Source organism: Dendropsophus ebraccatus, chromosome 9 (genome assembly GCF_027789765.1).
Source record: "Dendropsophus ebraccatus isolate aDenEbr1 chromosome 9, aDenEbr1.pat, whole genome shotgun sequence".
NCBI classification, from domain to species: Eukaryota; Metazoa; Chordata; class Amphibia; order Anura; family Hylidae; genus Dendropsophus; species Dendropsophus ebraccatus.
This window is the reverse complement of record NC_091462.1, coordinates 115,440,820-115,512,908: the sequence shown is the minus strand read 5'-3', so window position 1 is coordinate 115,512,908 and position 72,089 is coordinate 115,440,820. Positions and strand designations below refer to the sequence as shown.

The 72,089-nt window shown below is 45.1% G+C and overlaps 1 protein-coding gene across 1 annotated transcript; it reads right to left on the bottom strand.

Annotated features, from left to right (window-relative positions):
* Positions 1-27,791: 27,791 nt before the first annotated feature.
* Positions 27,792-48,495, bottom strand: LOC138801621 (up-regulator of cell proliferation-like). The gene is made up of 2 exons (XM_069984635.1): positions 48,450-48,495; positions 27,792-32,669 (listed from the first exon to the last, which is right to left on the bottom strand). Exons 1-2 carry the CDS (start codon positions 48,478-48,480, stop codon positions 27,952-27,954), a joined length of 4,749 nt encoding a protein of 1,582 aa, XP_069840736.1. The 5' UTR covers positions 48,481-48,495; the 3' UTR covers positions 27,792-27,951.
* Between the last annotated feature and the right edge of the window lie 23,594 nt (positions 48,496-72,089).

The following is a 72,089-nucleotide window of genomic DNA, read 5'->3' as shown; positions in this document are numbered from 1 at the left end:
CCGCGGCCGTGACAGAGATCCCGTGAATGAAATGTGTGTGACCCTCCCTTGAATCCCTTGTGGACGGGAGTGAGGAGTGTGGGGAATAACGGGATCGCTTAGAACGTAAAACTATTGGGAAATAAGGCACGGTAAAAGTGCTCTAGTGATAACTAGAGGGTCTAGATTGCACAAACAGCAGGCACATAACTTTTGGAGTGAACGGGTTCCTGATAAGTGATATCTGTCTCGAGCAGCGGGAACAATACTTGTATTGATCCCATTATTTGTGCTTGTACTGTGGTAGAGAGCAGGTCAGAAGACCTGTGACGTACCCCCTTGCCCCCTAGGAGGAATTAGCAACGAGGGACAGTAGGTTGCTGTAGTGCGTCGCCATAGTGTGTCACTGTGACGGCTGGGCCTATAGCGGCTGTGCTTGTTAAAACCTAAGGTTTAGGTTTCGTTCCCCAATACGCTACCTAGGGATTAGCTGAGCAAGGATGGGACAGTTATTCACTAAAAGAAGGGATCCCCAGTCTCCACATGAAGTTTATGTGAAGCTGAGGAAGATAGTCAGTGACAGACATGGAGCAGATGCTGTACAGGATCTGAAACAGATCTTGAAAAAGTTCAATGTCAAAGGACAAGCCTGCCTTGACCCCAAAGTATGGGAGAAAGTGAAGTCAGAAAAAGGAGGAATGTTAAGAGATAGGTGCTGGGAACATCCAGTCAATTGTCTACACAAAACAGCAGAAAAATGTGTAGAAAAAGGGTGGCGTTATGACTCAAAGAGTGATACATGGTGTACAGAGTCTACACTACCTCCCTATCCAGTTTCCACTGAGTCTAAGGGGAAGATACCCTCGAGTGACAGTAGTCCTTGTTCTCCCCAGGCTCAATTCAACACCACCTACAATAACTCACCACCTGTAAAACCAGCTTTGTACCCAGATTTACAGATCCTAAAAGGAGTGGAGGTTTGTAACGCTCCATATCATGGATGGGAATGTGTATGCAAATATCCTAACCCGGACAGTGTGTCTCAATGTTTACACTGTTCTACATCCAGACAAAATGCTCCAGTCGTGGGAAAGATGCAAGTCATGGGACCCAAAGGGTGGACCTGTGTTTGTGGACAACAAAACCCAGACTGGAGGGATGTTTGTCTAGCATGTGGTCGTCCACGACCACAAATGATTGCCCCTATATTCACCCGGCAGCGACAAGTTAGGGTTCCATCACAAAATCAAGGAGACCCTGACCGCATGGTTAATGTTAGGTATGATGACTGGAAGCCTTGGTCTCCGAGTGAACAAATGGCACTCATGCAAAATTGCCCAGATCCAGTCACTCGACCATTACCCTTTGCAAGGTATCTTAATCAGATATCCCAAACTCACAGGGCTACATGGCAAGATCTAGACGATCTTTGCCGATGCAAAATGATACCAGGGCTGTATCAAAGTTTAACTACAGCCTTAAGACCCCATGTACCACAAGGAGCAGATGGCACTCGCAGTGCTGGCTCCAGAGATATATTTATGGAACACCTCACAGCTTGGTGCCAAGGAAGGCAGAATGAGAGAGGAGGAACTATGGTGACTCACCAAAGTCCCTCTCAGACTGTTCAGGAATTTTATCAACACTTGGAAGAAGGGTTCCAAGATGAAAACCTGGACATCACTCAAGATGGCCCTCGAAGACTAATGGTGAGGGCATTTGTTGATGGCCTTAAACCTCCCATTCAGGAAAGGTTAAAGCGTAACTGTCATGTTTTTTTTTATTGCAGAAATCCGTAGTATAAGCAATTTTAAGAAACTCTGTAATAGGTTTCATCAGCCAAAAAAGCCTCCTTCTGTACTCAAGAAGCAATCTCCCTGCCTCCCCCCCTGACTTCTTATCTGTGCATTATCAGGCAAATCCGTCTTCATTACAGAGAAGCCAGTGAAGACGGGCTCTGCTCTCTCCATTGTAAGCCTATGGAGGGGGGAGGGGCTGAGGGAGATGAGGGAGCAGGAAGAGGTGACATGAAGGTCAGCTGTTTGTAGACTCTCTGGGCACCTAAAACGCAGGATTCAGGTTTCAGAAAGGTCAGTGCTTATCTATGAACTTACTGAGAAAAGATTAGAGAGTGTTGTGCTTTGCAGAAATCCTCCGTGCTCACTCACTCCTAACAGCCCCTCCCCTCTCCATAGACACATAATGGACAGAGAAATCCTGCTTCTTTTGCAGTGAGGGTGGGGGCTGGGGGATTGCTTTTTCAGTCCAGAAGTTAACTCTTTCAGTACATAAAACCTATTACAGAGTTTCTTAAAATCGCTTGTACTGTTGATATTTAATGTTTTCAAAAAAATGACCCTGAAATGACGGTTACGCTTTAAAGATGGCCTGCCCTGAATGGAGAACTGCAGCCAACCCTGATGACTTGCTGCGTAAGGCAAAGGGCATAGAGGCCGATATGAAGGAAACAAAAGGTAAAAGGTCCGTGGCAGCTGCTGTACAGCCCCAGGACCACCCACGGGGCAGAGGGTCGAGGATCATCTGCCACCACTGTAAAAAAGCGGGACATATAAAAAAAAAACTGTAAATCCCTGAAGAGACAATCTGCCCAAAACATGCAGGCACCCAGTGCCCCATCTGATAATCAGGTAGCCAACCAATGACTAGCTAAAGCTTCTGTAGCCCTAGTACGAGTACCTACTGCACATGGCCCTTCTCTAACGGTACCTATAGTGTTGCCTGGCAGAAAAACTGCCAATTTCCTGGTGGACACAGGGGCTTCTCGTTCTGTTATATCCTCACATTTCCTTGACCCAACCTTGATATCAAATGAGGAAGTGGCAGTGTGCGGGTTCGATGGAATAGCACAGCCACTGCCATTGACGCATCCTATGAAGATCAAAATGGGACGCAATGTGTATATTGTTAGGATGCTAGTGTCAACAGATGCGCCCATGAACCTGTTGGGGGCAGACATCATGGGTAGATTGGGATCACGAATCCAATATCACCCAGATGGTACTGTCACTATGGCAATAGATGACCTGTCTCTGGAAGAGCAGGAGCTTGTCTGTTGTGTTCAAGCCTTGGAGGCTATGACTCCATCCAGTAAAACAGACATCCCAGACCTCCTGACTTGTGTTCCGAACACACTTTGGGCCACAGGAAAAACTGATATTGGCCTGTTACCAGTAAGTGCAGTAGCGCTGCAGGTAAAGCCTGGAGCACACCTGCCAAGATTGAAACAGTACCCCTTAAGTGCAGCTCAAGAACATGCTATTGGGTTGCAAGTGCAGGATTATCTAAACTCAGGGGCACTGGTAGAGATACAGTCACCTGTAAATACTCCACTCTTTCCAGTAAAGAAAAAGCCCTCTGACAAAACTGCACAAGTGAATTACAGAATGGTTCACGATCTCAGAGCAGTGAATTCGATTCTTGAACCTCTTACCCCAGTTGTACCAAACCCCCATACCTTACTGGCACAAATACCTGCTACTGCTCAGGTGTTCACAGTTGTGGATCTTACAAACGCGTACTACTCTGTGCCTTTGGCACCAGAGAGCGTTTATTTATTCTCGTTCACCTTCAAAACGAAGCAGTATGCCTGGACCAGACTACCTCAAGGTATGGTCCACTCGCCCACCTTGTATACTGCTGCCTTACAATCCGTTCTTGAAACATGGAAACCACCATGTCCTACGGTTGTATTGCTCCAATATGTTGATGATTTGCTTCTCTGTTGCCCCTCTGAACAAGTGTGTATAGAAGCAAGTCTTTCACTCCTTACTTTCCTTGCAGACAACGGCTGTAAAGCTAGCAAGGATAAGCTTCAGTTCTGTCAAAAGAAGGTTGTTTTTCTAGGGCACTGTATCACAGCGGGTGCTCGACATCTCACAGAGGACAGAAAAACTACCGTACAAACCATTCAAGTCCCTAAAACCATTAAACAACTTCGAACCTTCTTAGGGCTTGTCTCATACTGCAGACAATGGTTAAAACATGCCAGCATCCAAATGCAGCCTCTGTTTGACTGCTTAAAGACAGAACCATTTTCTCTTACACCAGAGGCTGTTGACTGTTTCACAGCATTGAAACAACAGATAGTGAGTGCACCCAGGGCCGCCATCAGGAATTTCGGGGCCCCATACAACCAAAGTGTCTGGGCCCCCCACATTAATAAAAAAAAAAAAAAAATTGTGTGTTGGACCCACGCCTTGCTGGGAGGTATAATTTGGTTCAGATCAATTCTAGAGAACTGGCTCATATATCCCATTTTCCCCAGTGGCTTAAAATGTAACCTCTGTTATATAGTTATAAAATTATAGAAATTAAATGTGAACAAGGTGCAATTCAAATAGACACTTACTTGTATAGCTGCCTCTTGTGCTCTGTATGCAGTGCGTTATACTCACCCCTGCAACGTACAATTTATAGCGTGTCTACAAGCCCAGCGGGGCTCATTATGATGGAGACTAAAACTTATACAAGAGTGGGGTAGGGGTTCCCCTGTATTCGGAATGCTGTTGAGTACCAGGCAATGCCCCGTTTGGGGTTATTGAATTTCGAGGGTCTGGGGGGGCTGTTTGATTTGTATATGTTCACCAATATCCCCCCCCCCCCCCCGGTATGCTCACACACATAGAATATGTTGATAAGGCTAATATAATGAGGCTGTTCCATGTTAGTGAGCATGTACAAATCATCCCCCCCCCCCCAGGCAGACTAGTTTAGCTCACCCAAGACAGTGATAGCGAATACATGGCGGTGAGAACGCTTTCTAGGAGATCCTGTTTGTGCAGCAGAGGTGTCTTTAGGCCCCGTTCCCACTGAGCAAAGCTAGCGGAATTCCGCGACGGAATTGTCCGCCGCGGAATGCCGTTAGCCTCCCGCTCATAATGGGACTCTATGGGAGGCGCGCGCTCCTGCCCTGTCCGCGCTGAAGAATGAACATGTTCATTCTTCAGCGCGTATAGAGCAGCAGCGCGCGCCTCCCATAGAGTCCCATTATGAGCGGGAGGCTAACGGCATTCCGCGGCGGACAATTCCGTCGCGGAATTCCGCTAGCTTTGCTCAGTGGGAACGGGGCCTTATCCTGCTCTGCATAGACCCTCGAAATTCAATAATCCCAGATGGGGCATTGCCGAGCACTCAACAGCATTCTGAATACAGGGGAACCCCTACCCCACTCTTGTATAAGTTTTAGTCTCCATCATAATGAGCCCCGCTGGGCTTGTAGACACGCTATAAATTGTACGTTGCAGGGGTGAGTATAATGCACTGCATACAGAGCACAAGAGGCAGCTATACAAGTAAGTGTCTATTTGAATTGCACCTTGTTCACATTTAGGTTCTACAATTCTATAACTGTATAACAGAGGTTACATTTTAAGCCACTGGGGAAAATGGGATATATGAGCCAGTTCTCTAGAATTGATCTCACACACAGACACCAGCACACATGTATACAGACACCAGCACACATGTATACAGACATACAGACACCAGCACACATGTATACAGACACCAGCACACATGTATACAGACATACAGACACCAGCACACCAGGGCACGATGAAGTTTGAACTTCTGCAACCTGGAGAAATCACCTGATATCACCTGCAGTCCTATGTAACACCACATAACACAGTGGTATCTCTGAGTACAGATAATGTAGTAGATTTCACCTCCAGTCCTATGTAACAGCACAGATAACACAGTGATATCTCTGAGTATAGATCATGTAGTAGATGTCACCTGCAGTCCTATGTAACAGCACAGATAACACAGTGATATCCCTCTGAGTACAGATAATGTAGTAGTCACCTGCAGTCCTATGTAACACCACAGATAACACAGTGATATCTCTGAGTACAGATAATGTAGTAGCTGTCACCTGCAGTCCTATGTAACAGCACAGATAACACAGTGATATCCCTCTGAGTACAGAAAATGTAGTAGTCACCTGCAGTCCTATGTAACACAACAGATAACACAGTGATATCCCTCTGAGTACAGATAATGTAGATGTCCCCTGCAGTCCTATGTAACACCACAGATAACACAGTGATATCTCTGAGTACAGATAATGTAGTAGCTGTCACCTGCAGTCCTATGTAACACCACAGATAACACAGTGATATCTCTGAGTACAGATAATGTAGTAGATGTCACCTGCAGTCCTATGTAACACCACAGATAACACAGTGATATCTCTGAGTACAGATAATGTAGTAGCTGTCACCTCGGGGCGCCCCTACTAAATGATGTTCTACAAAATAAGAAAAGTGTCATACAGGGACTCACAGGTGACGTCTTCTTTGATCTGAGGCGTTACTTTCCCTTTTCCTCTCCATCCGGCCCAGACCTCCAGGATGATTCCTTCCAGATATGTTTCATCCCCTTAGAACCTGCGAGACAAACAATTTAGGCTCCGCACATTTCTAGCAACTTCCTTTCCTTTCTCCCCCCTGTAGGCTCCCATAGTAACTGCGCTGTGTGGGATGCCCCCTGTATGTAGGATTCCCAGCTGTGCCCCCATGAGCTAATAATGCCCCTAGAGGTGCCCCCATGAACTAATAATGCCCCCAGAGGTACCCCCATGCACTAATAATGCCCCCAGAGATGCCCCCATGAGTTAGTAATGCCCCCAGAGGTGCCCCCATGAACTAATAATGCCCCCAGAGGTGCCCCCATATACTAATAATGCCCCCAGAGGTGCCCCCATGAGCTAATAATGCCCCCAGAGGTGCCCCCATGAGCTAATAATGCCCCCAGAGGTGCCCCCATATACTAATAATGCCCCCAGAGGTGCCCCCATATACTAATAATGCCCCCAGAGGTGCCCCTATACACTAATAATGCCCCCAGAGGTGCCCCCATGAACTAATAATGCCCCCAGAGGTGCCCCCATATACTAATAATGCCCCCAGAGGTGCCCCCATACACTAATAATGCCCCCAGAGGTGCCCCCATGAACTAATAATGCCCCCAGAGGTGCCCCCATATACTAATAATGCCCCCAGAGGTGCCCCCATGAACTAATAATGTCCCCAGAGGTGCCCCCCATATACTAATAATGCCCCAGAGGTGCGCCCATACACTAATAATGCCCCCAGAGGTGCCCCCATATACTAATAATGCCCCCAGAGGTGCCCCCATACACTAATAATGCCCCCAGAGGTGCCCCCATATACTAATAATGCCCCCATATACTAATAATGCCCCCAGAGGTGCCCCCATACACTAATAACGCCCCCAGAGGTGCCCCTAAAAAAAACAAACATCCTACTCACCTAATCCGCGCTGTGCAGGCAGCAGCTCTTCCTCCTCCTCTTCGGGCTCCATCTTGCGAGCCGCAGGGACGGGACTTCCGGCAGACGTGATGACGTCACATCATCACGCCTGCCAGAGGGGCACATGATCATGGCCCGGCCTCCCATAGGCTGCTGGTATGAAGTGCCGGCAGCCTATGGGAGAGAATACAGGAGGAGGACGCTGACAGGTCCTTCTCCTGTATTCTGAACCCTTTAATGTTCCGCCCGCTGTGCGGGCGGAACATTAAAGCGATCAGTGCATCCCGAGAAGCTGCGTGGCCGCAGCTTTTCGGGATGCTCAGGAACAGGTGGCAAGGGGGGCCGTGCGGACCCCCCTAGCGTAGCGGTCGGGGGCGGCGGCCGGCAGGCCCGCCGGGCCCCCCCCCCCGTGTCTCTTAGGGTCCGGGCCCCATACGGCAGTACCACTTGTACTGCCCTATCGGCGGCCCTGAGTGCACCGGCACTAGGACTCCCACAGTATGACAAACCATTTGCTTTGTATGTGGCAGAACTACAAGGCCATGCCACTGGAGTCCTCACCCAGCTCCATGGACGCAAACCACGTCCAGTTGCTTACTACTCTGCAAAACTTGATCCAGTGGCACTAGGAGCTCCCTCCTGTGTGAGAGCAGTTACTGCTGTGTCGCTACTGGTGGACAAAAGCTCAGAAATAGTGCTGGACAATCCACTTATAGTGTACACTCCTCATGACATATATGCCATCTTGTCACAAGTACGCCCTAAGCACATCTCAATGGCGCGTCAACTTCGACTACAATGTGCCCTTCTGTTACCAGATTCCATCACGTTTGCCCGTTGTACTACTCTGAACCCTGCCACTCTTCTTCCCCTCGAGTTACAGGACTCAGAGAGGGGAGATGAGGAGGTGCATGATGAGGGCATTCTGAGATTTGATCCCTCTATGGCCATGGACCATGATTGCTTCCAGTTGATGGAGCAGGAAACAATGGGGATACCTTCAGTCCAAGATACCCCCATATCAAACCCCGATTTTGAATACTTTGTGGATGGCTCACGCAGTATAGGGGAGGATGGACGGTTCTATACCGGATATGCTGTGGTCACACACCATGAGATCATGAAGGCAGAACCACTCCCCTCTCAAATGTCAGCTCAGGAAGCTGAGTTGAAGGCACTCATTGAAGCTCTTAAACTAGGCCAGGACATGAGCGGTAATATCTACACAGATTCCGCTTATGCCTATGGGGTGGCACATGATTTTGGCCCAATATGGAAAGCAAGAGGCTTCCTTACGGCTGCTGGGACCCCAATAAAGAATGCAAATTTGATTAAGCAGCTGTTTCAGGCCTTACAGCTACCTCTACAAGTAGGGGTCATAAAGGTGGCAGCTCATACCAAAGCTACCACACCAGAGGCAAAGGGAAATGAAGCAGCAGACACAGCTGCAAAAGCTGCAGCTAGGAAATCTAGGGAAGCGGGGTTACCAGTCCTCGCAGCAGTGGCTCCAACACCCACCCTAGACACTCTAACAACCTTTCAGCAGCAGGCCTCCAAGGAGGAAAAGGAAATGTGGGAGGGAAGAGGAGCCACTGAGAGGAATGGCGTATGGGGGACGGATGACAAAGTCTGTCTTCCAAGAGCCCTCTTCCCCATGATGATGACACTAAGCCATTTGCCAACCCACCTCAGTAAGAACTCTATGGTGCAGTTGGTTGACAAGCAATGGATAGCACCTGGCTTCTCAGTAGCAGCTGCCAGGTACTGTGCTTCCTGTACCACATGCTTAGAGCACAATCCTGGACAAGTAGTGAAAACTCCTCCTAAGCATGCACCTCGGCCTCTCTATCCATTCCAGAGAGTGCAGATAGATTACATACAACTACCTAGCTCAGGTAGATACGAGTATGTACTCGTATGTGTGGACCTCTTTTCTGGCTGGGTTGAAGCTTACCCACTAGCCGCCGCCACAAGCAGGGCCACAGCTAAACGACTGGTCTTTGAACTAATACCTCGTTTTGGCATCCCAGAAGTCATTGAATCAGACAGGGGTACACATTTCACAGGTGAAATAATGCAAAATGTCATGCAGATGTTGGGAGTATCACAAGCTTTTTTATACTCCCTACCACCCCCAGTCATCTGGAAAGCTGGAAAGAACAAATGGGACCATAAAGTTAAAAATCCAAAAAGCAATGCAGGAGACAGGGAAACCATGGCCTGAATGTCTACCTTTGGCTTTGTTTTCAATAAGGTACACCCCTAGGGGAAAAGAGAAGCTCTCACCTTTTGAGATTCTCTTTGGATCTGTCCCAAGGCTAGGGTTGTACTTCCCTCAGACTCTCCAATTACAATGTGACAATCTCACCTCTTATGTCCAAAATCTGAGAAAGAGAATTGATGTTGTACATAAACTTGTCTTCAATTCTATTCCAGACCCTGATGCAGATGACAGTACGCACTCCTTGCAACCTGGAGATTATGTGTATGTAAAGAAACACTCACGAAAAGCATTAGAACCCCGTTTTGAGGGTCCATTCCAGGTTCTGTTGACAACATCGACATCTGTTAAGTTGGAAGGAAAACTCAACTGGGTTCATGCATCACATTGTAAGAAAGGTTAAAATCTGAGTATAACATCATGATGTTGCTACTTTTATTCATGAGTTCCATACCTTTTCACAAAGCCTGGACAGGCTTACAAGAAAGTTTCCCGGTAGAGAATAGGTTTGTGACCCATCATATTACTATGGTACACAGAATGAGTGCTGATAACCATGACATCAAACACTGTTGGATTTGCACACACTCACCAGTAACCTCTACCAGTTTACCTTTTCTAGCAGTACCAGTGACATTTGAGGAGATATTTGGATGGTCTAAGTGTGCTGATACCCTAGCAGACAATAAAACACGTAACAGTAAACTATGGAACACTACAGTAGGTATTCTTATAGCAGGATGGACAGACTTCCCATGGTGGCAAGGGAACCTAAGTGGTAATGTGGAACATCTCCAATATCTTTTCTTCAAAGGTAATGCATGGGTTCCCAGAAACAAAACAGGTTTGACAGATCTAGGAGAAATCCCTCATGAGGGTATACAGATCAGCTTTAACACTACTTCATTTAGTTTAGATGTTTTTAAACCTGTAATGTTGGAAAGACACATACACCATGCTTCCTGGAAGTATAGTAACTTCTTTGTATCCGGTAATAGTAATACATGTCAACGAGTACCAGGTAATTTACAATGTAATAACTTGTCGGCATACTTACCTGGAACTGCCACATGTGGAAATCCTGATGCAGGGTATTGTAGCCCATTAGGACAGCTACCTCACTGGTGTATGTTAAGTAATGTGTCAGTATTCATTGATCTAGCACACCGTCTAGTGTTACAACACTCAGCCCTCTGGGATTTACCTGGAAGCATGTATTGGGCATGCGGAAACAAAGCATACAAATGGTTACCAGTAGGGGTACGAGGCACATGTACCTTAGTGAGACTAACACCAGCCACTTTCTTATTGCCACATAAACAGCTTGACACACGGAGCATACCTAAACATATGATGTATAAGAGAGCTGCAGACAACCCTGTCAGAGCATCAGGTAGGCCTCACGTAGTCCAAATGGGGGTGCTGAATAAGATTTTCAGTTCTATTTTTCTTTATCCCATGGTTATGCAAATGTGGGATAAATTAGTAGAATCCACAGATTATCTAGATGACCAGATATGGGAAATCCTAGAGATATTGAATACTACAGTACCTGTGCAGAATCAGCTCTTAGTGGTGACTAACCAACATTCTGTTGTATTGGACTATCTAACAGCAGCTCAAGGGGGAATGTGTCAGATTATTGGACCTACTTGCTGTCATTATATTGATCCGGAAGGTGTTATACAGGTAACGGCAAAATTAAAAGATGTTCAACTCCTGAGAAATAAGTATGAAAGAGACAATGATGTCAATAAAGATAAGTGGTGGGGAGATACCTTTTCATTCTTAAATCCCGCCAATTGGTTCAAGGGAATAGGTGGTTGGCTAATGGGAATCATCCAAGGTCTCTTCCAGGTGCTCTTATGCATACTTCTGATTTATTTGTTAATAAAAATGTTTCTGTGCATTTTCTTTCGCATAAAACCTCGAAAGAGGAGAAGATCAATTCTTAGATAAGAGTAACTAACTGTGTTTTCCCTTCCTTTTCCGGTTCTCTTGAGATCTGTGTCGCCTGGACATTTCTGGAGGTTGGATGCTAGACTAGTACTTGGAGGATGGGTCCACCCCTGGAGAAGATGTGGCCCCTCGAGCAACACTCGCCGGCTTGGGAGAGCATCTGAGGAACCATCTGGCTATTCACCAACTCCAGTGATCCCAGTCCAAGCTTCACGGATGTCAAATGGGGGACTGACAAGGTCAGGGATATGATCTTACCTGCTTGCAGCGTACCTGTATGACTACATATATATATATAGGCCTCTCGCTTAGAAGTTCCAGCACATTACAGACTCCCTGATAGGGTTAACATATAGTTGGAACTTTTCTTACCTTGGAAAGAAATTCTGATGGACACTAGAAAGAATGTTTTGTCTCAAGAACTATTTCACTCCGAGACATCTTTATCAGCGTTCAAGGACATTTTCGGAGGAAAGTTGCCTGTCTGTTACAGTGGGAATAATGTGAAGGTACCATTGCAAAGAATGTATTGTTCTAACCTTTCTAACCTTTTTGATTAATAATAATGAATGACTAAATCACTAGCACCGCCTCATCTATGCCTTATTACCATTTGTTACCACATTATATTTTATCTGTCTATAAAACATGATTACCATAATAAAGTTTGGCCATTTATACCCTGGCTTATAATCCTGATACATTGTCTTATCTGTGTCTGTGATCTATAAGTAACGAGCTGGTAATACTGCAGGTTACTAGCTCTAATCATCAATTTGGAACCATCCATCCTGGGAGGATCTGGCTCCATAGAATCAGATCAACATCAAAGTGTAACCTTATCAGCAAGAGGCCATTTTTCTTCACTTCCTGGATTTCTATCAGCTACCAGTGTGGCAGAACCGCACAGATACAGTAATACATTGTATACACACATCTATATAACTTTTAATGTACTTTTAATAGAAAACAAGTTTTCCTTATCCGGAGTTCCTCTTTAAGGTGTCGCCCCCACGTCTTACTGTGTAAGGGTCCATTTACACAAAAAGATTATCTGACAAAGATTTGAAGCCAAAGCCAGGAATGGATTTGAAAAGAGGAGAAATCTCAGGCTTGCCTTTATGACCTGACCTGAAGTTTTTTTCTGGCTTTGGCTTCAAATCTTTGGCAGATGATCTTTCTGTGTAAATGGACCCTACTCGGGCAGGCAAGATTTTCATTATCCATAGTCATGTCATCTGTTATAGGATTCTTCTTTGTGAATACAGTAGAGAAGAATGTATTTAGTAGATTGGCCTATTCCTCATCCCCCTCCACCATTATTTATGTAGCAGCACAGATAACACAGTGATATCTCTGAGTACTGATAATGTAGTAGTCACCTGCAGTCCTATGTAACACCACAGATAACACAGTGATATCTCTGAGTACTGATAATGTAGTAGATGTCACCTGCAGTCCTATGTAACAGCACAGATAACACAGTGATATCTCTGAGTACTGATAATGTAGTAGTCACCTGCAGTCCTATGTAACACCACAGATAACATAGTGATATCTCTGAGTACAGATAATGTAGTAGATGTCACCTGCAGTCCTATGTAACAGCACAGATAACACAGTGATATCTCTGAGTACAGATAATGTAGTAGTCACCTGCAGTCCTATGTAACAGCACAGATAACACAGTGATATCTCTGAGTACAGATAATGTAGTAGCTGTCACCTGCAGTCCTATGTAACAGCACAGATAACACAGTAATATCTCTGAGTACAGATAATGTAGTAGTCACCTGCAGTCCTATGTAACACCACAGATAACACAGTGATATCTCTCTGAGTACAGATAATGTAGTAGCTGTCACCTGCAGTCCTATGTAACAGCACAGATAACACAGTAATATCTCTGAGTACTGATAATGTAGTAGTCACCTGCAGTCCTATGTAACACCACAGATAACACAGTGATATCTCTGAGTACTGATAATGTAGTAGATGTCACCTGCAGTCCTATGTAACACCACAGATAACACAGTGATATCTCTGAGTACAGATAATGTAGTAGTCACCTGCAGTCCTATGTAACACCACAGATAACATAGTGATATCTCTGAGTACAGATAATGTAGTAGTCATCTGCAGTCCTATGTAACACCACAGATAACACAGTGATATCTCTGAGTGCAGATAATGTAGTAGTCCCCTGCAGTCCTATGTAACACCACAGATAACACAGTGATATCTCTGAGTACAGATAATGTAGTAGCTGTCCCCTGCAGTCCTATGTAACACCACAGATAACACAGTGATATCTCTGAGTACAGATAATGTAGTAGTCACCTGCAGTCCTATGAGTTGTGGTTGGTCAAACTATGATCAATATTGTGCTGATAATTGTCCACAGTATTGTTACATTAAGTGAATATTGTAGCAAAGAAACACTGTGTGACTACACTCTATAAGTGCAAATAAATTTATTACAAAGAGCTAAATAATGTGACAGACACAAGTACAAACATACATAGATATATACAGATTGATCTATAGTGTCCCTGCCTGTGCTAATCAAGGTGCCCCCTGGTATGGGCGTCCCCAAAATCCAGGTGCAGAGAGGCTATCCCTGCACTTGAGCAGTGAAACATATATACACGTATGACATATGTCTGATATATGCCAGACAATAAATTGGATAACAGTGATCACTGGCATTTAGTCATAACAACATGAAAAATGTTCTAGCATTGGCAGGCATAGATAACTGATGTAATGCACTGAATAGCATACATGGCTCTTATGGTTTGGCCAATATCAGATTACGTCAAACCTAACTGTCATAGGCCGTCGTGAGCAATAGACGTCACACTTTTTCCAACGCGTTTCCCCCTGCTGTTACAAGTTAGGCGGGTTCATCAGGGAAATGTGTGGGTCACGTATACAGGTATCAGTATTACTTAGTTCGATCGTCAGAGTGGATATCCTGACAGTAGAGGTATCGTATATTTCAGATGGTATCTAGTCCGTCGAGCCTAGGAGCCCACGAGGATAGAGGGTATTCCAGACACTTGTATAATAAGGTGCGTTCAGGATGATATATATCAGCGTCCGGGGTTTCTGGATTGCCGTAAAGTAGTTACATGTCGGCGTCCGGGGTTTCTGGATTGCCGTAATGTAGTTATAGTGATAAGTCAGAGTTATTCCATTGGGATTGCCATAGGGTATTCATGACATACAGGGATAAATGTCCGAATGTCTATATGCTGTAGGTAAGGCATACAGTAATAAATAACTGACCTTTTAAGGTGGGGAGGCTAGTCCTATAGAGAGGGACAACTTACAGGACGGCGTCTGTGGATAGCCCAAAGGTGCTTTGCGGTGTAGCTATACAAACAGAATTTTATGATATCGGCGTCCGTGGTGTCTGGCTTGTCATCTAGTGCATATCCAAGATGCGGTAGCACGTGTCTGGCTCCAGACACGTGCTACCGCATCTTGGATATGCACTAGATGACAAGCCAGACACCACGGACGCCGATATCATAAAATTCTGTTTGTATAGCTACACCGCAAAGCACCTTTGGGCTATCCACAGACGCCGTCCTGTAAGTTGTCCCTCTCTATAGGACTAGCCTCCCCACCTTAAAAGGTCAGTTATTTATTACTGTATGCCTTACCTACAGCATATAGACATTCGGACATTTATCCCTGTATGTCATGAATACCCTATGGCAATCCCAATGGAATAACTCTGACTTATCACTATAACTACATTACGGCAATCCAGAAACCCCGGACGCCGACATGTAACTACTTTACGGCAATCCAGAAACCCCGGACGCTGATATATATCATCCTGAACGCACCTCATTATACAAGTGTCTGGAATACCCTCTATCCTCGTGGGCTCCTAGGCTCGACGGACTAGATACCATCTGAAATATACGATACCTCTACTGTCAGGATATCCACTCTGACGATCGAACTAAGTAATACTGATACCTGTATACGTGACCCACACATTTCCCTGATGAACCCGCCTAACTTGTAACAGCAGGGGGAAACGCGTTGGAAAAAGTGTGACGTCTATTGCTCACGACGGCCTATGACAGTTAGGTTTGACGTAATCTGATATTGGCCAAACCATAAGAGCCATGTATGCTATTCAGTGCATTACATCAGTTATCTATGCCTGCCAATGCTAGAACATTTTTCATGTTGTTATGACTAAATGCCAGTGATCACTGTTATCCAATTTATTGTCTGGCATATATCAGACATATGTCATACGTGTATATATGTTTCACTGCTCAAGTGCAGGGATAGCCTCTCTGCACCTGGATTTTGGGGACGCCCATACCAGGGGGCACCTTGATTAGCACAGGCAGGGACACTATAGATCAATCTGTATATATCTATGTATGTTTGTACTTGTGTCTGTCACATTATTTAGCTCTTTGTAATAAATTTATTTGCACTTATAGAGTGTAGTCACACAGTGTTTCTTTGCTACAATATTCACCTGCAGTCCTATGTAACAACACAGATAATGTAGTAGTCACCTGCAGTCCTATGTAACAGCACAGATAACAGTGATATCTCTGAGTACAGATAATGTAGTAGATGTCACCTGCAGTCCTATGTAACAGCACAGATAACAGTGATATCTCTGAGTACAGATAATGTAGTAGTCACCTGCAGTCCTATGTAACACCACAGATAACATAGTGATATCTCTGAGTACAGATAATGTAGTAGCTGTCACCTGCAGTCCTATGCAACACCACAGATAATGTAGTAGTCACCTGCAGTCCTATGTAACAGCACAGATAACAGTGATATCTCTGAGTACAGATAATGTAGTAGATGTCACCTGCAGTCCTATGTAACACCACAGATAATGTAGTAGTCACCTGCAGTCCTATGTAACAGCACAGATAACAGTGATATCTCTGAGTACAGATAATGTAGTAGATGTCACCTGCAGTCCTATGTAACACCACAGATAATGTAGTAGTCACCTGCAGTAATCAGGGCTGTTTCCATAGCAACCGACCAGACCTCAGCTTCTTTTTCCTCACACTGCTGGTTTAAAATGAAAGTTGCGCTGTGATTGGCTGCTCTGGGTAACATGACTGGATCATTGTTGGGCAGGTCTCATTGATCCCATATAGTGGGGGTGATGAGTCTTTATTGATAACATTTCTATATACGTCAGGACGAAAAAACTATTTGTTTTTCACAATTTTCTTCATTTGGTGACTCAGTAACATACAATGTACAATGCTGCTTACCTGCCTTCCTTATACAGGTGCAGAACCCCCCTATCTCTGCACAGTACAATGGTATAGCCCATAGTCCTCTATAGCTCATCCTAGTCTAAGATCATCAGTACCTGGGAGCTTTCATGTACATCATGTGACTGGGGCCAAGTGTAGCTGTTACTCAGGACACTGTCCAGGTAGGTGGTGACCATGGAGGGAGAGCTGCTTCATTCTTCTTTGTCTCTAGAGAATGTTATATATATCACCTAGAGACAGGCGGCCATGTTATCTACATCACCTAGAGACAGGCGGCCATGTTACCTCACCCAAAGACAGGCGGCCATGTTATATACATCACCTAGAGACAGGCAGCCATGTTATATACATCACCTAGAGACAGGCGGCCATGTTATATACATCACCTAGAGACAGGCGGCCATGTTATATACCTCACCTAGAGACAGGCGGCCATGTTATATACCTCACCTAGAGACAGGCGGCCATGTTACCTCACCTAAAGACAGGCGGCCATGTTATATACCTCACCTAGAGACAGGCGGCCATGTTATATACCTCACCTAGAGACAGGCGGCCATGTTATATACCTCACCTAGAGACAGGCGGCCATGTTATATACCTCACCTAGAGACAGGCGGCCATGTTATATACATCACCTAGAAACAGGCGGTCATGTTATATACACACATCACCTAGAGACAGGCGACCATGTTATATACATCACCTAGAGACAGGCGACCATGTTATATACATCACCTAGAGACAGGCGGCCATGTTATATACCTCACCTAGAGACAGGCGGTCATGTTATATACCTCACCTAGAGACAGACGGTCATGTTATATACATCGCCTTGAAACAGGCGGCCATGTTATATACATCGCCTAGAGACAGGCGGCCATGTTATATACATCACCTAGAGACAGGCGGCCATGTTATATACCTCACCTAGAGACAGGCGGCCATGTTATATACATCACCTAGAGACAGGCGGCCATGTTACCTCACCTAGAGACAGGCGGCCATGTTATATACATCACCTAGAGACAGACGGTCATGTTATATACATCGCCTAGAGACAGGCGGCCATGTTATATACATCACCTAGAGACAGGCGGCCATGTTATATACATCACTTGGAGACAGGCGGCCATGTTATATACATTACCTAGAGACAGGCGGCCATGTTATATACATTACCTAGAGACAGGCGGCCATGCTATATACATCACCTAGAGACAGGCGGCCATTTTATATACATCACCTAGAGACAGGCGGCCATGTTATATACCTCACCTAGAGACAGGCGGCCATGTTATATACATCACCTAGAGACAGGTGGGCTGATTCTGTTTATTATAGGAACAACCCTTAGTTTATATCTTTAACAAGAAAGTTTCAAAATGTAGGAGGAGGGGGAGGAAAAAGGAGGACACATATTCTACATAAGAAGTCATTGTACTAGCCTCCATCCTCCCTAGCTTTTATCTATTGGCAAAGACTTTTAGCCTAGACCTTGAATTAAAGCAGAGAGCACAAAATAAGAAAAAAAAATCCATTAGGAATAGAAAATAGTCGGTAACAGAGGGGGATGGCCCTCCCGCATCTGCCTATAGAGCGTAATACAAAGCAAGTATACATTTTTAGAATATAACACATATATAAAATAAGACTCTCAACTCCACATTTCCCCCCCCATTTGAGCCCATATCCACCTCCCCTTCACCCCCATTGTCCATTCTTTATAGTTCTTTGCCGGACTCCGCAAGGCACAATGGTTGAAGGAGGTGCAAGGGTTCAATCAGTCCTTTATACTGTTGAGAGAGTCCTTGTCCTGGACCTCCATAGTGTATGATATCCACGGTTTCGTCACAGTTTCCTTGCATGCACGTGAAATGAAACGCATTTTAGTCTCACAATTACATATAATATCAATAGACATAAGGCGAATGGAAAAAGCTTAAAGTACACATCTAAGCCGCCCTCCTATACACATAAGCCGCCCTCATACATCCATAAGCCCCCCTCCTATACCCATAAGCTGCCCTCCTATACCCATAACCCCCCCTCCTATACCCATGAACCGCCCTCCTATACCCATAAGCCCCCCTCCTATACCCATCGAGCTTTGGCTGGGGAATACCATGTGACTTCCTGTTCTACCTCAGTCTTGTTCTCCACCTTCAGGGGACAAGTTCTGTGTCTGTCTTCTCTCCCTGCTAAGAGAGAGGCCTGCGTGTGCTCTGCTGCTCCAGTTCCACAAGAAGTATTTCTGGCTGTGTGCTGTTCTCAAGTCTCAAGATTCTCATCTGGGTGCCGTTCTTCAGTCATTCCATTCATCTTCTCTAATCATCAACAGCAAGTATTCATCTCAGTCTCATTCCACCCAGCATCTCATCCTCAGTTTCACTACTACTCCCATCATTCAGCACGCTACTCTCACAGCCTATTGCAGCATAACCCATTGCTGTGCCTTATTCAAGATTGCCTTATTCCCGGTTGCATCCGGAGAGACTGTTGCTACTAGTTACCACCGTTACAATAAATATACAACTACCGTTGTTTCTGAATCTTGGCATTGGTGTGATAAGTGGTGCCCTGACTAAGGACAACGAAGAATCGCATGCCTAGTCTCCGCTCGGTTTCCAGCTGCGATTTCTCATGCCTAAACCGTGACAACCATCTAGCTAGCAGCTGCCCCGGTTCCTCCCCGCATAGCATATACACATAAGCCGCCCTCCTATACCCATAAGCCCCCCCTCCTATACCCATAAGCCCCTATAAGCCAGTTTATAGGATTCAGAAATGAGAAGTGTCTCCCCACCAGCTCTCCCTGTTGGCTCCCTATTATCAGCTTCGTAGTTGCCTCTCGCGTGTGGTTTATCCAATCTACATTCTTGTTACCTTTATTATAGGGATCAGTGATTTAAATCCAGCTTTTCCCTGGTCCCGGCCTTAATATCATCGGGTACCCCCCCCCCAATTGACTCCCCTAAAGTTATTATTATAAACATGTGGGTCACATCTGCCAGGGACTCTGTAGTTCAGTGTTTCCAAATGTAAAATAATGGACTTGGTGAGGAGGAATCCTCCATCTTATATCATATCAGCAAGAGGAAGAGGGTGGTAGTAATAAGAAACTGAATACAAGAACAAGGGGACATAGTCTGAGGTTAGTTGGGGGAAAGGCCGAAAACACAAGGGAATATTATTTTATTGAAAGTAGTAGATGCTTGAACAAACTATCAGCAGATGAGGTAGGTAGATCTGCAATAACAGGAAGGAAATACTAATAGGGCAGACTAGGGTGGTCTCGCTCTGCCAACAATCTTCTATGTTGTCTGTGGTGTTACATAGGACTTGGGCGGGGCACGGTAGCTAAATTTTGTGTCTAAAGCTCAGGGATGGGCCCTGCTATTTTTACTATGTCATGTCTTCATACTGCCCCCCCCAAAATTTGAATTAATACTTCTACTACTAAGCATAACATGTTAATAAACTATATACACTACTATATGCAACACACTACTATAAATTCATACCTGGCTAAGCTTGTTGCCCTACAATCTCCCGTTCCAGTTAGTTGACTTAAAGCCAATTAGGGATCTGAGAGCTTGTGCCGAGAGAGTGCCAAGTTGGCATTTCTTTGCCAACAATGCTATTCCATCTCTGCACAGACCTGCAGAAGAAGGTTGGCGACTCTTTGCGGCTATCTAGGTCACATCGGGGGCACCTAAGCACGGACCTCTAGAGTTCCAGCTATGGCCAGGAGCAGTATATGTCCGTGACAGCACACTGGCCAGTAGTCCATCCAGGAGAGCTGCAGAGGCAGCAACAAGACATATACATCATGCCAATATCTCCTTGTAGATTAATGCGTGAACATCATCCGTATACCCCATCGTTTTCCTGCACCACCTTGTCCGGTCTTCACACCAAAACCCACACTGTGCCCAAGGCCTACCAAAGCTGCCAAGCCCAGCACTGTCAGGCTGTCATTACTGAGACTAAAAAATCTTCTTAGATGGGGAGGAAACTTTGTACCCATTTCAGCCACTCGTACATGGCACTTAACACACTCTGCCAGATCCAACTCACTCATGGACTGCAATAACATGGGCCGATCTGCCTAGTGCTGTCAGGCTGTCATTACTGAGACTAAAAAAATCTTCTTAGATGGGGAGGAAATTTTGTATCCATTTCAGCCACTCGTACAAGGCACTTAACACTCTCTGCCAGATCCAACTCACTAATGGACTGTGCCAACGTGGTGGAGTTAGTCCCTCCACATGTTGGACCAGTTGTAACAACAAAGATTGCCAGATTCCCGCGCAACCACAATTTCCAGGTCACCCATTGGCAGATGATGCGTGATGTCTGCCGCTTTTTGATACGGTTTGAGTTAGATGCTATGTGGGTCAGTTGTAATGACTAGGTTATAAATGACATCATCGGCCATGCCTCAAGTCATGGAGACTGCATTGAGGAACATCATTGCCAAGGGGAGCAGTGTTACAGTCTACCATGTGAACTTGAGCTAAAGAGAGACAAAATGGTGGTTGTTTAGAAGAAGAGTTATATGGGCAGAGGGTTCCAAACACTAACATCTCTGTCCGAGTGCAGACAAAACAGCCAGCAGAAGTACCAAATCACAATTGAGAGAAAAGTCCAGTCATGAAGGTCACGTCAAGGAAACCAGATATCAAGGATAGTCGTGATACAAATGCCAGGGTCAGAAGAGCCAAAAGATAACAGAAGAAACCACTCAGCCCCACACTAAAGTCTCCCTCCAGAAGTAGCTGATGTTAAGCCGCTATTACACGGAACGACTAGAGGAGCAAGCGAGCGTTCGCTGCTGCCTATATTACACACGGTGGCAGCAAGCAGGCAAGTGCAGGGGAGGCCGCAGGGGGCTGCCCCAGTGATCGCTAGATCTTCCTGGGAGCCCATAGAGGATAGCGGTGATCTGCTGCCGCCACTCCTATTCCATGGAGCGAAGGCAGTAGATCGTTGTTATCACAGTGGTTTGTCTTTCAACATGTTGAAAGACAAACGACTGCAACGATCAGCCGACATCGTTCATGTTGGCTGATCATTGCCTTCTATTATACAGGGAAATTATCGACCAATATTGGCCGATAATTGTTCCATGTAATAGGGCCTCTAGACTACATATCTGGCAGAGTTCGCTCTGACTCTGCTGTCTGACCCAGCCAGAAGTGTGGCATCTGAGAGGATATTGTAGGGATCTTCCCGGGGGATGGTGTATTTGGACACAGTTCACAGCAGACTTGGACTTGTAAAACAACAGCTTGGCGTTTATTTGCAGCATAAACAGTCCATCAAACAAAATACAGCAGCACCGTGCTTTAAGAATAAAACAAACAAAAGAGGACTTGCCCGTCTGGGCGCTTACTAACACACTGGTTACCTCTCTGGCACTTCACTCGGCAGTATTTCGGGGTGTGAACAGGCCCCAGCAGCGGCTGTATTCCCAGCTCTCAACAAACACACCAGGCAGGCTGTTTACTCCTGGCTGAGAGCTTCCCCTGCACACTGAGCACACCTTTTGCCTTCTCAGGCTGATTGGGATCAGAGCTCACCTGATCCCAAAACCCATACTGGATCGAGGGGGAGGGAATGGCAGATCCCACTACCAACCTATCCGCCATTCCAGTAAATCCGGCCCGAAAATTAAATAATAACTCAGCAGCATATCACTGCTGAGCAATCGACCTCTTCCGGATTTACCATCTCACACTATGCATCAGCCTAGGTGAGATGTACACTCCCTCGAACACATTTCCAGTGACACTTCTACAATATATAATGTGTGCGTGGCCGGGACCATTGGGAAAATCAGTAGGACGAGACTGTCTGGTCCCAGTGGGAAGTGGCTGACTTACCAAATTGAACCAAGCCTAGATAAGACGTGATTTCACCATCCCAATGACTGCAACATTAGCCAGCAGTTAGCTACCGGGCATGTGCCTCTGTCTTTACAAGAAAAGTCCACATAAAAATTTTCCCACCATTATTATTGACACTTTTAGGGTATAAACCCACACACCGTACATGCAGCGTATTTACTGCTGCGATACGCAGCAAACACGCAGCAGATTAGATCTAAATAACTGAACACAGCATCAAATCTTCACCATCAAATCTGTTGCGTATTTGTTGCGTATCTTCTGCGTATACGGTGTGTGGGTTTGTACCCTTAACAAATATTGGTGATTGAAACACAACTTGTATAAACTTGTAAAGGACTTTGCGACAGTAGAAAAAAAGGTGTCTGAGTTACTTGTAGGTAATCCTACTGAAAAAACTAGCCTCTCACTGCTTTATCTATCTATTAGAAATATTTGCTTAGCGGGATGTGAAGCTACTGTATTTTCTAAATGGGAAGAATTACTTTGTGACGGGGACATAAGTTTTAAAATACTGACGGGTTTAAAATGTATATGCAATTGCATCATTTCAGAACAGTGGAGGGAACTGCATTTTAAATTCATCCATAGGGCAATTTATGCCTTTTTAATTTTACTTTTACTGGAGCGCCTGCACATTATTTGAGAAACTGCCCTAAATGTGGTCTAGCTCGCGCTGATCTGCTTCATTGTATGTAGTCTTACTCAAAAGTGTCTCCTTAGGAAATACTTCACGGCGTGGTCTGCATCTATCTATATTAGCATTCAAGACATTGGCTTGAAGAATCTATCCCCTCTGTATCGGAATTACGCAACCAGCTAAAAGATTTTCTTTTTTTGGAGAGGTTAGATTCCCAACACACACCTGGTAATTGCTCCACATTTCGTTTTTTTTCCCCACTTGGCGCAAATTTATTGAACACGAATTATCTCCAACTGAGAGAACAAATGTTATGGTGCAATTCTGTGGTTCTGAGTGGTACAGTAAAGAAGATATTCAAGGAACACTGGGCATCCTTACAATTAATTACTGGGGGGGGATTGGCTGATACCTATGGGCCGTTGGGACCATTTATTCTTGTAATAATCTCATTTTTGGCTGCAGTTAATAGTTTGTTTGTTCTTATTCTGTTTTACTTCAGAAGGATAAAATTTCTGGCAACAATAATTTACTATTACGGTTCACTCCCATATTTATTATGAACCTGAAATAACATCTACTGGCTATGTTCACACAACGTTTTTCTTCTAGTTTAAAATGACGTCTGTCATTTTGAGTCTAAAATAACGGACGTTATTTAGCAGCCTGGCCTCCCCTTATTGCAATAACTGGTGTTTGTACATTATTCTAGTTTGGTTACTAATTGGCCTTTGGATGCGGCTTAATTGAAAAGTCCATTGAATTTAATAGTAAAAACAGAGAGAGAACGGTGGAAAAAGAAAAAGTGCGTGTGAACCACTAATAAAAAAACATTGTTTGCAAATGACGTCCGAAAATAATGATCATGTTCATTATTTTGACGTCTGCTGTAAAAACGTCCGTTATTAAAGCATTGTGTGCATTGGACGTCCGTCTTCCCATTGACTTCAATACATTGCCATTGCAGTCAGTTAGATCGCGGCAAAAATGGACATTTTTTTAAGTGTCTAAATTGCCCACCTTTTCTCTATTTTTGACGTGTGAATATAGCCACTATCTGGAAATATTTTACATCTTTTCTACAATTTTCATTTCTGCTGGTATACTAAGAAATTGTAGGCGTGATCTTATTTTATTGTATTTCGACAATATCACTAAGGTTCTACCATTGTGAGCAATGTCTGTAATCCTAATTTTTTTTCACATGCTCCTTTTGAGATGTCTCCTTGCTAATTACTGTTTGGAATGGAGTGCGACCAGTGATTATGTATGGCGCATGCTCAGTTCACTGATGAAAATGAATTATTTGAACACAGTAGGAGTGGAGTGGGAGCACTGATTATGTAAGGCGCACGCTCCATTCACTGATCCCAGTAGATTGGTATAACTCAATAGGAGTTTACTGAAAATGAGCAAAGTTACAGTAATAACAAAGCTAAGCATTGTCTTCTAACTCAGTTACCCAGGGCTGGATACAGGTTTTCCTGGCACCCAGGCAGGAGTAGCACAGTGTTCAAAGGCAGCCGGCTGACAAGCTAAAAAAGCTCTTCGCTTCATTATTACTGTAAATTCGCTCAACCTTAATCCACACATTATTAATAAATAAAGTGACACAAGTCATGTTCATAAAATTTGCCTTGGCCCTTAAAGCTATTTTAGGCTCTGTCGATAAAGGGTTAAAGGGGAACGATCAGCAGCTTACACAAATCTAACCTGCTGATAGCTCTCTGTAGTCCACGGGTCGCTGAGGACGAAGGTAAGTCTCTTACTTTTTTCCTCAGCACCGATTAGTCTAACCTGCTGATAGTTTCCCTTCAAGAAAGAAATCATAATGCAAAACATGTTTAGGGACGCGTCATCATTTTGAGCTTTGAATATGAAATTGAAAATTCCAAGACTCAGATCATGTAGAGGTTCTCACGAGTAAATACGATGCCAGAGACATGTATTGGGAGTCATTACAGTATGTGTTTATTTCATTGGCAGTATAGCGGACATCAGTATCATCAGTTACAGCCTTCAGCTATACAAAGCACATAGTAAGAGCGAAACATCACAGCGGGAGCTCACAGGTAGAAATATTCACAAATGATGTGAAGCAGAAATCATATTCAAAACTTTCCCTGATGGTCTGAATGAAAGCAGATTGTAGCAAACGCTAAGAAACAAGAGCTTAGGTCCCGAATCCAGAGAACCGATTAATAGATTGTTATAGGGGTTGTCCAGTGATGAATCCTATGTTGGTAAATAAAGTTACCCAGTGTCCTTATGTGCATATACTGTAATGGACTTCCTGTTTATGTATACATGACACTCTAGCCAGGAATTCAGCCCACTCCATGTGGGAAGATTTAGGGCGGGTTCACACTACGGAATTCTCGCGGACAATGTCAGCGGAATTCCGCGGAATTCCGCTGTCTGTCCGCCCGCACGGGCACGCGCTTTTCCGCCGGCTCCATAGACACCATTCTATAGAGCCGGCGTATTCCGCGATCCGCTGAAAGTGACATGACACTTCTTTCAGCGTATAGCGGAATACGCCGGGCCATAGAATGGTGTCTATGGAGCCGGCAGAAAGGCGCCCAGATGTGCGGGCGGACAGACAGCGGAATTCCGCGGACATTGTCCGCGAGAATTCCGTAGTGTGAACCCGCCCTTATAGTCAAAAATGTGTAGTGGGAGATAAAGTTGGCTGATTACATGATATAGACCAGACAGGCTGAAGTCGACACAGTGGACAGTCTACATCAGAAGCCGAAGGAAAGCATAAAAATCTAAAAGTTATTAATCTATGGCTAAATTTTTATTTTGCCAATATTTATTAAAAAGACAAAACACTCAATAATGTAATAAGTAAATGTCCAGGAGAGAGAGAGAGAGGTCGGCACCACTGCTATAGCAGCATAATAAATGAGCAATCAGCTCATTGTGGTGCATCCCAATGGGAAAAAAAGTCCAGAGAGTTAGGGTTTGCAGTAAACAGCGGCTTCTTTACTGAAGAAATTTCAGGTGCAAAACAATCCAGGCAAAGCCCTGAGCCGGTCTCCGACCCCTAGCAGAAGTTTTTTTTGTGCAAGGGAAAGACCTAAGCTGGCTGTCTTCTTCTATGTCTCTGCAGGCTTGTTCTCTGGTCAAAGGGCTGATGACTCGGGGTCTGTAGAGTCAGGATCTTCTGTGCAGTTTAGCAAAGTCTCTTCACCTCTCTAGTCTCTATCTGCAGAACAACAGGCTACTGACTGACTCTTCCTTTTATACTGTTTGAGAAAACTAGAACCTTCTAGTGGGCAGGGTGGATTGGAGAAGCAAAGCGCTTTAGTCCGCCATAGACATGTATTGAGTTTCCATACAGGAGTATGGGAATGACACAGCTGTTTCTTTCTAGATAACACTAAAAAGGTCAACGTGTCTGTTTTTTTTCCCTCCGAAATTTCCCTCAAATAACTCGGTGGCTGATGATTTTAGGTCTAGGCCTAAAAAAATCGTTTCATTGTCTGATGGTTGTCTCTATTACACTGAGCCATAATCAGCTGAATAGACCCGATTTGGCCGATTATCACTCCTGCTGCCACCAACATTCATTTCAGGAACTGCAGGTCTGTGTCCTGCATTTCCCGATCCCCTGCTCTGCCAGTGCCATACACAACAGGGCCCTAGGGTCTTATTAGGATATATAGAACACAGGAGGAGACTGCACATCACTATAGCACAGTACACAGGTAAAGAAAAAACTATACATTTATTATAATGAAGTTATATAGCAAAGCAATATAACTTTTTAAAAGCAATATATCCACCCTAACCCTTTAAAGCGACTCTGTACCCACAATCTGACCCTCCCAAAACACTTGTACCTTCGGATAGCTGCTTTTATTCCAAGATCTGCCCTGCGGTCCGTTTGGCAGGCGATGCAGTTATTGTTATAAAAAAAAAAAACAAATTTTAGACTTGCAGCCCTGTGTCAAATTGGCGTGGCCTAGAGTGTCTATGCCCAAGCCTTGCACCGCCTCTCTGTCCCTCCTTCCCACCCTCCTCATCATTAGTAGTGCCCCTAGAACAATTTCTGCTATTCATCACCTGTGTGAACACTGCACATGAGCTGGATCGTTAATGCACCTGTGCGGTGTTGAGGTGATGAATAGGAAAAATCCTGCTCGGGGGCGTTCCTAGTGATGAGGAGGGCGGGGAGGAGGGATGGAGAGACGTGGCAATCCTAGGGCATACACACTCTAGGCCATGCCAGTTTGACACATGGCTTCAAGTTTAAAAGTTGTTTTTTATGACAATAACTTCATCACCTGCCGAATGGGGCCCAGGACAGATCTTTTACTAAAAGCAGCTATCCAAAGGTACAAGCAGTTTTTCTTTTTTTTTTTTTTGGGGGGGGGGGGGGGTCAGATTGTGAGTACAGAGTCGCTTTAAATAAATACCTAAATTCCATAACATAAAATCCAGAGTGGATTTACTCAAATCTAGAGTGGATTTACCCTAACAATTGGCCGATACTCCTGGGCCAGTGCTGTGTGCTTGCACCCAAGACTAAAATTTGCCAGCCAGCCCCTAAGTACCAGGTATATCATGTCTGTGAAGCTTCTATATACACATAATTATACATATAATTCTGTAGCTCTGGACATTTCCTACAGCTCTTCCGTTATCCGCTGATATTGAATGTTTCCTTTAAGCCGCGGAGGGCGTCTTCTTTTGTTATCTTCTTCCAGTCATCGGGCAGCTCAGCTGGTTCGGCATCATAAAGTTTAGCAAATTGTGCATTAAATTGGGCAAAAATGTATTTCCAGTAATCTGAGGACTGGATGCTGGGGTCGGGCTGGATGGCCCAGTCTGGATAGTAAGTACGATACTCTTTGTATGGATGCCATTTACCATCTGTGGCTGAATTTCTAAATCTAGCCAAAGACACAACTGACGTGGTGCAAATGTCTGTGACTAAGCGTTCACTTCCATCCCATCTGTATTGTCCCAAACCTTGAGGTCTGTGGAAAGATGCAAAGTGCTCCTGGTGATCAGCCCCTCCGGCCTCACAGGGGACGCTACAGAACGGACACTGATGTCCACATCCAATCATCATTCTGCACAGCTCGTCCTGAGGCTTCAATTTGAGTTTTGATAGTAAAGATGTAAAACTCATCGAGGTCACATATGACTGGACCTGTTGTTTTGTCAAATCAAGAAACTGCTGAATATCAGATGAGAACTGATCAACTTTAACCTTGTTTTTGAAAGAAATAATTTGCATTGCCGTCTGTGAAATAACCAGCTTTTCATTTAACTTCTTCTGAATATTTTCCAAGAACTGAGAGATGTCTTCACTCCTCAGAATTGTGTCTTCTCTAAGAACGTCTTTCACGTCATTGCTGACGGACCTGATGAGATCTGCCTGTAATGGCTCCAGAGCTCCTGGCGTCTGATAGGTTGCTGTGATTTTATTTAGGATCCAGTCTTTTGAAAACATTTCATAATTACTAATATATTGATCATAATTCCATATGGACATTTCATCCAGTAGGACCTCCAGAAGATTGTACTGGAAAAAGCTTCTTTGTTTAAATATTTGGTTGTTTGGACCATGTAAAATGTCATCAACCATCATCCTGCCCAGATGATCATAAACATATTGGGTTATTGCCGGGGTCAGACACTTTTCACAGAACTGTTTGCCTCGGTTTTGAGATTCATCTTTTGCTTTAAAAACATCAAGAAATACATTCAGGTAGTCAGGCTTTAGGTTGTCCATGCAGGTTTTGGGATCATTAGCTTCAATAAACCTGTCATGTATCTGTTGAAACCTCTCACATGCCCTTCTAAAAATGAAGAGCTTGATGTCCAGCTCAAACTGTACTGTGAAATGAAGACTTTTGGACTCTTCACCATTAAGCTTTGTATTGATCATCTGCAGAATCTCCTGGCAGTAAGTGTCGTCATAGTCCTCAGTGGTGTTCTCCTTCTCAGTGACGTATCTGTCACACATCGCTATCAGTGAGGTAGCAAACTCTCCAAGTATTTTATATGGTTTATCACTATTTACAAATAGTTTCTTCACATATTCTGGAAATATTCTTTCCCACCAAACTTTGTCAAAATGAGTTGTATCAACCTTAAAAGTAGTGGATTGTTCTGTTAGATTTCCCACAGCCAGCAGTGTTCTGTTTATATCGGGTCCTTTCTTGCTCATGTCCTGTCTAAGTTGGCGGAGAATTCCATCGCTCACGTTACACCTCTGTAATTTCTCTATTTGTAGATTTGACAGCGTCTTCTTCCACATGGCATTGAATTCAACTTCAACTTCTCCATCACTTAGCTCGTTGTTCTTCTCTCTGCAGGTTTTTAAGAGTTCATTGATTTTCTCTTCAATTAATACCTGGTATTTTTTCTTCATATTCTGAATCTTTAGGTTTCCTTTTTGTATTGAAAGTGTTTTCTCATACTTGTCTATGGCGTTTCTCCTTAGTTCTCTTCTTAGACTTGTGACACTCTTCCTAAAATCTTCAGAATATTTTTCTATCAGATTAATGTTTTCTGAATCACTTTCAAAGTATTTCTCTACCAGGTCGAGCATTTTTTTCTCCTCATCATTTAGAAGCTGATCAAGATCCTGGATTGTCTCTTCTCTGTTTTCATCACAATTGTTAGTTGGTTGATTCTTAATGTTTGTTTCTTTTCTCACTGCCCATTTATGAACCTCTTTGGTGAAACTCCATTCCCACATAGAGAACTGCTGCGACAACTTATTATAAGCTTCAGCCACCAGGCTGTTCCTGAAACTGAAGATGAATTTCTCATGTTTGACTGCAGTCCACAAACTTCTCACCCATTTACAGAAATCAGGTATTGTTGAAGCTTTTCCTTTCTGTTTTTTAAAGAATTCTAATAGATATTTTTTCAGCTCAGAAACGTGTTCACTGTATCCTGAATTCACAGGAGCCATTGGTGGGACCCCCTGCCACAGTCCGGGAATGTACCAGTTGTGTTTGTGAAGGTCGTAGTCCATGACATCACTGAATTTGTCAAAGCCGCTTCTCTTTTCCATTTTTGCAGCTACTCTTGTCATTTCATCAAATTGTTCTAGAAGTTTCTTCCTGTCTCTCATATTCTTGTCATGAGCGGACACATCACTCACATTCTGATGGACAAACTGACAATTGGGTCTCTTTCCAATTTCTTTCATTCTTAGAAATGCATGGACCACAATTTGTAATATATCTTTCATCTCAGTGGTGTTCTCCATGGCCATATTGACTATTGTGATGTCACTCAACCCAACCACTAATGTGGCCAACTCATTGTCATGTTCATAACTATCATCAAGAGAAGACAATTCAGGAGCTTTTAACCCTTCCGTATCAATCACCAGAATAAATTCACAGCCAATCTTCTCCTGAAAGTTCTCCTGCACTTTAATAAGAGTCATGAAGGCTCCTCGTGTGCATCGCCCACTGGCCACCGGGAACTGTAGACCAAACATGGTGTTCAGGAGCGTGGACTTTCCGGTACTCTGCACTCCCAGCACAGTTATCACCCTCATCCTACATCGTCCTCCAGTCTTCCTATCCAGCTCAGTCAGGACATCTGTTATCCACTTTAAGGGAATGTTGGAGGCATCTCCATCAATCAGCTCCAATGGGAACCCATCCAACAGTAGATCAGCGGCAATGCCTGGGAGGTGACTGAACTGTTTAGATGCATTTCTTACTGTGTAATATTCAGCTTCGTAGAACTGGCCTAACTCTCTGAGAAAATGCTCGATCCCTAATGAACTCTCTGCGATTCTCTTATCAAGCTGCTTGAGTTCTTGGTGGTTGGCCGATGCATCAGGATTGTTGCATTTCTTTTTATATTCATCCTGTAATCGGGATAAATTTGTTCTTGCAATGGAATCGAGTTCAGATTTCATCCACTTAAGAAAATGTTGTTTCTCATCTTTAGACAAATGAGTAATTGCATCTATAAATAACGCCATGGCTTCTGGGAGACCGTGCTGATTTTGTTTTGTGTGGAGTGATTTCCGTCTCTCTCTTAGCTTTGACACATACTTTTGTTGATTTTCTTCTCCTTGTTTTGTCATTCTGCATACTTCCTTTTCTAATTTAGACAATTGTTTCCACAGATCTCCCTGTAGGGTCAGGCTTTGTTTCTTAAACATTTCTATGTTTGTTATCTTTGAGGTAATATTGAGGGCATATTGTCTTGTTTTCTGCAGTTCAGGAGAAGCTTCATCTAAGCTGATAAGTTTAAAAGCTTGTTCAGCAACACTCTTTAGTATTAACAGTTTAGGATTATTTTGTAATTGACTATTGATGATTTTTTGAATCTTGTTAATGAAATTTGCATCATTCATGGTGGATGGTTTTAGTATTACATTTGTTTTCTGAATCCTTAGAAGTGGAATTAGCTTTTCTATGTGTTCCCTTGTCTCTGGGTCCACAGCTTTGTCCTTACCTGGAGTTACAATGAAATAAATCTCGGTGTCATTGGGATTGCAGGATGATAGTAATCGGAGTTGTCTCTCACATATACTCTCAATGAATATAAAAATGGTCGATGAGATGCGAGTGAGAAATGTGAACTGTTCCCAGTTGGTCTCCAGGTCTCCTCGTAAATTGGCCACAGCAATGGGCTCTGAGAAGACATCAGATTTCCCACAAGGAAAGTACCAGGACATCTCCACCAGCCCATCAGATATCTTCCTCTCTATGTTCCCTCCCTCCATGTTGTCATGTATGAAGAAGTCATGATGTTGTTGAGCTGGGTTAAGAACCTGGTTTAGTACTTTAGATTTAGATAATTTATTTGTTCCCATCCTGACGAAAGAGAAGATCGGCATCTCAATATTCACCACGTTATCTTCTCTGAACCCCTTACTGTCTGCTAGAGACTCAGGTCTCCATTTCTTCACAATGTCTCTCATTGCCCAAAGCATGAAGGTGAAATCAGGACCATCACCGGGAGGAAGCAAGAGGGGAACAGCAAACTGGCACATGGACATTTTAGTTACAATTTCTTGCTGAAGACATTTATCTGAGCAATGGAGAACAGCGCACAGAACATCCAAGGGGTGAATAGATTGCGCTCCATTATTTTCAATTGTACTTTTAAAGAAATCAAATGGATTGTCATCATCTACACTTGATCCCACATTTGACAGATCATTTTGAAGTTCAGTTTTTCTTGCCTTTCTGTCCAATGCTATTATATTCATTAGGAAGTGCTGAGGGAGATCGGCTGTGATTTTAGGCTTAAAATGATTTAGATTCTCTTGACCAATGCTCAGAACATCGCTTAGGGTCAGCTGTGAGTTATTGTAGTTCTCCATTCCGAGTTCAGCCAAGAGGCCCTCAAAAGGTCTTGTTTTGCCTATAAAGAGAATAAAATGTAGCCATCAATAAAGTTTGAACATAAAATGAAGGTATAAAATACATATACAAATTCTATTGTCACAGTTTTTTTACTCTTAAAGTGTACCTTATGTAATAACTTTCAAAATCTAAATCAACAGTATACAGTGGGGAAAAAAAGTATTTAGTCAGTCACCAATAGTGCAAGTTCCACCACTGTAATTGACACCATAGGTAGACCTCAACTATAGGAGACAAAATGAGAAAACAAATCCAGAAAATCACATTGTCTTATTTTGTAAGAATTTATTTGAAAATTATGGTGGAAAATAAGTATTTGGTCAGTAACAAAATTTCCTCTTAATCCTTTGTTATATATCCTTTGTTGGCAATGACAGAGGTCAAACGTTTTCTGTAAGTCTTCACAAGGTTGGCACACACTGTTGTTGGTCTGTTGGCCCATTCCTCCATGCAGATCTCCTCTAGAGCAGTGATGTTTTGGGGCTGTCGCTTGGCAACACGGACTTTCAACTCCCTCCAAAGGTTTTCTATAGGGTTGAGATCTGGAGACTGGCTAGGCCAATCCAGGACCTTGAAATGCTTCTTACGAAGCCGCTCCTTCATTGCCCTGGCGGTGTGCTTTTGATCATTGTCATGTTGAAAGACCCAGCCACGTTTCGTCTTCAATGCCCTTGCTGATGGAAGGAGGTTTGCACTCAAAATCTCACGATGCATGGCCCCATTCATTCTTTCATGTACCCGGATCAGTCGTTCTGGCCCCTTTTGCAGAGAAACAGCACCAAAGCATGATGTCCCCCTCCCATGCTTTACAGTAGGTATGGTGTTTGATGGATGCAACTCAGTATTTTTTTTCCTCCAAACACGACAAGTTGTGTTTCTACCAAACTGTTCCACTTTGGTTTCACCAGACCATAGAACATTCTCCCAATACTCTGGATCATCCAAATGCTCTCTAGCAAACCAGACGGGCCCGGACATGTACTGGCTTAAGCAGTGGGACACGTCTGGCACTGCAGGATCTGAGTCCCTGGCACTGGCGTAGTGTCTTACTGATGGTAGGCTTTGTTACATTGGTCCCAGCTCTCTGCAGTTCATTCACTAGGTCCCCTCGAGTGGTTCTGGGATTTTTGCTCACCGTTCTTGTGATCATTTTGACCCCACGGGGTGAGATTTTGTGTGGAGCCCCAGATCGAGGGAGATTATCAGTGGTCTTGTATGTCTTCCATTTTCTAATTATTGCTCCCACAGTTGATTTCTTCACTCTAAGCTGGTTGCCTATTGCAGATTCAGTTTTCCCAGCCTGGTGCAGGGCTACAATTTTGTTTCTGGTGTCCTTTGACAGCTCTTTGGTCTTCACCATAGTGGAGTTTGGAGTCTGACTGTTTGAGTGTGTGCACAGGTGTCTTTTTATACTGATAACAAGTTTAAACAGGTGCCATTACTACAGGTAATGAGTGAAGGAAAGAGGAGACTCTTAAAGTTGTTATAGGTCTGTGAGAGCCAGAAATCTTGATTGTTTGTAGGTGACCAAATACTTATTTTCCACCAAAATTTGCAAATGAATTCTTACAAAATGTGATTTTCTGGATTTGTTTTCGCATTTTGTCTCTCATAGTTGAGGTCTACCTATGATGTAAATTACAGACGCCTCTCATCTTTTTAAGTGTGAGAACTTGCACTATGGGTGACTGACTAAATACTTTTTTTCCCCACTGTATGTTAAATTAAGTTTGCAATATACAGTCATTTTTTTTTTGTTATCATGCTGTAAAACAAAGCTATAACTACCAGTAATCCAGGTCCAGTCTCCTAAAGGCAGATATATAACAGCTATACTTACTGTATCCAGGTTCAGTCTCCTGAATGCTGCGATATAACAGCTACACTTACTGTATCCAGGTCCAGTGTCCGGAATGCTGCTATATAACAGCTATACTTACTGTATCCAGGTCCAGTCTCCTGAAGACAGCTATACTTACTGTATTCAGGTCCAGCCTCCTGAAGACATGGTATATAGCAGCTATACTTACTGTATCCAGGCCCAGTCTCCTGAAGCTTATTGGTCTTGTGCTGGTTGAAAAAACAGACAGAACACATGAAGTCCCGGCCAGTACAGAGAGACACGGCTTAATGTGTCTGTCATTTAAATGGCTGCCTTCTCTGTGAGTGCAGATGACCAGGGAAACACGGGACTTCCTGTGTTTAGACTTTAAAAAGAGAACATAGGAAGTGCCGTATTTTCCATGATAACTAAAAAAAAAAATTCAAAAAAAAGAATTTATATTGCAAACTTGCTTTCTATCTACTGTTGATTTAGCTTTTAAAGGTTTTAAGACTGCAATGTTGCATGTGACACAGATTTAATGAAGATAAATAGTAGAGATGAGTGCAATTCAAGATCACGCCAACAGCAAGGTGTACAGTAGTCCACAAAGACACAAGGAAACCCAAGGTAACCTCCCTCTTAGATTGTAAGCCCTGGCTTGTAGGGCCCTCTCATTCTTTCTATCAGTTCATCATTGTCTGTTTTATGTTCGTTGTACCTGTGTTTGTGTTATATGTGGTTTGAGCCCTAATGTATGTGTGTGTCCACATCAGCCGGGAACCAAGGGTGCTTTAACCTCTTAATGACCGCTGATACACCTTTCCATTAACCCCTTCGCAACCAAGGCCGTAACTGTACGCCCTTAGTTCGGTAGGGGTGTTCAGAGTGGGGCCGCGCGTCGACCCTGCTCTGAACCGCCGCGATCTCGGGTGTTATTAATAGCCCGGGACCGCAGCTATTATCGGGCGCGGTCCCACCACTGTGCCAGCTAATGAGCCATTTAGATGCAGTTGTCAAGGTATATAGGAGGACCCCAGGGGGATCAGTGCTGTGTATATAGACGTCCCTGTTCCACCAGCAGCGGGGTAAAGCTATGGGGAGTCCCTGCGCCCCAACTTATGCTAACCTGTACCTCGGCTGCTGGAAGGATCGGGTCGTCTTCGGAGAGGAACTGCTGGAATGGTAATGTCATATTGGCCTATGGCTGAAGTTCATGGACGTCTTGATTATATGGACGTCCACTGTAGAAAACTTTAATAGATTTGTGGACTGTCTGAATATGAACCAATTAGGTCTCAGATTTACTCAAACAATAAATGCACGGGAAGTGATCTTTCTTGACCTTAAAATACGGATTGATGAGCAGGGTCAACTTATGAGTACAGTGTATAGGAAAGAAACGGCCACGAATTCCATCCTCAAATGGGATAGCTGCCACCTCAGATCCCTTAAAACCGGGATACCGGTGGGGCAGTAGTTGCGCATTCGTCGCAACTGTTCCACACGAGCAGAATTCAAAGAAAAGCAGGAGAATTACGTGATAGACTTCTTAGAAGAGGGTACCCCAAAAAGTTGCTCAGAACAGCCTATTGGAAGGCACGACAAAGGGACAGAAACGAGCTGCTGTTATCAAAAATGGAGAATTCGCTGGAGAATATGAATAAGGAAATGGTAACACGCATAATAGGGACGTACGATGAGAAATCGGTCTATGTTAGACAGATATTGGCACGATATTGGCAAATACTAAAATCAGACAGAATGATCTCTCACCTTATCCCCAATCACCCTCAGATTATATATAGAAGGGGGAGAAATTTGAGGGATAGACTTGTTCACAGCTATTTACCAGGAAAAGAAAATGGAAGAGTACAATCTGAAGAAAAACCAAAAGGAACTTTTAAGTGCAGACATTGCACTATGTGCAAATACATTAAACAGAGTAAAACATTTTCACGTATAAGCACAGGAGAGTCATATGAAATGCGCAAATTTGCAGATTGTTCCACAGCAGGTGTATTGTATTTGCTTACATGTGCATGCCCTAAAGGATATGTGGGCAAAACGTTCAGAACTCTACGCAAAAGACTCAGTGAACACGTAGGGGATATTAAGAACAAAAAGGGAAACACCAGTGGCACTACACTTCACAGAGGTGCATGATGGAAAAAGTGATGAACTGAAATGATAAGTATTGGAAGTGGTTGAGCGAACCAAACGTCCATGGGACTACAACAAACTAATGCTGCAAAAAGAGGTTCAATGGACGTTTAGATTGAATACAGTGAAACCAGAGGGCTTGAATGATTTCATCTCATTTATGTGCTTTAAATGAACTATAATGAATCTTGAATAACTTGTTGCTTGCTAATAAATAAATTAATAAATTTTAAAGTATGTAAGGCCGAACTGAAGTATTTGCCATACGCCGAGTTATAAAATAACAATGGACTAACCTTTCCCAATTAACCACTTGATAGCTGAATCCTGGAGAGAAGTTGAAATGGGAGTCAGAAGTGAGACCTGGAACGCAAGTGCGTTCCAGGTTACGTCACAGAAGTAAAGTATCAGAGTCACATGACCGGGACTCAGACAGGAAGTTGGATCTCTCTATGCTGGTGATAGCTTGAGGAGTACCTCAGTGGTTGAGACAGGTGTCAATCAAAAGGGAGGCGGTACTACGGGCTAGATAAAAAGAAGCTAAAGTGAAGGAGTTTGTGTGCGGCCATCATCAGTGTTGTGCACATGCATATCCTGGCAAAGAATCTTATGGACAGACGAGCGAAACAAGCCCCTGATGAACAATCTCACAGGAAACCGCACTATTTTCTGCTGTATCGGGACTGGGGCATCGGCGCTGCCTAAGCAGACGGTGCCTTTGACTGACGGGGCCAGGGTTTAGAGGAGGGCACTAGGTTCCTGCCGGGCTAGGGGCATTTCTGATTGGCTGGGGGGCGGGCTCACCCGGAAGTAGTATAGCGGGGCCCGGAAGTCACGTGCCACTCGCCCCCAGCGTCCGGCACCAGAGAAGACCGTTGCTCTGTACCATGGCCGAGGGTGATGCCGTGTTGGCCCGTCTCCAGGAGAGGATCAGGCTCGAAGGGGTCGCGTGGCTCGCTCCCCTGGGGAGTTCTGTTCCCCTGCCTGATGACCCGGCGGTGCCGCGAGTCTCCCGCCCGCAGCGCAGGGCGCGCGCTCCTGCGCGTCTTAGTCCCTCTCCTCCAGCAGCTGTACGTCGGGGTAAGGGAAAACGACCAGCGAAGGGCTCGCGGGGGGAAGCGGATGCAGGTGGGAGGCATGTTTCCGCGGCGGTGCGCGCGGCGGCGTCTCGCCGCGCACGTGAGGCCGAGGCAGTGGTGGCCGGCAGCGCGTCGGCATCGGGGCGCCGTGGGTCGGCGGATGCCGCCGCATTAGAGCCTGCACCTGCGGTTAGTACTGCGGGTGCCCGCAGGTCCCCCGCGCTCTCGTCCTCAGCAGTAGCTGCTCAAAATAGCGCTCCTCATGCGGTGCAGGATCCTCCCCCTCCTCCTCAGAGTCGTTTGGCGCGCTGGTTCGGGCGCCGAGCGGCTCCATCCAGCGCGGTAGCGGCCCCGCCCCCTCCCCCCCTGGTTATTGCAGGGCCCTCTGAGGATTTTCCTCCTGGGGAACTTAATCATGGTGACAGTTCCGCGTCGGAATTTTTCGACGCGGATCCGTCTCCTATGGCTCCAGCCAGGTCCTCGTTCAGCAGCCGCCACAGGTCGGGAGGAGATACTGGGTCCAGGCGTAGCAGGCGTGCATACGACGCGCTAGATCCCCCCTCATCCTCTTCCTCAGCTAGCTCGGTGTCTACTGCTGGCCGCAAGCGGCACAGGCATCGCACATCACGCTCCAGGGCCACCTCTCACAGATCCTCCTGCAGAGGCTCGGGTGCACACAGACACCAGAAGAAGCGCTCCCGTAGGTCGCGCAGGCGGTCCTCTTCATCATCCTGCTCCTCATCTGGCGATTCCTTTGGGAGCCCTCAACGTCACCGCAGGGCCCACGGCCGTGGACGTTCAAGGCGGAACGGCGGAGGGCCGGGGCTTGAGTGCTCCTCCTCTCGGGGGTCCACGGTAGCCTCTGCCGCGCCAGCTTTTCCGCAGCCTTCAACAGCCGTCCCAGGTCCAACGCCCGTGCGACTGTCCGACGGTGAGTTATCTTGCCTTCGGGCATGGTCTAATACTCCTCAGGTTGTTAATTCTGTTGATTCTGAAGTTATTTCAGTTCTGCGTGGTGTTTTGGATAAATTTGTTAAAGCGCAGACTGTCCAGGACAGATCTTGTGCATCTACCCCAGCGGAGGAATCTTCTCCGGCTGCGACGGCTGGTTTTTCTGGTATGTTAATGAAGGTTTCACATTTTTGTGGCGTGGCGCCCTTAGGTACCCATTTATCTCACGAGATTCGTGCAAAAATATTATCTAACGAATACGTAGATATATGGGCGCTGGTATCAGTAGACCATCTGACGGTCGATAAAGAAAAAAGGTTTGATAAAACGGAGGATAAAAAACAAAAAGTGGCTAAAACTTTTGGGAATTGGCTGCAGGCCTTTTCCATTTTCGCTGGTATTTTATGTACTAAATACCCAGCAAAAGCGTCTGATTTGTTTACATACTTAGATACTATCTACTCTGCTCATAAGTTGCACGGGTGTACAGCGTGGTGGAGGTATGACGAGGAGTTTAGAAGGCGTTTGGCTCTGCAGCCCGAGATAGGGTGGGCATCAAAAGCAACGGATGCGTGGATACAGCTGATGATGTCTCAGCAAAGGCCCCCCTTTCCTTCCTTGGCTGCTTCCAGTAGCTCCTCAGCGGGAGCAGCCAACAGAAGACCAGGAGCTTGTTGGCTCTTCAACGAGGGCCATTGCCGATTTTTCTCCTCCTGTCGTTTTAAGCATGAATGCTCCATATGCGGAGGAGCTCACACCGCCCTCCGTTGTTTTAAGAGAGGTAAGACGGTTGGGCTCAGACCGTCAGGAGCGGGAAAATCCGAGGACGCCGGTGAGCGTGGTAAGGATGCTCCCGTGGCTAGAACGATACCCCATGAGGCGGGAAGCAGAGCTCCTCACTGAGGGTTTTTCCGAAGGTTTCTACATACCTCACATTCATGGTTCCAGTTTACAGTTTGTTGAGAATCTAAAATCTATCAAGGACAATCTCCAGGAGGCACAGGACAAATTGGACAAGGAGGTTGCCCTGGGGCGTATGGCCGGTCCTTTTACTGAACCGCCCCTGGACAATCTCCGTTTCTCTCCATTGGGTTTAGTTCCCAAAAGAGAGCCTGGTAAGTTCAGGCTAATACAACATTTGTCCTTCCCTCCAGGTGAATCGGTTAACGACGGCATTGGCCCGGAGGAGGCGGCGGTCTCTTACGTGTCCTTCGATAAAGCACTGCTTTTGGTTGAAAGGGCAGGCAGGGGCGCACTGCTTGGAAAATCGGATATTGAGTCGGCTTTCCGCCTCCTCCCGGTTCGTGCCGATTGTTTCCACCTTTTGGGTTGTCATTTAAATGGTCACATATACGTCGATATGTGCTTGCCGATGGGATGCTCGATTTCCTGCCGCTATTTTGAAATTTTTTCCTCTTTCCTTGAATGGGTGGTCAGATTTGAATCGGGTTTCCCATCGGTATTCCCATCTCGACGATTTCCTTTTTGTTGGCCCAGCAGGTTCAGAGGTGTGCGCACATATCATGGTTACGTTCAGGTATCTAATGAAAAAATTTGGCGTGCCTGTGGCGGAGGACAAAACGGAGGGTCCCACAACAGTTTTGTCCTTTCTGGGAGTCCAGATAGACACGGAGCGTATGGTAGTTTTGCTCCCACCGGAAAAATTGGCAAAACTGTTGTCGGCCTTGGATGCATGCCTCCAAGTCCAAAAAGTAAGGTTGAAGCAGTTGCAGTCTTTGCTGGGTCTCTTAGCTTTCACCTGCAGGATTATGCCGATGGGGCGGGTGTTCTCTCGTCGGCTGTCCATGGCGACGGCTGGGGTCAGACACCCGTCCCATTTCATCCGGTTAACCAGGCCATTGAAGGAGGATTTGAGAGTATGGAGGGTTTTTCTGCAGGAGTATGACGGCATTTCATGTTTCAGGGAACGCGAGATGAACAGCCGGGATTTGCAGCTTTTCACTGATGCGGCTGGCGGCCACGGTTACGGGGCGATTTTTGCCGACCGTTGGTCTTCGGAGCCCTGGCCTCAGTCGTGGCAGCAAAAAGGACTGACAACAAATATGACTTTATTGGAATTGTTTCCCATCATTGTAGCCCTCGAGTTGTGGGCGGCTTTGATGGCAAACAGGAGGATCCGTTTCTGGACGGACAATATGAGTGTAGTACATGCAGTGAACAACTTGACTTCGTCCTCCCTGCCGGTTTTGGCCCTGTTGAGGCGCTTAGTTTTGAAATGTTTGCAGTTTAACATTGTCTTTAGAGCAAAACATGTTCCAGGTGAGGAAAATAGCGTGGCTGACTCTCTTTCCCGTTTTCAGTGGAATCGTTTCAGGGCTCTGCATCCACGAGCGGCGCAGGAAGGAGAGCCATGCCCGACGTTCCTCTGGGACCTGGTGGAGACCGAATGAGACCTCTGCTGCAAGCAGCCCTGTCGGAGGCGACGTGGTCTTCACATGGTAAGGCCTGGGCGGAGTGGTTGGGATGTGCAGCCGGCCAGGTGTGGTTGACGCAGGAGGTTTGTAACGCAACCACATGGGCCTTCCTAGAAAAACTTAGGGTGCAGGGTGCTTCGGCTGCGGTAGCAAAAAAGAGACTAGCTGGAGTCTCTTTCATGTTGCGCTTATGGGGTTTACACGATGTTACAAAAGATCTGGCGATACAGCTAGTACTGCGAGGTTGGAAAAAGGAAGTGGGCAAGAGGGATGCTAGAAGACCAATCTCGTTTACCTTATTGCAACAATTATTGGGGTCACTTTCTGGTTTGTGTTCATCTCCTTATGAGATTCGACTTTTCCATGCCGCGTTTAGTTTGGCATTCTTTGGGGCCTTGCGGGTGGGTGAACTGGTAGCTGCTTCTCGCTCCGCCCCGCCAGGCCTGCGGATCTCTGACGTGGTAGTTTTGTCAGATTCCTTGAGGATTTTTATTAGGAAGTCCAAGACGGACATCTATGCCAACGGGGCATGGTTGTCGGTCTTCAGTCTCCAGGGCCCCTACTGCCCGGTTGGCATAGTTCGCCAGTACAAACAATCCTTGCCTCCTTCTGCTTCCTCGGCCCCCTCGTCGCATTTCCTAGTACACGAGGATAGGTCCCCGTTGACGAAATTCCAGTTTGTTTCCATGCTAAAGAAGTGTTTGTTTGTGGCCGGTCTCAATCCTACCGAGTTTGGGACACATTCTTTCAGAATAGGTGCGGCCACAGTAGCTGATTCTTTGGGCATGCCGGGGGAGTCGGTAAAACGCATAGGGAGATGGGCATCGGATTGTTATAAACGGTATGTGCGTCCAAATTTGTTGTGTCACTAATCTCTTCTTTCCGTCTCCAGGTCAGCATCGGCCGGCAGTTTGGATAGTTGGTCATTCCTACATACATAGAGCTGCACAGAGGGCTTCATGTCGACCTGGAGGGCTTCAGTTGGGTTTTGCGCAAGCGGATGTATCCTGGAGAGGAGTTGGGGGTTTGAAATGGATACGGGTTCTGTCCGAGGTTGTTTCCATCAGCAAGTCAGTTCAAGGCCCGGTAGTTCTTTTAATTCATGCTGGGGGTAATGACCTTTGCTCGGTCCGCCTGGCCGAGCTGATCTCTGTTGTCAGATCTGACATGTTGCGTATGGTTGATTTTTTCACTGATTGCATCCTGGTATGGTCGGAAATAGTACCGCGAGTGGTTTGGAACGGGGCTCGGAACCCCGGGGCAATAGAAAGGGCCAGACGGATATTGAACACTAGAGTGTCGCGGTTTGTTCGTGCTAAAGGAGGTATAGTCATCAGGCATAGACAGCTGGAGGGGGACAACCGTCCTTTAATGTTACAGGACGGTGTCCATTTAAACGACATCGGGCTCGACATATTTTTGTCAGGTTTGCAGGATGCCATAGAGCGTGGCCTGTTTACTTTGGCCAGTGGGGGAAGGTGCGCAGTGTAGGTGTACACTGCCCACCTGGTGGCGGGGGGAAGGACCTTGCGGTGGTTGACGGAGAACGGTCGGCGAGGCACCTTGGCGCACCAACGAGGACATGCCCACCGCAGGAGCGGTGGCCTGGCATGCAGGTAGCCTCGCAAAGAAGATAGCGCAAGGTCCTTTTTCCTTCCCTATTGTTATGTCTTTATTGTTTTAATTTGTTAGACAAATAAACAAGCTGTGGCCTTCCCCCACGCATCAAAGTAGTGGAGTTTCTTGTCTTTAATTATTACTATTACAAGTATCTGTGGTAATTTGGTCATGGTAGTGTCCAACAAAGGGGGTGCGGTTACCGGCAGTCTAAGTGACAGCAGTGTTTTATGCTTATCTGCTGCCACTGGGTTTGTCGATGTGCAATCATCATGAGTATTGCTTAGTGTATCCAATACACGCAAATTGGGTGCTATAGCATCCTGAGCAAATACTATTAGTGCATAATAGACAATATTGGCCGTTGCATGCAGCCCTTGTATTTCCTTGCACATTTTCAGAATAGTATCTTTTTTCAGGGATTGATTTTTATTGCACCTTGTTATTGTTCAGCCTTTTAACTAAATCAAATAAAAGTTTTATATTTTAATACCACTGGGGAAAGTTAGGTATACATCTAGGAAACTAGAATAATATATACAAGTATGAAATAAAAGGCATATTTTATATTTCCTAATCATCAGTGATTATATATAGACGTCCCCCACGGGGTTGAGTGCTGTGTATATAGGGGTCCCCCAGGGGAATCAGTGATGTGTATATAGGGGTCCCCCAGGGGGATCAGTGCTGTGTATATAGAAGTCCCCCAGGGGGATCAGTGCTGTGTATATAGGGGTCCCCCAGGGGGATCAGTGCTGTGTATATAGGGGTCCCCCAGGGGGATCAGTGCTGTGTATATAGGGGTCCCCCAGGGGGATCAGTGCTGTGTATATAGGGGGATCAGTGCTGTGTATATAGGAGGCCCCCAGGGGGATCAGTACTGTGTATATACGGAGATAAGTGCTGTGTATATAGAAGCCCCCCAGGTGGATCAGTGCAGTGTATATAGGAGTCCCCCAGGGAGATCAGTGCAGTGTATATAGGAGTCCCCCAGGGGGATCAGCGCTGTGTATATAGGGGTCCCCCAGGGGGATCAGTGCTGTGTATATAGGGGTCCCCCAGGGGGATCAGTGCTGTGTATATAGGAGGACCCCAGGGGGATCAGTGCTGTGTATATAGGAGGCCCCCAGGGGGATCAGTGCTGTGTAAATAGGAGGCCCCCAGGGGGATCAGTGCTGTGTATATAGAAGGCCCCCAGGGGGATCAGTGCTGTGTAAATAGGAGGCCCCCAGGGGGATCAGTTGTGTGTGTATATAGGAGTCCCCCAGGAGACTTCTAATTACTGTGTACAGAAAAAAAAGGTTTTTCATTAATACAAAATCCCTTCCCCTAATAATTTATATCACCCCCTTTTCCTATTTTATTAATAAATAAACATATTTGGTATTGCCACGTGTGTAATCGCCCAAACTATTAAATTATCACATTCCTGATCTCACATGATAAATGGTGTAAGCAAAATTGCGCATTTTTGGTTGCATCAAATCCAGAAGAATTGTAATAAAAAGCGTTAAGGTCGCATATATGCAATCAAGGAACCGATAGAAAGTACACACCAGGGCGCAAAAAAATGAACCCTCACACAGCCCCATAGACCAAAGGATAAAAGCGCTATAAGCATGGGAATAGATACATTTTAAGGAGCATTTAGAATTTTAAAAAGGTTTTAATTTTTTAAAAGCCATCAAATAAAATAAAAAAGTTACATATCATTGTAATGGTACTGACTTGAGGAACATAGATAACAAAAAAAACTTTTGCAATGTGGAAGGCTAGCACAAAAGGACTGGGTGTGTGTGTGAAAATGCTGGTGAAGGCACAAGATGCGGGCAAGCACGTGGAGAAACAGTGCACGCATCCAGCAGCGAGAGCAGGTGGTCAAATGGATAGCGGATCACACTTCAAGTTACCTGTCCACCACCCAGTCATCCACACAGTCCAGTCTCGTTTATAGCCAAGGACTCCAGAAACATCACTCTAAACCTTTTTCCTCCCAACCTGCCCCATGTTACCATCCCAGTGATCCCACCCTTGCCCACTCCCAGGACCTTTTCTCGGGTCCTTTTCTTCAACTGGACTTACAAGTACTGCAAGAATTGCAGGAGCTACTTGTGTACTGATGCCCAAAAACTGGAGCATCCACCATCTCCTGGTAATTTTGGTGGTGTGGACCGGCAACTTGGGTGTCAAATCATGAGCGGTGATGAAAAGACACAGTTGGCAGTAAGGGAGGCTGTTGGTATGTCCAGTGGGCAGGAGAAGGAGCAAAGTGAGGAAGTGGAAAAGGAGGTGGTGGAAGACGAAGTCACTGACCTGACCTGGCCAGGTGTCATGTCTAGCGGGGCAAGCAGTGGAGATGCTGAGGCTTGTGCAGCACCACAAAAGGCAGGAAGAGGCAGTGGGGTGGCCAGAGTCAGAGGACAGTCCATACAGAGAAGGCAGGCTGGAGCCAGCAGGGCCACAGCTCCTCCCCGTAGCAGCCCCTCGCGCAAAGCTCCCCTGGCATAAAACGGCACTTGGAAGCCAAGCACTGGACTGAGAGGGAGAGAGTCAACAGACAACAACCTGCACCAATGGGTGCCGCAAGAGTAGGAGAGGCTTTCTATGAGAATCCCTCCAGACAGTTCCTGACTCGGCCAGAGATGTCAGCAGAGCACTGTGTCAGACTGAAAATAAAACATTTCCTGTAAGACATACAGCAGTTTATAAGTATGGGAAGACTGGAGATTTTTAAATAGAAGTGAATTACAAATCTATAACTTTGACACTTTGGTGAAATTGAAAAAAAAAAAAAGCATTTTGTTTATTTGGGGGGTATTTGTTTTTACGCCATTCGCCCTGGGGTAAAACTGAAATGTTATATATGTCTGTAAAGTCGTTACAAATAAAACGTTATGTATAACTTTTCTTGTATCTGATGGCCTGTAAAAAATTTAAACCATTGTTAACCAATATATGTTCCTTAAAATCGCTCCATTCCCAGGCTTATTGATCGCTTTTTATTACAATTTTTCTGGATTTGATGCGACCGAAAATGCGCAATTTTGCACTTTGGGATTTTTTTGCGCTGACGCCGTTTACCGTGCGAGATCAGGAATGTGATTAATAGTTCGGGCGATTACGCACGCGGCGATAGCAAACATGTTTATTTATTTATTTACTTTTATTTATAATCTGGGAAAAGGGGGGTGATTCTGACTTTTATTAGGGGAGGGGGCTTTTTATTGACAACAACACTTTTTTTTTTTATTTTACACTTATACTAGAAGCCCCCCTGGGGTTAGGGTTATTCCCCCCTGGGGGACTTCTAGTATATACACTTTGATCTCTCATTGAGATCTTTGCTGTATAGATATACAGCAAAGATCAATGAGATCGGCACTCGTTTGCTTTCGGCTGCTGCAGCCAAAAACAAACGAGTACCGAGCCGGGGTCGGCGCCATCTTGGAGCGGACCCCGGTCGGCAGCAGGTACAGAGATCGCTCGCTCCTCCGGGACAACGTCCTGGGAAAGCGATCTCCTCCACTAGACACCAGGGAAGCGTTGGATCCGGTAAGATCAAAGATGACAGCTGCATCTGATTACCTTATTAGCGGGCATGGCGATCGGACCATGCCCGCTAATAGCCACAGTCCCGGGCTACACGCGGCACCCGGGATCGTGGCGGTTCAGAGCGGGGTCGCCGCGCGGCCCCTGCTCTGAACACCCTTACCGACCGCGGGGGGATATTTAGGAGTTAAACGGACCCTGATTTGCCAGGGCTACTGCACTTGCTCTGTCTTCGATACTCTTTGAGGCTGGGTTCACACACAGTATATTTCAGTCAGTATTTGGTCAATATTTTGCAACCTCAACCAGGAGTGTATTAAAAGCACAGAAAGGCTCTGTTCACACAATGGTGAAATTGAGTGGATGACCGCCATATAACGGTAAAGAACTGCCATTATTGTAAAACAACGGCTGTTGTATTGAAATAACAGCAAATATTTGCCATTAAATGGTGGCCATCCACTCAATTTCACCATTGTGTAAACAGAGCCTTTGGCTTCGTTCCCACTGAGGAAAACTAGTAGAATTCTGCAGCGGAATTGTCCGCTGCGGAATGCAGTTAGCCTTCCTCTCATAATGGGAGTCTATGGGAGGCGCACGCTCCTGCTTTGTCCGTGCTGAAGAATGAACATGTTCATTCTTCAGTGCGGACAGAGCAGGAGCGCGCGCCTCCCATAGACTCCCATTATGAGAGGGAGTCTAGACTCCCATTATGAGAGGGAGTCTAACGGCATTCCGCGGCGGACAATTCCGCTGCAGAATTCCACTAGTTTTCCTCAGTGGGAACGAAGCCTTTCTGTGTTTTCACCCACTCCTGGTTGAGGTTGCAAAATACTGACTGAAATATACTGTGTGTGAACCCAGCCTAAGGGTGTGTTCACATGTACAGGATCCGCAGCAGATTTGATGGCGCAGATTCAAAGCAACTCAAATCTGGGCCATCAAAGCACCCTAAATGGTTAAAAGTGTGATCATTCAAATTCCAGGGCCTCTTAGCCCAGTGGGTTTGGTCCTGTGGCATTGGGGTCTCGGGGCCATTCTGTGCTCCCCCCTCCCCTGTTGTTGCTTGCTTTGCAGGGTTGGCAGTCAGGTCAAATTTGAAAAATAGGCCCTGGGCATTAAGGCCAAAACAGGCTGTAGAGGCAAAGGGGGGGTGGTGGGGGCGGGGTAACAGGCTGCAGAGGCAAGGGGTTAGTATATCTTTTTTTTTTTCCTATGGGGGGAGTAAGGTGTAATTTTTTTGTACCATGATCCGTACTTTCTATCGCTAACTTGGGTGCATACATGCAACTTTTTGATACATTTTTTATTCCAAGTTTTCTGGATTTCATGTGGCCAAATATAAGCAATTTTTCACTCCTGCCCCCCGTGACAAGTGCCTAGTCAGAACCCCTAACACCTAGCTACCCCAGCTTACTGCAGAAGGAGATGCAGGAAGGATTGGTGGGAAGGCTGTAGTGGAGGAGGACGACAGAAAAAGAATACAGAAGAAGGCAATGAAGGGGGACCCAGAAGAAGGCTGCAAAGGAGGAGGACAGCAAGGACCAGAGGAATATTGAAGGGAAGGCTGAGGAGAATGACACCAAGGGAGGGACAAAATGAAGGCTCGAGAAGAGAAAACATCGAAATTAACCTATAAAAAAAAAATTGCTCTATTCCAATGCCTATAACGCATATGTACTGCATTGATCTATGTAATCAGCACTCGATTACTACTGGCTTCTGGAGCTTATAGTAAATGACTGCTGAGCCGGGATCAGTGTCATAGTGTCGCTGAGGCCCGGCCAGAAGAGTGATTGTCCCTTGACGGCTAATAGCCACGTGACCCCTCTCTAAACCCCCCTAGCGGCACCAAGATGTACACTTATGTCATGGGTTGTTAAAGGGTTAATGTAGAATATCAGTAAACTGATCCAGGATTAGAGAAACGTGGCTGCTTTCTTCCAGAAACAAAAGTGAATGGAGCCGAGTTATAATACCACACACACAATCTGAGGACAGGGGTGGTGCTGTTTTTGCAAGAAAGTAGCTGCGTTTTATCTAACCCTGGATAACCTGTTGTAATTGTTAGGTGTGAGTCTGTATACAATAAGATGGAGATCCTCTGAGGTTTGTGTGATGGGAGCATACACATTATTATATAATACAGGCAGGATACTCACTGTCAAGGAGATGTTGGGAAACCTCAGACATTCCTGGAAATCTGGGAATCACGTTCTCTAGATGATCAAGGAACGTCTGGCAGCCTCTTCTCTATATGTATCTGGTCTATAAGATTCGGAGTTTTCTTCGCTTCACCCCGATCTCTGTATGTGTGATAGGAGGGGGAGAGAGTTCACTTCTTTTACGAATCCGTCCACATCCGCTTCAAACACCTCAGTTAGTTTCCCTCCTAGACGATTTGCTGCTTATCAACCTGTGAAAAATTCAATCTCCATTAGGCTGTGTTCACACATGCATTCATATTGCATCTTTACTGCATCATTAAGTTATAATTATTAATTTTTTAATTGCCGTCCTTCATTGCATTATCCCTTCAATGACCAGACCCAAAATGACCCAGTGGACCGCGGCAATTTTCATTTTTGTGTTTTCGTTTTTTCCTCCTCCCCAGGGGCGTAGCTAGGGGTTCAGCCTAGGGGGGGCGAGCAAGTCTGAGTGGGCCCCCAACCGATTATGTTACCCAAAGGGAACCTCACTTAACAACAATGCTTTCTAAATAATAAAGGGTATATTCTGCTCCATTACTCATAGTGAATTAAGATAAAGAGCAGTGTTAGAGGCTTCTACATTTACATATATAGACACATAAAATGAAAGAGGTTCTTCAGGATAAGAAAAACATGATTGCTCTCTTCAAGAAAAAAAAAAAACACCACCCCTGTCTTTATCTTGTGTGTGTGTGTGTGTGTGTGTGTGGTATTGAAGCTCGGTTGCTTTCCACATGTTTCCACATGTCCAGCTCCCCCTGTTTCCACATGTCCAGCTCCCCCTGTTTTCACATGTCCAGCTCCCCCTGTTTTCACATGTCCAGCTCCCCCTGTTTTCACATGTCCAGCTCCCCCTGTTTCCACATGTCCAGCTCCCCCAGTTTCCACATGTCCAGCTCCCCCTGTTTCCACATGTCCAGCTCCCCCTGTTTCCACATGTCCAGCTCCCCCTGTTTCCACATGTCCAGCCCCCCCAGTTTCCACATGTCCAGCTCCCCCAGTTTTCCACATGTCCAGCTCCCCCAGTTTTCCACATGTCCAGCTCCCCCAGTTTTCCACATGTCCAGCTCCCCCTATGTCCACATGTCCAGCTCCCCCTGTTTCCACATGTCCAGCTCCCCCAGTTTTCCACATGTCCAGCTCCCCCTATGTCCACATGTCCAGCTCCCCCTATGTCCACATGTCCAGCTCCCCCTGTTTCCACATGTCCAGCTCCCCCTGTTTCCACATGTCCAGCCCCCCCAGTTTCCACATGTTCAGCTCCCCCCTTTTCCACATGTCCAGCTCCCCCAGTTTTCCACATGTCAAGCTCCCCCTGTTTCCACATGTCCAGCTCCCCCAGTTTTCCACATGTCCAGCTCCCCCTGTGTCCACATGTCCAGCTCCCCCAGTTTTCCACATGTCCAGCTCCCCCTGTTTCCACATGTCCAGCTCCCCCAGTTTTCCACATGTCCAGCTCCCCCTGTGTCCACATGTCCAGCTCCCCCAGTTTTCCACATGTCCAGCTCCCCCTGCGTCCACATGTCCAGCTCCCCCTGCGTCCACATGTCCAGCTCCCCCTGTTTCCACATGTCCAGCTCCCCCTGTTTCCACATGTCCAGCTCCCCCTGTTTCCACATGTCCAGCTCCCCCTGTTTCCACATGTCCAGCCCCCCCAGTTTCCACATGTTCAGCTCCCCCCTTTTCCACATGTCCAGCTCCCCCAGTTTTCCACATGTCAAGCTCCCCCTGTTTCCACATGTCCAGCTCCCCCAGTTTTCCACATGTCCAGCTCCCCCTGTGTCCACATGTCCAGCTCCCCCAGTTTTCCACATGTCCAGCTCCCCCTGTTTCCACATGTCCAGCTCCCCCAGTTTTCCACATGTCCAGCTCCCCCTGTGTCCACATGTCCAGCTCCCCCAGTTTTCCACATGTCCAGCTCCCCCTGCGTCCACATGTCCAGCTCCCCCTGTTTCCACATGTCCAGCTCCCCCTGTTTCCACATGTCCAGCTCCCCCTGTTTCCACATGTTCAGCTCCCCCCTTTTCCACATGTCAAGCACCCCCCCTTTTCCACATGTCCAGCACCCCCCCTTTTCCACATGTCCAGCACCCCCCCTTTTCCACATGTCCAGCACCCCACCCCCCTTTTCCACATGTCCAGCACCCCACCCCCCTTTTCCACATGTCCAGCACCACCCCCCCTTTTCCACATGTCCAGCACACCTCTGTTTTCCACATGTCCAGGTCGGCCTTCCCCTGTTCTGTGTGCAGCAGCAGCAGTCATAGGCGGCCGTCCGGCTCCTATGCTGTTCAGCAAGTGACTGACCTGGTGCGAGCGCGGGAGACGGAACCCAGAGGGACAGCGCCGCGCCGGAGGTGATTGACAGGTGGGCGGCGCACGTACCAGCAGTGGTGCGCTGAGGCCATACGCAACCTCAGTGCACCCGATCAGCTTAAGATGGCGGCGGCCGCGGCGGAGTGACATGGGGGGGCAGGGCCGGACTGGGACTGAAAATCAGCCCTGGCACTCACACCCCTCCAGCCCACATACCATATCACACTTAGGTCATGTTGTGTTGTATTTCAACTCATTTTTATTTACAGAAATGGTGCCAAGTCTATCTATCTATCTATCTATCTATCTATCTATCTATCTATCTATCTATCTATCTATCTATCATCTATCTATCTATCCATCATCTATCTATCTATCCATCTATCTATCTCCTATCTATCTATCTATCTATTATCCATCTATCTATCTCCTATCTATCTATCTCCTATCTATCTATCTCCTATCTATCTATCTATCTCCTATCTATCTATCTATCTATCTATCTATCTATCTATCTATCTATCTATCTATCTATCTATCTATCTATCTATCTCCTATCTATCTATCTCCTATCTATCTATCTATCTCCTATCTATCTATCTATCTATCTATCTATCTATCTATCTATCTATCTATCTATCTCCTATCTATCTATCTATCTCCTATCTATCTATCTATCTATCTATCTATCTATCTATCTCCTATCTATCTATCTATCTATCTATCTCCTATCTATCTATCATCTATCTATCTATCCATCATCTATCTATCTATCCATCTATCTATCTCCTATCTATCTATCATCTATCTATCTATCTACTGTATCTATCTATCTTCTATCTATCTATCTATCTATCTATCTCCTATCTATCTATCTATCTATCTATCTATCTATTATGCAACAACAGGTTACAGCAGTGATAATATATATAAGTAGGGTCCTAGGGAAATTTGTAGGATATGTAAAATAATATTACACATTTCCTGTATAATGTTAGCACTGGTAAGACAATTTTCTATGCATGATAATACTGTATATCTCTAAATAGCTATTATAGTTACCAAAAAACACCAGTATACAGGAAGCGAATATCATCATTACTGTTACTGGCCAATCTATTATAAAGAGACTGATACTACCATTATTACAGTATACAAGTAACAGATAATACCTCAACACTATGGCCACTACCATCATTACAACAACATGACTAATACCACTATACTGTCACTGAATAAAATCCACTACACGAACACAAGTAATACCAATAAAAGGAGTATACACAGGACAAATAATACCATGACCACTGCCGTCATCACCATACAGTGACTGGATAATACTGCTGTACTGTCTATAAATAATATTCCCTTTATAGCACCAGTATATAAAATGCAATATTCTACCTCAGCATTGACTAGAGATGAAGTTCAGAGAATTTGGGTTCATGTGAACCTGAACTTACTGTAAGGTCACTCATCTCTAGCAGTGACCAAATAGAGGTAGAGATCCAGCTATACAAAGGATCTACAGACCTTAAAGGGGCAGTCCACCAAAAAATAATTTCTTTCAAATCAACTGGTGCCATGAAGTGCCAGAGATTTGTAATTCACTTCTATTAAAAAATCTTAAGTCTTCCAGTACTTATTAGCTGCTGTGTGTCCAGCACGAAGTGGTGTTTTCTTTCCTGTCTGACAAAGTGCTCTCTGTTGCCTCCTCTGTCCATGTCAGGAAATGTCCAGAGCAGCAGCAAATCCCCATAGAAAACATCTCCTGCTCTCCAGACTGGAAATAATACAACTTCCTGTTGGGCATACAGCAGCTGATAAGTACTGGAAGGCTTGAGATTTTTTAATAGAAGTAACTAACAAATCTCTGGCACTTCATGGCAGCAGTTGATTTGAAAGAAAATTTTTTTGGGTGAACTACCCCTTTAAGAGTGTGTTCACACATAAAGGATATGCACCAGATTTGATGCTGCAGATAGCTTTGTTACTCAATGACGGAAAAAATGTGTTCATCCGCAGCTTCATAAAATTCAATGGCTTTATTCAACGTCACAAAACATAAAATAACAGGTGATTTAAAAGACACGCCGACGCGTTGCAGGGTGAGAACCCCTTAATCATCCCCATGATTAAGGGGTTCTCACCCTGCAACGCGTCGGCGTGTCTTTTAAATCACCTGTTATTTTATGTTTTGTGACGTTGAATAAAGCCATTGAATTTTATGAAGCTGCGGATGAACACATTTTTTCTTATCATGGATGATTCGGGCTGCGGTCTCCAATATTAGTACCCGCGAGCTTCCACATCACGGAGATCCACACATCAGGTGAAGCAAGACTGAGTGGGTGAGCTGACAACTCTTTTCCTGTTCTATTACTCAATGACGGAACCCGATATCAAATCTGCTGCAGATCCTGTACGTGTGAATGCACCAAAAAAGTGATTATGCATGATTGTGCAGTTACATCCAGTGACTTACAGGAGGCGTCTTCCTACATGAATCATAAGTGACGTTCTTGGTAGTGAAAGTTGTCTGTTTTTTCCTTTTCTTTTCATCTGGCTCATCCCATCATAAAGATTTCTCCAGCCATGACTCTTCTCCCCAGAATCTGCGAGACAAACACTTTAGGCTCCACGTTCTAGCATCATCCTAACCTTATACCTCATTATAACCTTATATTCCCCATTGCTTTACACAGTAACAGTGCCCCCTCTGTGCTTCCACATAAGCAGTCAGGCCCAATATGTGCCTCCAAATAGTAGTCAGGCATATAGCCCCCCACACATAATATAGATGCCCTGTGCAGTCCCACATAATATAGGCCCCCCACATAGTATAGCCCTTCCCCCTGTGTAGCGCCCATAGTATATCCCCCTTTGTAGCCCCCGCATAGTATAGCCACAACATATTATTCCCCCCTTCTTGTATCCCCCAAATAGTATAGGTCCCTGTGTAGCCAGCCCCCACATAGTAAAGTCACAACATACAGGGATGTCACTCAGTATATGCACAGTATACGGGGATGTCACTATATGCACAGTATACAGGGATGTCACTCACTATATGCACAGTATACAGGGATGTCACTCAGTATATGCACAGTATACAGGGATGTCACTCAGTATATGCACAGTATACAGGGATGTCACTCAGTATATGCACAGTATACAGGGATGTCACTCAGGATATGCACAGTATACAGGGATGTCACTCACTATATGCACAGTATACAGGGATGTCACTCAGTATATGCACAGTATACAGGGATGTCACTCAGTATATGCACAGTATACAGGGATGTCACTCACTATATGCACAGTATAGGAGGATGTCACTCACTATATGCACAGTATACAGGGATGTCACTCAGTATATGCACAGTATACGGGGATGTCACTCACTGTGTAGCCAGCCCCCACATATTTCCCTCCCCCGATAGTATAGCCATAACATATTATCCCCCCCCCCAGTGTAGCCCCCCCCCCACATAGTATAGGTCCCTGTGCAGCCAGCCCCCACATAGAATAATCACAACATATTATCCCCCCCTGAAGCCCCCCACACAGTAAAAGCATCCCTCTGTAGCCCCCCACATTGCATTTTTCCCCTGTACAGCCCCCACATAGTATAGGACCCCCTCTGTAACCACATGTTATAGGCCCCAAGTGAAGCTCCCACATGAGCATTCATGTAAAAAACAAAAAAACAAAAGTATACTCACCTCTGGTGGATCCAACAGGTCCTCTCTGGTCCGGTGCCGTTAGCTGCTTACATATTCTGTTACCGGCAGCCCGATGCAGCCCGGCCCCGGAGGCTCACAGCTCCAGACCCGCGGCGCCTGCATCTCTCTCCCCTCCTGCTCGGGCGGGCAGCAACGGATGACGTCACACGTCTGCCGACGAGCAGGAGAGGAGAGGGATGCAGGAGGCGGGGCTGGAGCTGTGAGCCTCCGGGGCCGGGCTGCATCGGGCTGCCGGTAACAGAGGGGAGGGGGGCTGCACTCACCCATCCAATGGCGGGCAGCGGCGGACAGCGGCGGGCAGCGGCGGACAGCGGCGTCAAATTATAATCTCTGGAGATCACAGTGGGCCCCTGCCAGAGTGGGCCCGGGGGCGGCCGCCCCCTCTGCCCCCCATCAAATTTCGCTACTGCTCCTCCCCTTCTAAGAGCTCCAGCACTTTCTGTTTTCTATCTACAGGCCATGTGGAGGTTGTTGTTTGTTACAGGAATAGTTGTACTGTGTAATGGCGTCTTTCATTCTACCATAACATGTATGATGGAATCCCAAATATATTATTTATGAAGATATAAATTGGTGAAATCGTAAAAAACAATGCAATATGGTAACGTTTGGGGGTTCCTGTGTCTACGTAATGCACTATATGGTAAAAGCGACATGATACTATTATTCTATAGGTCAGTCCGAACACAACCATATGCAGGTTACACAGATTCTCTAACGTTATTATTATTTTTTTTAATGAAATCCTTTTTTTGGCAATTAATTATTAATATAATGGGCCTATTGTGACGCTTATAACGGTTTTAGTTTTTCACCTACGGGGCTGTATGGGTTGTCATTTTTTGCGCCATAATCGCTACTTTTTTTTTTTATTAACCCTTTAAGGACCGTGCTAACTTTCGTTTTTGCGTTTTCGTTTTTTCCTCCATGTGCTTAAAAGGCCATAGCACTTGCATTTTACACCTACAGACCCACATGAGCCCTTATTTTTTGCGTCACTAATTGTACTTCGCAATGACAGGCTGAATTTTTCCATAAAATATGCTGCGAAACCAGAAAAAAATTATATGCGCAGTGAAATTGAAAAAAAAAAAACGCAATTATTTTTCTTTGGGGGGGCTTCATTTTTACGCCGTGTGTCCTATGGAAAAACTTAGTTGTTATATATGTTCCTCAAGGCATTACGATTAAAACGATATGTAACATGTATAACTTATTGTATCTAATGGCCTGTAAAAAATTAAAACCATTGTTAACAAATATACGTTCCTTAAAATCGCTCTATTCCCAGGCTTATAGCGCTTTTATCCTTTGGTCTATGGGGCTGTGTCAGGTGTCATTTTTTGCGCCATGATGTGTTTTTTCTATCGGTACCTTGATTGCGCATATGCGACTTTTTGATCGCTTTTTATTACATTTTTTCTGGATTTGATGCAACCAAAAATGCGCAATTATTGCGCTTACACAGTTTACCGTGCGAGATCAGGAATGTGATTAATTAATAGTTCGGGCGATTACGCAAGCGGCGATAGCAAACATGTTTGTTTATTTATTTTTATTTGTAAAATGGGAAAAGGGGGGTGATTCAGACTTTTATTAGAGAAGGGGATTTTTTATTAATAAACACTTTTTTTTACTTTCACTTACAGTAATATGAAGCCCCCTGGGGGACTTCTATATACACAGTACTGATCTCCCATTGAGATCAATCCTGTGTATATAATAGAGCAATGATCCATCAGATCGGTGCTCTATTATAATGGTCTGCTGCAGACCATCTGAATAGATTGCCGAGCTGGGATCAGCGTCATTCCGACGCTGAGCCCCGGCCGGCTCATTAGAACGGATCTCCCCTCCGCGATCGCATCGCGGGGGGGAGATCCCCCACTGGACACCAGGGAGAGGGGGCACAGCTGCTATTCAAATGCAGCTGTCAGCTTTGACAGCGGCATTTGAATAGTTAATTAGCCGGTTGCGGCGATCGGCCGCGCCGGCTAATACACGCGGTCCCTGGCTGCACTTAGCAACCGGGGACCCTACTCTTAACGGCTGCATGACGGGTATACCCGTCATGCGTCAAGAGGTTAATACCAAATTTGTGTAGCTTGGACTTTTTGATCACTAATTTTTTTATATATATAATGTAACAAAAATTTGGTAATCCTGGCACTTTTTCAGCTCTTTTTGTTTACGCTGTTCGCCGTTAGTGATGACGCTTGTTATATTTTAATAGATCGGACAATTACGCATGCTATGATATATAATATATTTATTTTTATAGGTTTTATTTATATAATGGGAAAGGGGGTGATTTTAACTTTTATTGGGGGAGGGCCTTTGGGGTATTTTTAAAAACATTGGGGGACTTTATCTGCAATCATTAGATTGCATACACTGTACAATGCTATGCCATAGGCATAGCATTGATCAGTGTAATAGGCGCTCTGCTGATTGAGCCTGCGGATTCCACCTCTCATTCCTCACAGATTCTTTGGAAAATGAGCGGTGGAATCTGATTGGTTGCTAGGGGCAACTGGGCCAGTTTCACTTTACACCATGCTTGATAAATCTCCCCCTACGTCTCTACCAACCTGATAGATCCTGCTAAACAGTGACTTCTACCACCTAAAGGCATAAGGCACGAAAATGATCACTCATGACTCGGAGGAGCAGTGACGAAAAATTAAGCCTTGGGGCTCTGGCAAACGGGGTCTCTTTAATTTTTGGAAGACAGTTTTAAAATAGTTTGAGATGGACAATACTCTGATCCTTGTGAAGCGAGATTCTGATCCAAAGGTGAAATGGGAACATATTGCCCCACATACTGAGGCAGCCGTGCATGAGAGCCTGGTAGCGACCCTCACAAAAATAGTGGGGTAGTGAGGAAGTAATAAGAATAAAGAGGCCCTGGAATTAAAATTATTCCACGAGAGGGCAAGTGTGGTAGCCCCAGGGTACACTGATGTCTTAGGGTCCATTTACACAGAAAGATTATCTGACCAGTAGCGGATTACAATGGGTCTGTTTCAGGCGGTAGCCGGGGCCCTAAGCTCCTGGGGGGCCCATGGCCACCCAAAAAGACTTATATTTTCAGTGGTGTATTGTCTCCTGGCTACAGTTGTGCAATTGTGATTTGCAAAAAAATCACTGTTTTTTTACCGCAATTTTGCACAGATCAGAGCATTATGACATTATCTATCCTGTACTATGAACACTACGCTAGTGTTGCTATAGTTACAGTGGTGGGGGGGGGGGCAGGCTTGGTGAACAGCCCCGGGCCTATGGTAAAGTTAATCCGCCCCTGCATCTGACAGATTTGAAGCCAAACCCAGGAATAGATTTGAAAAGAGGAGAAATCTCAGGCTTTCCTTTATGACCTGATCTCTGTTTATAGTCTGTTCCTGGCTTTGGCTTCAAATCTTTGGCAGATAATCTGTAAAATAATCTTTCTGTGTAAATGGACCCTAAGTCAATGTATTCAAATTAGTGAAGCAGCTCATTTTGCACTGCAGATGATTCCATCATACTTCTTGTGCTTTGCAGCAATAGTGCCAGCTTTGCCCAAGGACCCCATAGAAACACAGCCCATAAATTTCTATGCTTGGGTCATATATAATTCCCAGATGGATGTGCCCCTGTATACCCAAGCCAAGATTTCCTGGGTCAGAAAAGTTGTTTTTTCATCAGTTCATATTCTCTGAGACTCTGACCCTAAAGGAGAAGTCCGGCAAATTTTTTTAATTAAAGTATTGCATTGCCCCCCAAAAGTTATACAAATCCCCAATATACTCTTATTACAGGAAATGCTTATTACGTGCTTTTACCCTTGCACTTACTACTCTTACTACACGTCACTTCCTGGATAACATGGTGATGTCACTTCCTGGATAACATGGTGATGTCCCGACCCGACTTCCAGAGCTGTGCGGGCTGTGGCTGCTGGAGAGGATGATGGCAGTGGGACACTGAGCGACACAGGGCACTGTAGGGACTCTGAGCATCCCCCTGCCATCATCTCTTCTATCATCTTCCTCCTTTCTTCTTTTGCACTCTTTCACCCACTCACAACCCACCATACACGCTGTAGAGGAAGTTGGCTCCATTGGTGGGGGAGGAGCAAGATGAGTCTTTCATTCTGGACATTGTGGAGGAAGGACACACGCTAGATAGCTGTCCAAAGTGGTCCTATCTGGGCCCTGGCCCTCTGCCAGGTCCCTGTAACTGAGGTCAGTCTTAGTCAGTACCTCGCATGGGAAGGACACTAAACAGCTCACTGTTACCCACTTCTTTACCAGTGACTATGCAAAGCACTATGCACTGTTAAACCCCCTCTTAAGAGAGGACTAGCCAGGGATCACCTCAACCCACGCCGTGGACAAGGAAAAGTCACAGTGCAGGACAGTATTTATACCAGAGTCATAGAGCCAGGAACTGATCCGGACAGAGCAAAGTTGCGATATGCCTAGGAACTCTGTCTCGCAGCGCGGGTGTCCGCAGGGAACCTTCAGCATTCTGCTCATCCCAGGTAACAAGGTCTGGGGCCTGTGCCACCCATTAGGAAGGTTCAGCAGAGTCTAGTGGGCATAAGGTGGTGTGAAGACTGAAGTCAAAGGTCAATACACGGGCACAGGTGTTCTTATTTTTCTTCTCATTCTTCTTACAAGTATTCTACTCATCCTCCAACATCCCGGCAAAGCAAACTACTACATGGGTTGAGACTCTCACGGCATCCTCCTCTCTGCTACTCTACCTATCGTATTACTCAGCACAACTCAACCAACACTACTATATCCTATACTGCACTTCTACTACAGATCTGGTCGTTTTCTTATCAAGAGTTTATTGGAACTTTGTCAAGTGTGTTTCAGAGACTTTATCAAAAGAAACTTCATACTGTCACTTCTGTATTACCTGCTGCACATTCACAAGTAGTAAACTAAGGGCCCTATTCCACTGGACGATTATCGTTTGCATATCATTAACGATTAACGATCGCAAACGACCACTATTGCGAAAGACCTGAAAACGTTCACTCATTTCCATTGAACGATAATCGTTACTTATGATCGTAATTGCGATCGTTTTTTCTTCGCTATTTATTCGCTATTGCATTCGTATCTATTGCGAACGACCGAACGATGTCTTATTCAACGCGAACGATTTGCGAACGAGCAACGATAAAAATAGGTCCAGGTCTTATAAAGCGATCAACGATTTCTCGTTCGGTCGTTAATCGTTAACTGCATTTCAACCGAACGATTATCGTTTAGATTCGAACGATTTAACGATAACCCCTATTCCACCAACAGATCTGACGACAGATTATCTGCCAAAGATTTGAAGCCAAACCCAGGAACAGACTATAATCAGAGAACAGGTCATAAAGGAAAGACTGGATTTCTCCTCTTTTTAAATCCACTCCTGGGTTTGGCTTCAAATCTTTGGCAGATAATCTTTCGTCAGATCTGTTGGTGGAATAGGGCCTTAAGGCATTCTAAGAGATATAGTTGTTATTCAAGGAAGCTGTGGTGTCTCTTCCCACTGGTTCCTTCTGTAAGTGTCTGCCAGCATCAGCCCTCCCAGGAATCCAGGGCACATGTTCCATACAGGGGCACTCCGCAGTCTGTATCCTGCCCAGACCTCACACCTCACTCAGCAGTGATTGATAGCTTCCCCCCATTAATAGGCGTGGGGCACTTTTTTCTGAGTCGCCCTGTTGCCAAAATGGCCTAGAAACTGCCCTGGTGCAGACAACAACAAAATGGCGCTTCTCCTTTCCCCTCTTTGTTCTCCTTTGAAAAGAGGAGGGAGGGATGATGTAACAGCAGTTGAGCAGAGACTGCCTCTTTTTTCAGCAGTTTTTCAGGTTATTTTTACCAGCAGTTTCCTGCTGGAGCTCCCCCTGGTGGCCAAAAAACAAATAAATGAACAAAAAAAAATTGCAATTTTAACACTGTCACTTTTTTCTTTGTGACACATTCCCTTTAAAAACCTGGCTGATTAAAAAGACTTGGCTGATCCTGCCTTCGAAACAGTGACTACTTCCACCTAAAGGCAGAAGGCACGAAAATGATCTAAAGCTAGCGTCTGAGGGCGATGTTACGGCGGATTAGGAGGGGTTATGTAAATCTGACACAACCAGAACCAGGGCCTGCAATTTTGGGCAGGGGGTAGCAGGTAGGCCGTCCCAGGGTGCAACCCAGTCCCCGCCTCCACAATATTCATCCAGTGAGCAGTCAGGGAGATGTAGCCTCCCATAAACTTTGACGTATGGCAGCATGCAATACATAAGAGAGGTCAATTTTCCGGCAACCTGGTGCATAGCGCCATAAACTTTCCTGCGACAATTTTTAAAGGCCACAGAATTTTGGACAACCCTGGCGTACATAGTGGGGGAACACAGGGGTTTTGGAGTTGGTGTCCCATTAAAACTCTCTGCTGCTCGCAAACCCTGGCCGACATATAGTATGTTGAGTTCCAGCGCATGCTGACGTCGCACAACAGCTGAAGAGCTGGCAAATGTAAGTGCTGCTGCAGTTTCTACAGGCTAGTAGCGGCTACGGTTGACTTACGAAAGTGCGTGCACAAGCGCCGCACTTTCACCAGTAGCTCTGGCAGAAAAGAATGATGTACCACAAAGTTAAAAATGTGGGCAAGGCCTGGTACGTGTGGGAGTTCGCCAAGCTTCAGTGCCGCTACCAGGTTACAGCCATTATCACACATGACCATGCCTGGTCCTAGCTGCAGCGGAGTATACCGTATATATATGAGTTCTTTGGAGTACGAGAGGCTGCGGGCTGGTAGGGCCTCTGCCTTTAACCTCTTAAGGACATAGGACGTACCGGTACGTCCTATGTCCTCACTTGCACTTCAAAGCGGGGCCGCGCGGCGGTCCCGCTTTGAAGTGCCGCGATCCCGGGTGCCGCGAGTAGCCCGGGACCGCTGCTATTAGCGGGCACGGTCTGATCGCCGTGCCCGCTAATTAGCTAATCGGAGGCAGCTGTCAAAGTTGACAGCTGCCTCCGATTACCGGAGGCAACGTTTCCCTGGTGTCTAGTGGGGGAGATCGCTCCTCCGGGACCTTGTCCCGGAGGAGCGATCTCCGTTACTGATGCCGGCCGGGGACGCGTCCAAGATGGCGCCGTCCTCGGCTCGGCACTCGTTCGTTTTCGGCTGCAGCAGCCGAAAGCAAACGAGTGCCGATCTCATGGATCTCTGCAGCATATCTATGCTGCAGAGATCTCAATGAGAGATCCAAGTGTATATACTAGAAGTCCCCCAGGGGGAATAACCCTAACCCCATGGGGGCTTCTAGTATATGTGTAAAAAAAAAAAAAAAAGTGTTGTTAATAGTAAAAAGCCCCCTCCCCTAATAAAAGTCTGAATCACCCCCCTTTTCCCAGGTTTTAAATAAAAGTAAACAAATAAATAAATAAATAAACATGTTTGCTATCGCCGCATGCGTAATCGCCCGAACTATTAATTAATCACATTCCTGATCTCGTACGGTAAACGGCGTCAGCGCAAAAAAATCCCAAAGTGCAAAATTGCGCATTTTTGGTCGCATCAAATCCAGAAAAAATGTAATAAAAAGCGATCAAAAAGACGTATATGGGCAATCAAGGTACCGATAGAAAGATCACATAATGGCGCAAAAAATGACACCTCGCACAGCCCCATAGACCAAAGGATAAAAGCGCTATAAGCCTGGGAATGGAGCGATTTTAAGGAACGTATATTGGTTAACAACGGTTTGAATTTTTTACAGGCCATCAGATACAATATAAGTTATACATGTTATATATCGTTTTAATCGTAACGACTTGAGGAACATGCATAACAAGTCAGTTTTACCCCAGGGCGAATGGCGTAAAAACACAGTTCCCCCAAATAAAAGAAATGCGTTTTTTTTTTCTATTTCACCACACTTTGAATTTTTTTCTGGTTTCGCAATGTACTTTATGCAAAAATTCAGCCTGTCATTGCAAAGTACAATTAGTGACGCAAAAAATAAGGGGTCATGTGGGTTTCTAGGTGGAAAAATGCAAGTGCTATGGCCTTTTAAACACAAGGAGGAAAAACCGAAAACGTAAAAACGAAAATGGGCCATGTCCTTAAAGGGTTAAAGTGCCTTAGCCTGCGCCTCCGCTCCTGGTGGTGGGTTTATGCTGGCACATTAGTCTTTTGTTTTGTGCTGTAGAGATACTGGAGTATAGGGCTTGCAGGTGCTGATCTTGGGCTTTCGGGCTGTGTGTGGGGCTGAGAAGTCTCATTATTGTTGGGTTTAGTATGTTATATATTTTCATAAGTTAGCGTATTGTGATTGTCTTTGTATGTTTGTATAAATTGTATATACTGTATATATTATGTTTTGTTTGCACCCGTGGCTGGGGTTTAGTGTTAGGTTGGGGGGGTGGGTAAAAGGGGGGAGGCGGCTTCTGTGGGACTAATCCTGGGCTGGTTCATGGACGTCCGTGACTGTGCACTGGGGGCATGGGATGCGGGACCAGCTCAGGGCCAAAATAAATCAAAAATTATAAGTATTGTTTAGTTGTAGGTTATTTTTATGTCATGTCTTGTTTAGTTGTAGTTTATTTGTATAGGATTCAGAGAAGGCAAAGTCCAGCAGCATCCACCGGCATCTGGCCGGTGCTCAAGCACTGGAGGCTGGCTGGCCCGCCCCCAGTGGGAGGGAATTCCCTCTATGACGCGACTCCATTGATTCTAAAGGAGCCGCGTCATAGAGGGGAGGGAATTCCCTCCCACTGGGGGCGGGCCGGCCGGCCTCCAGTGCTTGAGCAGCGGCCAGTGCCGATGCATAGAACGGCGCCGTACACGGGAACCGGGCCGCGGTTCAAAAAACCGACTGCGACACTGGCTTCCCCATGATGGCGGCGTCCTATTGGTGGGCAAAATTCAAGATGATGTACCTGGTGGTAACATCCTCTTTATTGAAGCATCCATGCAAGATACAATGTTTCGTCTCCCTGTGGAGTCTTTGTCAAGTATTACTGAACCTGTGTGGATGCTGCTGGACTTTGCCGTCTCTGAACTTTGTTTACCGGCTACTACTGGGATTTTAGCCGTACCAGTGTACATCCCGTACGCATAAGACTTGGGTCTATCTGGTGCGGTTGGAACCTCCTACTTTCCTTATTTGTATATAATATCTTGTTTAGTTGGTGTTGGTTTGTGTAGAATTGTTTCTGTGGTATTAGGTTGTGCACAATGCAACTAGGCCTGGGAGTTCACATTTAGTTATTTATATGTGTAGAGTGTAGAGAGGTGTAAAGTATAGTGTAGTGTGTGTATATAGTGTATATATATGTATAATGTGTGTGTGTGTGTGTGTGTGTGTGTATATATATATTATATATATATATATTTTATAGTAGGTGTATTGTATATAGTATTGTACATTTACATTTCTGGAAAATTGAAGTCGATACTTATAATGAATCTTTATGGAAAAAAAAAAAACACAAAACATGAAAAATTGCATTTTTCCTACTTTGAACCTTTTCAGTTTGTACAGAAAATGGTTATGCCACATAAATTATATATTAAATAGCATAAGCAATATGTCTATTTTATATTGGCGGCATTTATTAAACTATCTTTTATTTTTTTTAAAACAATAGGAAGCTTGAAGCATTAGCAGCAATTTTTCACAAAAATTTCAAAATCAGATTTTTTTTAGGGACCTGTTCAGGTTTAGGCTATGTTCACACTGCGTACGAATCTGTGAGCATTTGTTACGGCGTCGTACATGTGCGGCTGAAACTACGGGCGTGCAAATATTCGATGTGCGGCCGGATGCGTACGCATTGCAAACGTACGCCCGTAGTCTACTTACGCTTCCCGAGCTCCCTAAGAAGAGATCTGACAGCGGTCTTTTACTTGGAAATCTTCGCCTAGCCCTGGACATCCCACAGAACCTTTTGGATCGGCATAGAAGAGTGGAAAAATAAAGAAATCACCACTACATACAGATCCACGCGATACGCTACGGGCGTAAGTTACAGCCTTCCGGCCGGAAACGATGGTCTGGTTTATTTCTTACGGCGCCGTATACGATCCGGGCGTACATTCGTACCAAGTGCGAACTGTGCGGCCGGGATCGTATACTTTGCATTGTATGCTAACTACGTAAGTTTCCGGCCGCATATTCACGGAGCGCACTACGGCCGGAAGCGTACGTAGTGTGAACATAGCCTTAAAGTGTATTTGAGGGGACTGTATGTTAGAAAGCCCCACAAAGCACCCCATTTCAGAAACTGCACCCCCCAAAGTGTGCAAAAGCATATCCAGAGTTTTAACCCTTTAGGTGAGTCACAGCAGAAATAAAAGCTAAGTGTGTAAGAGAATTGAAAATGTTTAATTTTCTGTGCAGACATTTTATTGTAATCCAATAACCTTCATAATTATAAACTTATTACCAGATAAATGCACCCCAATATTTATTGCCCCGTTTCTGCCTTTTATAGAAATACCACATATGTGGCCCTATTGCGTTATTTGTCGCATATACAAGCCTCAGATACAAAGTAGCGCCCAGGAAATTTCAACGCCACCGTTGTATTTTGACATTTTTGACTGTACCACTTCAGATTGGCAGAGGCTCTGGGGTGCCAAAACATAAAAAACACCCCTAAAGGGACACCATTTAGAAACCTTTACCCCTCAAGGAATGTAACAAGGGGTGCGGTGAGCATCTGGACCCCACAGGTGCTTCACAGATTTTCCGAACAATGTGGCGTGAAAAACGAAAAATGACATTTTAAAAAAAAAAACGTTCTAGCCTTTAATTTTTCATTTTTTACAAGGGGATAAAAGAAAAAAAAAAAAAACACAAAACGTCTAGCGCAGTTTCTCCCGAGTACCGAAATACCCTACATGTGGACAAAAAGTGCCAAGCGGGCGCAGGACGAGCCTCCAAAGGGAAGGAGCGCCAATTGGCTTTTGGAATTTGGATTTAACTGGAATGGATTTCAAGGGCCATGTCACATTTACAAAGCCGCCATACAGCCAAGACAGTGGAAACCCCCCACAATTGAGCCCAATTCTGGAAAATACACCCCTCAAGGAATCTAACAAGGGGTGCAGTGAGCATATGGACCCCACTGGTGATGGGCACAAATGTGGAACAATGTGACGTGAAAGGGAAAATTTTCATTTTTTCACTTTCACGGCACAAATGTGCCCGTCATCAAGGGGTCCATATCCTCACTGCACCCCTTGTTAGATTCCTTGAGGGGTGTAGTTTCCAGAATGGGGTCACTTGTGTTTTTTTTTTTTACTGTCTTGGCAGCACGAGGGCTCTGTAAATGCGACATGGCGTTCATCATCCATTCTAGCCAAATCCAGCCTCCAAAATCCAAATGGCGCTCCTTCCCTTTGGAGGCTTGCCCTGCGCCCACATGGCGCTTTATGTCCACATGTGAGGTATTTATGGATTCAGAGGAAATTACTCTACACATTGTGTTTTTTTTATTTTAATCCCTTGTGAAAATAAAAAAATTCAAGGCTAGACCAACATTATAGTGTGAATAAAGTGTAAATTTAATTTTCCTGCCACATTGTTCCACATTTGTGCCGTCAACAGTGGGGTCCATATGCTCACTACACCCCTTGTTACATTCCCTGAGGGGTGTAGTTTCCATAATGGGGTCACTTGTGGGTTGGGGGGGGGGGGGTTCAACTGTCTTGGCAACACAGGAGCCTTTTAAATGCAACAAGGCCCTCGAAATCCATTCCAGCCAAATCCAGCCTCCAAAAACCAAAATTTTGGTCTAGCCTTGATTTTTTTAATTTCTACAAGGGGTTAAAAGAGAAAATAAACACAAAAAATGTAGGGTAAATACTCCCGAGTATGAAAATACCCCACATGTGGACATAATGTGCCATATGGGCACAGGGCAAGCCACCAAAGGGACAGAGCGCCGTTTAGAGACTGGAATGGAGGATGAAGGCCATATCGCAATTACAAAGCTCCTGTGCTGCCAGGACAGTAGAAACCCCCTACAAGTGACCCCATTCTGGAAAATACACCCCTCAAGGAATCTAACAAGGGGTGCAGTGAGCATATGGACCCCACTGGTGATGTGCACATATGTAGAACATGTGCTGTGAAAACAAAAAAATCTAATTTTTTTCAATTTCACGGCACAAATGTGCCTGTCACCAGGGGGACATATCCCCGCTGCCCCCCTTGTTAGATTCCTTATCGGGTGTAGTTTCCAGAATGGGGTCACTTGTGGGGGGTTTCCACTGTCCTGGCAGCACAGGAGCTTTCTAAATGCAACATGGCATGCCTATAATGGGAATGGCGGCCATACCTACTTAGCTGGGGAAAAGGGACAATTTAATTTATTTGGGGGTGTTAGGCCAATTATTAGTTTATAAGGTTGGAAATGACAGGTGTCCATCAAATTCAACCTGTGTTGATCCAGAGGAAGGCAAAAACCCCTCGTGAGGCAGACGACAGTAGCCTCATCACAGGGGAAAAATTCCTTCCCGACTCCATAATGGCGATCAGAATAATCCCTGGATCAACGTGACCCCTGAAATAGGAATAAGGGACAGAATTTAGAAAATGTAGAACCCCAATGACGTGTGGTGCGCCTTGAAGTGATCCAGTATGCAGAGGTCGGGGTGATCAGGACAGGTGTCACACGGGAAAATGGTGTCCTTCCTGATCCCCCTGTTACCCCACACTCTGCACTTCTTCTGGGGTTTCCCTTTCTCCTGTGTGGGGGACGTCACCTGGAAAATGTTGCCCTGGTGCGATACAGCAGCTACCTAGCTGAGGGGTGCAGACCCAGATAAAACTTTATTTTAACTGGCCGGCCTATCACTGCGATCATGGGGGTGGCAGCGGCACCATCTTTTCGGAGGACACTTATGGCAATTGGTGCTGTCTTGGACAGCACCAATCGCCATTGCTTTCCGGGTCACCGATGACCTGGAAAGCTGTTTTTTTCCCCTGTATTTGGCTAATCTGAATTGATCAGCCAATTACAGCGATCGTGTTACACGATAACCCACCATCCCAACAAGCTATGATGGCCTGCTATAGATTATAGCAGCCATCATTACCCGTGTGTACACACAGCGATCGGGTAAACCGCGGGTGTAAATGTATACCTGTTTGCATAAGGAACGGGCTGCGGGGGCGTACATATACGTCCGTGGTGGGAATATGGGGTTAATAAGTTATAGTTAGCTACAATTGTTTATTTTATGTGTATATATTGTATATAGGTATATGGGTTGTCTGTGTGGAGGAATGAGTGCGGGGATGGACTGGTCCTTTATGTTCTGGTTTCATTTTGTTTTGGTTATTTTCTATTTATTGTTTTGTTCTGGTTGGATATGGTGTGTGGTTTATTTCTGTATTTATTACTAGGTTTAAAATTTTAATAAAGAAAAACAGTTTATATATGAACTTTGATGTATGTCAGGAGGCGAGACGTGAGAGGTTTTCTTGTATTTTCAATCTGGCGACAGTTTTAGATCACAAACTATTTATATGTTCAAACTACTGCCGTTTGATATCAGTTCTATATCACACCGGAACTATGCCAAGTCTGGTGTACAGAGTCTATTTTTTGGACTTTAACGTATGGCAGCAGGCGATATGTAAGTTTTTTTGTTCGCTCAACCTGGAGCAGAGAGCAATGAACTGTCCTGCGACAATTCAAATGTAGGACCAAGGCTATGTTCACACAACGTTTTAAAGTAAAGAACAGGCGCTGATTGCAATGGCCTCAGCGTCCGTTCTTTACTACAGGGGGCAGCATTGCATTGAAGTCAATGCAATGCCGCGCTCTGTGTTCACACATCGTTATTCTAACGTCCGTTCTTTAGAACGCCCGTTAGGATAATGTGCCTGTCAACATCAGCAATGTGCAGCGGTGAATGGCTAATTGATTTGTGGGCACACACAACGCTAGCTTCAAATCAATTGTGAAAAAAGAACATTCCTGCAGCCGATACAGAAATATAGGCTGCAGGAACGGGCTGAGTGCAGCCCGGCGGCCGGCTGTTTAACAGCGTCTGTTGCGCTGTTAAACGACGTGTGAACATAGCCAAAATAAATAACAAATCCTGCCTCTGCATTGTACATTTGCATTTTTTAAGGTCAGTAGCATGACATGTTTTTTGTTCTAAGCATAGCATTTATAGCATATACAGCATGTATAGCATATATAACATTTATAGCATGTACAGCATATACAGCATTTATAGCATATATAACATATACAGCATTTATAGCTTATATAACATATACAGCATATATAGCATTTCTAGCATATACAGCATATATAACATATACAGCATTTATAGCATACATAGCATATATAGCATTTATAGCATATATAGCATTTCTAGCATATACAGCATATATAACATATACAGCATATATAGCATTTATAGCATATATAGCATTTTTCCTTCTCCAACACTGCTCTACATTCTTATATGTGTTTCCAACTTAAGGCTATGTTCACTCTTAGTATGAGACCGTCCGGATGATCTTTAGCGCCGCTAAGTTTCGATGCGGGCGCATTCCCCACAGCACACAATGGATTGTGCGGCCTAAGCCGCTCGCTCCACAGTGAACACTGACAGGGTTCTCTATGGCCGCTGTTCAATGAATAGCGGCTGCAGAAGACGTCAGTTTTCTCCGGTGCCACTAGAGATCCCGGCCGGAGTGTATACCATGTGTATGTATATATGTACTATGTGTATACACGCCGGACGGGATTCCATAGACAGCAATATAATGTATATTTTTGTAAAAAAACTTATACGAAAATATACGTTGTGTGAACATGGCCTAAGAGGGAATAAAAGCAGAAGATAAAGGCATCATTTAAGGCTGGAATCACACACAGCAGTTTTTGTGCAAAAGTGGAACTGGAAGTTCTCTCTTTATTTTCCACCCATCTGAATCCACTTCTGGCTTTGACATAAAAACTGCAATGTGTGATTCCAGCCTAATGGTGGTTTTACACGGAGCGATAATTCGCCCGATCAACGATTTAGAATGAACAATGTTTTTTTCATAACGATCAGCGTTTGCACGGAACGTTACATCGTACGGAAAAATCGTTTTGCGATCGCTTAAGCCTATCTCATACATAGGTGAAATCGTTGTAAGACTGTTTACATGGAACGATCTGCGAATTTTTTGCGAACGATCAACGACGATTTGAGAAGTTGTTGAAAGATCAAAATGAACAATTTCTCGCTCGTCGCTTGATCGTTCGCTGCGTTTACACGTACGATTATCGTCCGAATTCGACCGTTATCGTGCAAATTCGAACGATAAATCGTTCCGTGTAAAACCACCATAAAACAAGTGTAACATTTCATGAAGGAAAATCAGGAGTCACTCACCTGCGGCCGCGATCTCTGCAGAGGATTGCACCACACAGGCTCCTGTCTGCTGAATGTGAGAGCATACAGTCACAGCAGGGTATATATAGGCTATCTGGGTGATGGGGCCTCTAGAACACAGCTGATTTCCAGCTGATTTCCCAGAACAGAGAAATACTTTCACTTTCTATATTAGTCACAATGTCATTTTGGCTACAGGGAAAATTTGAAAAAAGCCCCCCTCCCATAATAGGTTCTGATATATATATATATATATATATATATATATATATATATATATATATATATATATTATAATTTTTTTTTTTTTTTTTTAGACATCCCTTTTTGAAAGTTTTAACAAATAATAGAGTGAATAGCAAATGATGTGCTAATAAGATAAATCAAAAATAAAATAAGTCCTGACACACAGGTGTAGTGTCCTGGTACGCGGGGTCCACTAAGCTTTATACCACCTGGGTAAAGCGCCTCTGTCAGGTATCGCACTAGTAGGGGATGAGGGTGCTGTTATGTGTTTCCCCACCAGGTGTCACTCTTAGTCTTTTGTAGGAGTTTAGGGGTTAACTGTTGTATGTCACTTCTTTTGCCTTGTCCTATCACAGATGCAGATGTGTTTCCTTCTCTTTTACACCTGTTAGGGCCAATTCACACTACGGAATCAGCTCTGAAATCCTACGGTGCCAAATCCTGCCTTCTATCTGTTTGAATGGGAGAGCTTGCACGCCTCCGCTCTCCGTGCCTCTCTCCTCAAAGAATTGACACCTCACCCTGGGCTTCCTTGTTGGAGCCTCTGCATGCTTCCATAAGCTCTGTGGTCCCAGCTGTGATTCCTGCCCGTGGTGTCACTGGGTTCCGGCCTACCATGCTGCTGACCTGTCTACGCCGCCTCCACTAGCAAGCCAAGCCATGCAGCCTGTCAGTTCACACAATGGAGCGTGCGGCTCTGGACGGTGTTATATGTTGTGTGAACACGGCCTAACACTGTATGTACATGCAATCTGAGCTAGGCAAAGCTAAATTCCTGAAACACTTTATTTTTATAAAAAAAATTTCTTGATTTTATTTGATTTTTTTGTGGTTTTATGACAATAACGCCATCCATTTTCTTACTCCACCCTTGTCACTTGGAGACATTGTGTGGCAGCGCCAAGACATTTTCCAGCTTTTCCTCCTCCTCTTTTATATGAATGGGTCCCCTCTTTATTGGGGTCACCTGGACCCTCCGGCTGGCAGCCCTCTTTATGGCAATGAGCTACCCCTCTTTATTGGGGTTAAATGCCTAAAGCACAAGGGGCCTAAAGGAGAACTCCGGCAAAAATATTTTTCTTTCAGATCAACTGGTTTCAGAAAGTTATATAGATTTGTAATTTACTTCTATTAAAAAATCTTCAGTCCTCCAGCACTTATAAGCTGCTGTATGTCCTGCAGGAAGTGGTGTATTCTCTCTAATCGGACACAGTGCTCTCTACTGCCACCTCTGTCCATGTCAGGAACTGTCCTCATGTCAGTACAATTACAAGGATAGGTGACTTATAGAGCTTCTATTTTATTGCTTTTAAAAAAATTTAAACCTTTGGTCTATGGGGCTGTCTTGCGTATATGCGACTTTTTGATAAGTTTTTACTACAATTTTTCTGGATTTTATGTGACACAAAATCAGCCATTTTGCATTTTAGTGTTTTTTTTGCGCTTATGCAAGATCAAGAATGTGATAATTTACTAGTTTGGGCGATTCCGCATGCGGCGATACCAAATATGTCTATTTTTAAATTTTTCCTCTCTGTGTTTAATAGGCCATAGCGCTTGCAGTTTTTCACCTAGAGTCAGGCTCGGACTGGGCCACCGGGGGGCCGGGGAAACCCCCGGTGGGCCCCGAGCTGGAGTGGGCCCCCTGCTCCTAGGGGGGCCAGGGGCCGCACCTCCCCTTTTAACTGGAAGCGATCGCAACAATCGCTTCCAGTTAAATCACTCTTGTGACCGCAAGCAGAGATTTGCTTGCGATCACAAGAGTTACGCAAGCTCCGTTGCGAAGTCCCGCCGGCGCCATCACTGACCTCAGTGTGCGCCGCGGCGGCTAGGACTTCCGGTTCATGCAGCGCATACCGGAAGTCCCAGCCACCGC

Coding starts and splice junctions, on each gene's coding strand:
- LOC138801621 (XM_069984635.1), bottom strand. CDS start 48,480: ATGTCTGAGGTTTCCCAACATCTCCTTGACA. Junction 32,670..48,449: donor TTCCCAACATCTCCTTGACA/GTGAGTATCCTG, acceptor TTCTCTTTATAG/GCAAAACAAGACCTTTTGAG.